This window comes from Lissotriton helveticus, chromosome 1_2 (assembly GCF_964261635.1).
Source record: "Lissotriton helveticus chromosome 1_2, aLisHel1.1, whole genome shotgun sequence".
NCBI classification, from domain to species: domain Eukaryota; kingdom Metazoa; phylum Chordata; class Amphibia; order Caudata; family Salamandridae; genus Lissotriton; species Lissotriton helveticus.
The window spans coordinates 258,942,769-259,014,857 of NC_136058.1; positions in this window are offsets into that span (position 1 = coordinate 258,942,769).

Genomic DNA, 72,089 nt, shown 5'->3' on the forward strand with positions numbered 1-72,089 from the left:
CCATGATGGAGCACAGATTGTATGCACTAACCAGATTCGTCTTGGTCCAAGATTTTACCTGCTGACTTGAGTCCTTTATGCCCCAATCCATCACAGGAGTACATTCCTAAAGCTCGCCAGGACCTCAAGAGAGGCCCTTGGAGACCCATAGGGTGGCAGGCAGACTCCAGTCCTGGCCCGTTGCCACTGATCAGCTGGGTAGTTGCATGAAGGCTTCTTGTAGCATGTTGTATCTTTGTAATGTGAACAGGACAGCCTTATGATCCTTGGAGTCCACTTTGCCCTGGGTATGAGAGTGAGAGCAGGTTCCTCCAGGCCTCTTCAGGTTGCAGACAGCAGGTTTAGTCCTCTTCCTATCTTTCACTGGTCTTTGAGTTTTCTATAGTGGGTGCCTGGAGATGTCCTATTTGGCCTGGCACAAACTAGTGGGTGGGAATGACCTCTGGGGACGCCCTTACTATTGGTGTAAAAGTTCCCTGGGATAACCCAGCCCACTTTAGGTATTTTCAAAATGGCCAAAATCTTAACCCTCACTAAACAAGGACTCTGAGGACTAGAGGTGGGGGGGGGTGTATAGGGAGTGTACTATGGTAATAATAGTGCTCTACCACAATTTCAGTTTTAGGCAGTTCCCGTACACCAAATTGACACAGAATCAGAACTCTGTTAGAACAAGGCTGAGCTTTCAGCAATCAGACAGAATGACGAAACAATTTGTGTGTATTTACTGTTTCCCTCCTTTGAAGTGCACACCAAATGTTATATGTTCACAGAAGGGGAATGGGAGCACACTGCTTCACCTCCCAGCACAGTTTGCCCCTTAGCATCCTGGTAAATGCAGTTAAGTTTAAATGCTTACTTGAATTTTTTTTGTAGTGTAGTGCTCCGCATATAAAGGTTTGGTTTTATTGCGACTTCTAGACCCTTGTGGTTCAGTCATCTTTAGATGTAAGGTTTCTGGAAATGTTTTATAGTAAAGCAAAGAAGTGCTGCAAAAGGAGATGAGAAGAGTGCAAGAAAATTGCCCAGGTTGGGTAGGGAAAATTCTCATTCTCTGGCTACACCTAAAGAAACGGCTGTCCAAGGGTTTACATGGGTGACCTGTTTACCTGCTCCTGGGACACAAAAAGCAGAGGAACTTCTAATAAGGCCCAGCTGACCACTGAGGACTGGACCCTGAAGGAGCACTGGCTGGAGTGAGACCTGGTGCCTAGAAGCCTAGCCTAAGGGAGGACTTGGCAGCTCCAGGAGTCATCCGAAGGAACTTTCCCTGCAGCTGAGAAAAGTGGGACATTGGAAAATGTATTCACCTCCAGAGGACCTGCATAATGTGCTATGGGAATCCCAGGGAGATCGCACCCAAGGCGGGCAAGAAATACAAGATTCATTTCCCCTACTCCCTCATTGTAGAAGGGTTTATTGGAACCTTGCGGCAAAGGTATACAGCCTCCTCCCTGTTGGCCTGCAATTACACCCAGGTCCCGGTCAACTGCAAACTGTTACTTCTGATTGGCTCTTTAATTTGTAATATAAAAATTCATATCACTTGTTATCTAGTTGTAAACATTTTGTGTAACTTTTCTTACGAAACCTTTTTCTCTTTCTCTAAATACATTTTGAAATGTTATTCTGTTGTGCTCTTCATTTTATAATTGTTGGTTCTGTTTTAAATTGACACCAATATTTCTGGGTAGTTGCCAGCTGCTTGTGTCACAGCTACCAGGGGTTGAGCAGATTTTGTTTGACACGTGTGTTGAGACCTAAGCAGACACTTGCTACGTTGGTGACAGTCTCTCAAGTGAATAACCCAATTTGTGACAGTGGGGCACTTAGATCGCAGAGCATTAGGATTGGGAAAAGGTATGCAATTCTCTTGCTATTAACTAGGAGTAATCATAAAACTCTGTAGGTTACTCTAACTGGGGCATAGCTGGACTATCAAGTCTCATAGGTTGCATCAGTTGGGGGCATTGGTTGGAGGTGAGAAGGGTTGCACACACTAAAATGGAACCTGCAGGGAAGTATCCTGTCAGTAAAATTGGAGGGGTGTGACCTTCAGTTTCCAACAACCATGCTGACATATACTGTTAAAATAGATTAGATGGCAAGTAGGGCATGGGGAGAGCATAAAGGGCAGTGTAAACCGAGATGCGTGTGGATTGTTAAGGGTACTAAGTGGAAGGAAACACAATATTTTGTAAAATAACATTCTAGAAGGTATTTGACTGAGGGAGTGAAAAAGTGTGTTTTGGTCTGTGTCTATGTGAAAATCCCAGGTGAAATCCAACAGATACCTTAAAATACCCAGCTGAGAGCACTTGTACCCAACTATATACTAGAAATTACATTTATTGGGGGGTGTAGCATTCCAAACACCCCCATCAAATCTACGCCCCTGTGAACCTGTGCAATCTAACTGCAGTCACTTGTCACCCTGGGAAGCCGCTGGCAGGAGTAGATTCATGTAATCCCTTATCTTCTCGCTGACTGTCCATTGGATCTGAAAAAATACATCGATGTTGAGGGACGGATGCAATGATTTGACTGCAGTCTTTGCTGAAACATTAATACCTTGTGCTTTCTTGATGCAGTTTATTATTCGAATAACCAACCAGGACATCATGCTTGTCTTGTGTATTTTTTCTTTCCCTTGTAATTGTTCTAACTTGCTATCTCCACTTTATACCTCCTAAAGTTAAGCAAATACAGCAAAACAATGGGAGACATCAGTTATGAGTGTACCATGTACAAAACTCAGCAAACAAATGAAAGCTAAAATGTTATGCATACCTAATTGTTGCATAGCAAATATCTTGGCAAGACAGTCGGTGCTTGTATTGCATTTTTAAGGAATCCTATGTTTTTTGCGTCTTTACTTTGTGAGCAAAAAAGCTGTAAATCCAACAACATAATATGACTACAAAGTAAAACAAATGATTGCACAATGGTGATTAATGAATAAAACTGTCTCTGAATGGCAGTCTAAGGCATCCAAACAGCAAGAACTTCCAAAATTAAAAAAAATATATAAACCAATAACTAAAATGTCTTTGTGTTAACTCAATTTCTAAAAAAATAAAATAAAAAAATAAAAGGACTACTTATACTTAAAAGCTAATGGGAAAACAAATGTGACTATGCAACCATCCACGAAATGTCGGGGCTTTGATAGGTTTCCCATCTAAACAATAACAAACTAACATAACGCATGCAATCCAATTGCTGAACAGCACTAAGTCCCTACCCTCTCCCAGTACTTCCCCCCCCCCCCCCAAGACCTTTATTGTACCTTCAAAATTATACACAGCTTCTGGCCTACAACCCCATGGGCCGTCCGCAACACATTCACAAGTGTTTTATACTGTCAGGATAACACAGCCCATGTGCCGACAACCCGGGGGTACGGCGGCGTTCCATAACAATGTGGGTACATTAATCTCAGTAGGACTACAGATCTGTATAGGTCCGGTTTTTAATGTTACCACAAGAACCAACAAAACTAAAGAAGTTACCACATTTAGGTCATCAAGTAAACTAGGAAGGAGTCTCTCCGCACCTGTCACATCTTGCAGGTGTGGATTGCAGCTTATGAGTAATCAGAGCTAACACCTCAGGGTCGGCAGCATCCACGGTCACCCGCTGTCGGGTGCCTCTGTATATTATTCCCTGGAATCCGCTTAGCCTGCCCACCATTCCCACCCCCTCCTGAACCTGAAAGTGCTTTGGGCTCAAAGGTCGCTTAACCCGCCCCCCTTCCTCCACTGCTCCTACTCTTCCTCCCCCTCCTCGTCTGATGTCAGAGGGTCGTCCTCCTGCAGGGGTTCTCAAATCTCCCCCCTGAACACGTTCCATGGGGTCCATATCTTGTTCCATTTGCGCGGGCAAGCCCTACTGGCGTAAACTGCAAGCTCCGTTAACATCACCCTGTCCAAATTCGTACACCATTGTGTCAATGTGGGCGTCACCACCGCTCCCCACTTCTGTGCTATGTCACGTTTTGCTATCATCATAGCTAATGTGGACCACTGCTGGCCGTGTCTGGATAGCTCGTTGGGCTCCCAGACATTTAACAGACACTTTCGTGGCTCAGGGACCAGTGATACCCCCATAGTTTGAGATACAGTACGCATTATTTGTCTCCAATACTCCTGGATTCCCAGTACTTTTTTTGAAGAATTGATGACGTGAGGTTATTAAACAGTTAAAACGTCTTTGCGGACCTAAAAAGGAGGTAAACTAAGTTGTCTTTTGTCCATTTGCTGTAAATATTCTTATTACCTGAGCTTGTCTGAAAAGTGACTATGACTATTGTATAATTAGAGAAAGTCGCACAGCCCTAAGCCCCCTCACCCGTCTAGTTCCCCCCACTTACTTCCTGGCCACATTTTATTGCAAATAATTTATAGGATACTTGTCTGTTCTCTACAGTGTATTTCCAACATTGAAGCCCTACCTTAGGTGGAGCTAAACAGATAGGAGTGTCCGACGCAGTGCAATGTGCATCGCAGTTGTGGGGATCAGGATAGTTCCCATGGTATGTCCTCAATCCCCAACCCTACTGGCATCTCCTGCTTGTTGGAGCCTTTCAATATTAAACCAAAGCCTATGATTAGAATAACGTGCAAAAGATGTGGGTGCTAATATTATACCAGAGGACATTGGATCATCAGACATCCACAGTTTGGAAAGATACTTTGACATGGATCTACTTGCTAATAAACCTTAAGCCTGCACTGGATAAAGAGGTTTAGTTTCCGCTACTATAAATGCCTGGCCTATTGTAACTTCCATGTTAATCTGTTTAGCAGATAATGAAGCTGCCTGTCTGGTGCTTCTTGCCTGTTAGTAATTAACGCCAGGTAGGAATTTCAAAGGGTACTGCATGCTCTAGAATAATCACACATGGAGGGCCAATCTTTCCAAGATTAACATTTCTGTTAATTGCAAGGTTTGCAAATGGACAAAGCAGACTTTTTATGGTGGTACTGAAGTTACATAATTATATTCTCATTTCTCCAGTACATACTGAAGTGCAGTATAACATCAACACCAACCATTTCCTACACAGCTATCAATTTGGCTTCAGATGTCGCTTCAGCATGGCAACAGCTACCTTACAAAGGTGGTGACCTCCTGACCACAGATGAAGTTGATCACTGTCTCCTGATATTACTAAACCTCTCAGAGGCGCGCAGCCCAAACGCAACCAAAAACCGCCCAAAACAAGCCCAATTTAGTCGCGTTTACGCGCGCGTCGGCCGTGAGCCACCCGGCCTGAGCGCGTAGCAGGGACTATTAGGGATGCCCAACGCGAGGAGAACCTGCCGGGTACCGGGGCTCGTGTGGAGTCTCGCTGCCGCTTCTCTGCTGGTCAGGGACCGTGAAGTTGAAGCGTAACTAAAGGCGCGAGATCATTGAGCCCAGTGATACCGAACTGGAGCAGCCTGTGGAAATCAGGCGATCGCGGCTTCACCAGGTAAATCGGAGCGGAGCTCCCAGAGCATGAAACAGAGCATGAAACACGTCACAAATGATCGCAATTGAGCTAAGGCACCATGAATTAACTAAATAATCGAAATAAACAATAATACATTACAAAAGCATTTAGATATATGTAAATTAAAATTAATACTTGTATCCCCATGCCAAGCAAAGTAAGGGAACCAGTAAACAAGGTGCACTTAACTCTTGCTGTGGGCAGCAAAGAAAGAGGAAGATGGAGGCACACAGAGGGTTCTTATGGACTATGGGGGCGTGCCTGTACTCATGTGTATCATGGGAAATGTCGTTTTGTTATACTGTATTTATGAAAATATGCATTTTCATTGGCTGCTGTGTTTTTGGCAGTAAAGATTGAGAAGCATAATCTGAAGCCTCCGGTCCTGTAATAGAATTCAATTCACAGGAAACAGTCTTCATTGGTTCTCATCCTAACTTTCCCACTGGCACCAGTTCATTCATGTCTGCACCGTCCGAAATGATCACCTGCAGAGTTCCATCTTATGCCCTGCCATCTTCCCCTTGGAACTGCATTTGTAAAGAACATAACCAAATGAAACCATACACTGACAATATGCATCCATTTTTTAAAAATTCTTTTTATTAATTGTTCGTAATAAACAATACAGGTCATGGTAAGGTTCAGAATGAATACCACATTTATACAAGTGATTCCAAAGATATTTAGCTGATGGGGCCTCATTGTGGTAAATATATTCAGTGGTTTCCACCCTCTCAACTTTCTTTCCCCAACATTTCGATAGTTGGGGAGATACAGATCTCTCCTCTATAAATGTTCAATTTGCCCCACTTTTTATCCCACTTTTTGGGACACCCTCTATTTTTAAACACTTCTTTCTCAGCAGTCATACATTTATCCATTTCTTTAGCCCATCCCTTCGAGGTTCGTACCTCTGCGGCCCTCCAATGCATTGCTGTGTTATGTTTGACTATTGTGTACCCTAGGGTGACCCTTTGTTTTTCTGTTGTGGTAAGATCTGTGGTGTCACATATGTTGAGAAGTCCTAGCTTAGGTGTTAATTGGTTATCTTTACCTATAGCCGTACGTAGGTGTTGTGTAGCTTTTCCCCAGAGTGGCACTATGTAGGGGCACTCCCATAGCACTTGGTAGAATGTAGCCCCTTCCATGCAGTGTCGTAGGCAAAGTGGGTCATCTCTGCACCTGATTTTATTGAGGGTGGCCCCGGTTAGGTAAGTTCTGTGTAATACCTTAAGCTGAATAAGGTGGAGCTTGGGTGGGATTGCCGCCTCGCGAGGGGACATTAGTGCAGTTTGCCACTCCTAGTCCTTAAGCGGCCCCACCTCTGTTTGTCATTTTTCTTGAAGACGTTGGAGTGGGTTAGGTAGATTGTTGCTGAGTTTTCGATATGTCATACATATGGCTTTTTTATCTAATTTATTTTATTTATTTATTTATATCATTTATAGAGCCCGCTGTTACCAACCGGTGTCCTGGTGCTGTAGTGATAGCTCCCGTCGGTTTCAAGCCTCCTGCCTAGTGAGTAAAAAGCCACGTTTTAAGACTTTTCCAAAAGGCCATTAGGTCCATGCTCTGTCTCAGTACCAAATGTAAGGCATTCCAGGCGTTGGCCGCCCCTCTGACGAAGCTTCTGCCCCCCCAGCGTGCCTTCCTTATACGAGAAGTCTTAATCAGCTCCATACTAGCCGACCTAAGCTGTCTACCCGGTTTGTACCATTGGAAATGCTGCTGAAGAAACAATGGGCACAAACCATAGACTGCCTTAAAAACAATGCACATTGATTTAAACATAATCCGTTTACGCACTGGGAGCCAGTGTAGCTTCCTCAGCTCCTGAGAGACGGATGTAACCTTGGGTAGACCCGCAATAAGACGGGCTGCCGCATTTTGCAGAACCTGCAGTTTAAGCAGCCCCTGTTGGGCCTCCAGGAATAGACTGTTGCAATAGTCAAGGCGAGAGAGCACAAGTGCCGTCACCACCGTTTTCTTGCAGCCCTCCGGTAGGAAGGGGGAATTTTCCTAATAATTCTCAAAGCCCAGTGGATGGAAGAGGTCAGCGCATTTACTTGGGGTTTGAAAGAGAGATGGTTATCGATCAGAACTCCCAAGTTCTTAACCTTCGTTACAGGAGTAGGGGGGGTTCCCATCTCTTCTGGCCACCACTTAGGACTCCAAAAGTTGACATTAGAGCCAAAGAGTAAAACCTCTGTTTTGGAGGAGTTCAATTTTAGACCGTTTCTAGCCATCCAAGTGCTGACTGCTGTCATGCACTCCTGAAACTTGGCGGCTACGCCTTCTTCTCTCCCGGGAAGCAGTGATACAACTATCTGAGTATCATCTGCATAAGATGTTAGTTCAAACCCGTATGAACGGATAACCGGGGCAAGAGAAGAGACATGTATATTGAAAAGGGTGGGGCTTAAAGAAGATTCCTGGGGAACACCCCCTGGGAGTACGAAAGGTCTTGACTCGAACTCTCCCAGGGCCACAACCTGGACCCTATTCGTGAGGAAGGCTTTCAAGATGTTCAAGGCCCTCCCCTGGATCCCGCAGCCCTCTAAACGGTCCACCAAAATACTGTGGTGGACCGTGTCGAAGGCCGCGGACAGGTCAAGGACGACCAGTGCTGCTCGGCCCCTCGCATCCATCACCTTCCTGATCTCCTCAGTTGATTTAATCAGGGCGGTGTCAGTACTATGACCTTCCCTAAACCCATGTTGGGCTTTGTCCAAGCCCTGAGTGGATCCCAAAAATGCGCAGAGCTGAAAATTCATGACCTCTATAAATTTGGCTGGCAGCGGCAGTCTGGCAATGGGCCGATAGCTATTAGGATCTGTGATATCCATGGTCTGTTTCTTTAACAAAGGGGCAATAGATGCTAGTTTCCAACATGTTGGAAACTCCCCCGTTTCAAACATCAGGTTGAAAAGCTTGGCGAGGGTGCCGGCTATTGGGGTTGCCGCTAGCTTTGCCACTGACGCCGGGCAGGGGTCATGTGGAGAACCCGATTTTGTAGCATATAGTAGTTTTTTAATTTCATCGGAGCTCACCGGGCTAAACGCTGAGAGTTTTGACTCCAGTGGGTTGGCGGCGAGAGTCCTATGGGTACCAGCTAATAAACTCTGCTCCACCTGGGGCTCAAGTGCGGTGAAAATAACTTCCACCTTACTCAAGAAGAACTTGGCTAAGTTCTCGCAGAGTTCCTCACTGGGTGGAATGATCACAGGCTTAGGAAAGGCCAGGCTAGAAACCATATTGAAGAGTTCCTTAGGTGAATTCCTAGCCCCCTCAATACGCTCGGAAAAGTATGTACATTTCGCCTTCCTTATCATATTTTTATATACCCTCTGACTGGATTTAAGTTTGTGTTTATCCTACTCAGAGTAAGTTTTGCGCCAGCTCCGTTCTAGTTTCTTGCATACCAACTTGAATTCCCTGAGCTCTTCAGAGAACCAAGGAGCAGATGGAGTAGAGCGAGTGGGGCGACAATATTTAGACGGGGCTAGTGTGATGCACGCCCGGTCTATCCAATTGGTGTACGCGGCCGCTGCCTTGTTCACATCTGCTGTCAAAGTGATCATGGAGGATAACAAAAGGTCCTCCAGCGCATTTTGATCAACCTTCTTCCAGGTTCTGCATGTCCTCGCTGATTTCCTATCCTGCCTAGCTTTATGCAACCAGGTATTCGCGATATTAAATATCACCGCAGCATGGTCAGTCTAGGCAACAGGATCAATCTTAACGAACTTCACATCAGGGTCATTCGTAAAGATACCATCCAGCGTGTGGCCGGCCAGATGCGTGGCCCCCTTAACCACCTGAGTGAGTCCCACCCCACGCATCACCTCCTATAATGCAGTCGTATCTGGGTCTAGACTACTCTCTAGGTGAAAATTAAAGTCTCCTAGTACTGTAAAAGATTTGGCGCACAAGGCTTCCTCTAGAATATTACCAGCTGTTTCTAAGAACTGTCCTGTAAAGAAGGCACCCCTTGAAGGATAGATGATCGGAGAGGGTGAGCTTAGACCCCAAAGCCTCGCACGTCTCGGAGACCACCGGCTGAAAGGACCCTTTGATGGAGGCATGGTAAATAACTGCCCCTCCTGTGCCCCCAAGGTAAGAAAAGCCTGCCCTTAACTACCCGCTCCACCTGTGAGTAGCGCAGTAAATATTAGTGCCTTTAAAACAATTTTCCCCCACAATTAAAAGTTTGTTAAAAAATTCTGTTTAATAATTCCTGTACTCAGAAAGCATTCAAGTGCAAACAACAGATATAAGAGCGTGCAAATTGCAATGTTTAGCAGCGGTCGGTAAATACTCCTGCTCCCGGCTCACGCCTCAGGAGCTATCAGCTCTAAGGGTTCAGATAGTAATCTATCTCCTAATGGGGATTTCTCAGGCATCTCGCCCTGTGTCGGCATAGTGGTGATCAAAGCGTGTCTGATATGCATTTATCAAAATACTTCCCTCTGGTTTTGGTTGTATTCTTTTTGTAATTCTGAGAACTTTATCATTTTCCCTTTTTTTCCCCATAAGTCGCTGATGCTTGAAATACCTATGGTGCCCCCCTCATCAAATCCCGGCTTTCTACTCAATGCCCATAGTCTCTGGGTTGACCATAATGGCGTGGCTCGGGTTAATGTATCCTGCCAGCTGATTTTTGTATTGGCCTGACGCCACATATCAATGGTTAGGGCGAAAGAGATGAAATACTGGCATTTCTTGGAATTTGAATATAAAGCCCCATTGTACCCATCCCTCCCCATCTGGTATCTGTCCAATTGGTATGCAGGTTCTGTCTGGGGATGGCACACCCAGTGATTAGCAACCACTAGTTGTGATGTCCAATTATAAAGACGCACATCGGGGAGTGCTATTCCACCACCGTACCAGCTTCTGGTTAATTTATGCGAAGGCTAATTCGGGGTGTTTTGCTATCCCATAACAGTGTCTTAATTTCACTATCTATGCTCTTAAAATATGATTTGGGACCCTTATAGGGGCTGTTCTGGAGGATATACAAGAAACACGGGCGTGCCAACATTTTGCACGGCCTAGTAGAGAGAGGAGCAGTGTCTTCCAGTGTCTCGCGTTGTTTGGCAACTGTTCAGGGGAGTCTGAAGATTTGGTGTAAAAGAGATCTGGAACAGGGTTTATGAAGACACCAGGATATCAGAAGCCCTCATCTGCTATTGTTGCTGCACAATTCAGTGGGAGTTTTGGGTTTGGCCCATGGAGTGTGTAAACCACTGATTTGAACCAATTAACAGAATAGCCTAAGTATTTGCCAACATTTGTGAAAATGTTTAGGATTCTGTGTATTGATTTAGCTGGTGACGCAAGGTGGAGCAAAATATCAGCATATTGGGATATTCTGTCCTCCAGCCCACTTCAGCCCTCTAAGCAGTCTGTTCCATCTGACCCATGCCGCAAGAAGTTAAAGCATCTGAGAGAAAATCAGTGATGATAGGGGGCACCCCAGTCTGGTACCCCTCTTTAGTGGGAACGTCCGTGATGTGTGATTGTTCACCTTGTCTTGACCTTTCAGGTCCATGTATAGAAGCCTAACCCACCTGAGGTATTTCGGGCCGAAGCCAATTCGGAGCAGCATCTCCAAGAGGTATGGCCATTCAATTATATCAAAAACCATTTTGGCGTCCAGTGAAAGTATTACAGCTTCTTCTGCTATTCTTTTTCCGACCTAGGACATTGTGGAGTCGACTGATATTTAAGGCCTTATTTCAGCAGGACATAAAGCGGGATTGGGTGGGTGTGTACTATTTTGGTGATGAAATTTGCATGAATTTTTGAAGGTCTTCTTTGTTCCATACATCTAAAGTCTCAAAACTGGCTGCATCTCATCCAGACCTGGATGTCCAGCACTTACCTGAAGTTTAACCTGACCAAAACAACTCCTGCTGTTTGCAAAGCACAATCCAGACCTAGTACAGCTTCTCTCAAGGACCTGAACTTCAAGGAACATGTCGCCAGCAAAACTAAGATAGCCTGGTGCCAGTTTTCACACTCTTGGCACACACAGAGCCTGGAGACCTTCAGAATCAAGACCAAGAAATACAACATAGAAAAAACAAATTTCTCCATCTACGCACCCAGGATCTGAAACATCATCCCGGTATCCAACAGGACTGCGCCAGCCCTGCTTTCGTTTAGGAAGGGAGCACTAAAAGTGATGGGTGAAATGTACAAGTTAATCTCACACAGTGGTATTTAGGCTGTATCCCACCCAGGCTGGCGTTTTTTTGCCCACCATGCAAATTCAGACAGGAACCAGTCATATTCCAATCATCCTAGGTCCTGCTCCAATAGGCCGAACTGTCAGGCCAGGTTCCTCCTGAACTGGAGCTCAAGCAACCCCAGGCTGGCTTTGGCCTATTTGGGCCTCATCCGCAAGAAATAACTAAAGAGACATCTTTTTTAAAGAACACTACATCATGATGCAGTAATAGGCCTTTCTCAATCTTCGTAACCAGCTAGACCTCCATTCGCAGACTGATTGTGCTTTCTGCCTTGGACTCGGCACAATAGTCCTCTGCCTTTCAATTAGGTTTGTGCGATATAAAACCAGCACATATATGTATGCTTTCTCCTCTGGCTTCCTCGCGAGAAGGATTAAATAAGTGTTTTATTTGGCCCATAAGTTCTTCAAATTGGGTGATTTCGGGGCATGAGTGTGGAACCCTTCTCATTTGCACATCTGGCTTGGAGGCAGATTTATGTTTCTCACAAGCCTCATGTACTCTAAACTCCTAAATAAAAATACATCGATCATACATGCTCTTTGGGTCTGACCCCTTAATTTCATTAATCTTTTCAACTGTCCTTGACACTTCCCTTCGGCCCACCCATCATACAGCGTGGGGCTATGGGTTTGCCCACTTCACCCATTTGCTCTCCTTACTGTGAATGGCACCATTCTTTCCAGATCACATGTCTAAAAAGAAATGTATTTCAATGCCATGGCTGGTGGGCTAATAATACTTTACTTAGCCACTGCTTTTTCCCTTTTCCCTTTCATGTTCCTTTTTAGTCATACTCTTGTGTTTAAACTATATCTTCATAGTACAATAACTCAATGCCAATTGTACCTTTTCTTCGTGTCTCATCACAGGAGCATTAAAAGTAGCAAGCATTTGCAATGCACTAGGTCTCGCATTAATTAAGTTTGAGCTATTGGCATTGCTAAATATTGCAACACCAATTGCAACAAAAGTCTATAAATTGTAAGCCAAAAAAAGTGTATTTGTTTTTGTAGCAATGGTGGCATTCTACGCTTTAGATGAATTTGTTTAAAAGCAAAGTGTGCCATACTGCGATTGCTACAATAGTTAATTGTGGATGCGTTAACAATTGATGTGTGCACTGATGACTGGTGGTGTGTGCCTGGTGAAAGCATGCACTGACAGCTGGTGGTGTGTGTGTGCCTGATGAAAGCGTGCTCTGACGGCTGGTGGTGTGTCTGTGCCTAAATGAAAGCGTGCACTGACGTCTGGTGGTGTGTGCCTGTTGGAAGGGGGCACTGACGGCTGGTGGTGTTTGTGCCCAGTGAAAGCGTGCACTGATGGCTGGTGGTGTTTGTGCCCAGTGGTGCCCAGTGAAAGAGTGTACTGATGACTGATGGCGTCTGTGTCTGGTGTAAGTGTGCACTGATGGTGTGGTTGTATGTGTGTGAGGTTGTGTGTGTGTTTGTGTGTCTTGTGGTTGTGGTTGTGGTTGGGTGTGTGTGTGTCGGGTGTGTGTGCTTGTGGGTGTGTGGTTGTGTGTGTGGTTGTGTCTGTGTTTTGTGTGTGCTTGTGGGTGGCTGTGTGTGTGGGTGGTTGTGTGTGTTGTGTGTGTGGTTGTGTGTTTGTGTGCTTGTGTGTGTGCTTGCGGTTGTGTGTGTGTGTTGGGTGTGTGTAGTTGTGGGTGGGTGTGGTTGTGTGTGTGTGTTGTGTGTGGGCTTGTGGGTGGCTGTGTGTGCGGTTGGATGTGGTTGTGCGTGGTTGGGTGTGGTTGGTTGTGGATGTGTGTGTGTGTGTGTGTGTGGTTGTGTGTGGGTGGTTGTGTGTGTTGTGTGTGTGGTTGGGTGTTTGTGTGCTTGTGTGTGTGCGCTTGCGGTTGTGTCTGTGGTTGTGTGTGTGTGGGTGTGTGTGTGTGTGCTTGTGGATGGCTGTGCCTGGTTGGGTGTGGTTGTGTGTGTGGTTGTGTTTGTGTGTGTTGTGTGTGTTTGTGGTTGTGTATGTGGGTGGTTGTGTATGTGTGTGGTTGTGTGTGTGGTTGTGTGTGTGGTTGGGTGTGGTTGTGTGTGTAGGTGTGGTTGTGTGTGTGTGGTTCTCATGCTTGTTTGTTATAATTGTTTTGTTATGGGGGAGCGCGACATAAATAATGGGGGAGTGGATGTTTGAATACAGTATTTTAATTAGAACAAGAGCAGCGGACAGACACTAGGGGAGACTCAACAGATGCCAGATTCCAAGGGCAGACTGACGTGATGCTTAGGTGGTGCGCTGATGCAAAATGGTGGTGATGATTGATGTTTGATGCTCAGATGGTGACACTATATGGTGTGGATTGTGGAGTTTTGGAGTTGAAATATGTTGTTTGATGTGTTATTATGCGGTGTGTATTGGAAATATGTGGAGTTGAATTGTGTGGCCTGGAACTGTGGTGTTCTGTGAAATTATGCTTAGTGAAATTTTGTCATGGTGTGGAGTGCATTTTGCATTAAGTGCAGTGTAATTGTGTAGCATATAATTATGTGACACTGAGTGGTATTGTGTGGAGTGTATGTTGCATTCAATAGAGTGTAATTATAGGGCACTGAGTGGTATTTGGAGTGTATGTTGCATTGAGTGCAGTGTAATTATGTAACATAAATATGTGGCACTGAGTGGTATTGTGTGGCTTCCTCCAGAACGCTTCGTTCCAACACGGCCCATCTGCTTCAGATACCCAGAACAAGGAGAGTTAAATGGGGAGACAGATGTTTCACCATAGCAGCTGCTAAGCTATGGAACTCCCTTCCTTTGAATATAAAATCTAGCCCATCTCTTATCACTTTCAGAAAACAGCTAAAGACATGGCTGTTCTCTCAACGCTACGATTAATCACTATCTTTCTAATTGCTATCGAGAGTCCTGATTGTTGGCGGCAGCCCTTAGCCCTCAGCGCCGAGACACCCATGGGTAATTGTAGCGCTTTAAAAATTGCATAAATAAATAAATAAATAAATATGTTGCATTCATTAGAGTGTAATTATGTGGCATGTAATATGTGGCACTGAGTGGTACTTGGAGTGTCTGTTGCATTGAGTGCAGTGTAATTATGTAGCATATAAGTATGTGGCACTGTGTGGTAATATGTGGAGTGTATTTACGTTGCACTGAGAAGAGTGTAATTATGTGGTACTGAGTGGTAATATGGGGAGTGTATGTTGTATTCAGTAGAGTGTAATTATGTTGCGTGTAATTATGTGGCACTGAGTGGTATTGTTTGGAGTGTATGTTGCATTGAGCGCAGTGTAATTATGTAGCATATAATTATGTGTCACTAAGTGGTATTGTGTGGAGTGCATGTTGTATTCAGTAGAATGTAATTGTGTGGTGTGTAATTGTGGCACTGAGTGGTATTGTTTGGAGTGTATGTTGCATTGAGTGCAGTGTAATTATGTAGCATATAATTATGTGGCACTGAGTGGTATTGTGTGGAGTGTGTGTTGCATTCATTAGAGTGTAATTATGTGGCACTGAGTGGTATTTGGAGTGTATGTTGCATTGAGTGCAGTGTAATTATGTTGCAGATAACTATGTGGCACTGAGTGGTATTTGGAGTGTATGTTGCTTTGAGAGCTGTGTAATTATGTGGCGCTGAGTGGGATTTGGAGCGTATGTTGCATTGAGTGCAGGGTAATTATGTGGCGTGTAATTGTGTGGCACTCCGTGGTATTTGGAGTGTATGTTGCATTGAGTGCAGTGTAATTATGTGGTGTGTAATTATGTGGCACTGAGTGGTATTTGGAGTGTATGTTGCGTTGAGTGCAGTGTAATTACGTGACATGTAATTATGTCGCATTGAATGGTATTTGGAAAACTGCGGAAACCACTCTGGACACACCCATAGCTCCTCACCTATCCTACACTACCACCTGCCCCTTCATCTCTCCCCAAATCCCGACTCCCCGTCACAACCCCACTCCTCAAAATGACTCCCTCCGGCTCAATCTACCCTTACCCAACACTATCGAAAATACACACATACCCCCTACAGCTTCGTTACCCATTTCAGGAGCGTTCACAGCTCCCCCCCTTACACAACACTGGAACCTAATTTGGGAACAGTCATAGCTCTCCATCCTGCTCACATTACCCCCCCACCAATCATCGCTCCCTCTACCTCTTCCCCTACTCGCAATAACACCACCAGCAAGGAACCCACCCAGGCCAGCCAATCCCCCTCAATTCAGTCGCCTGCACTCCACGGGTCACCCCCTGACCTTTCAAACAACAACAGTACCCCCTCTGAAATCACACCGCCATCAACGGCACTGCACACTCCTGCCTACCACCAACCCTCCACACAGCCACCCACATCTACAACCAGCACACACACACACACACACACTCAAATGTGCTTATTAACCCACTCACCCCTGTACCAGTCCATACACCCCTCCAACCCACACTACGGACATACACACCCATGTCACCGCCTCCCACCCCTATCATTTTCACATCTGATTCTAGATTAGATGAGATCATGTCCACACTTCACTCAATCAAAGAGGAGCGCCACGCTTTTAAAGTGATGCTATCACGACAGCTAGGGCTCTTTAAATCCTACAGAACATGTACACCTAGCAAGCCCCCAGCCAACCTAAATTACACCCCCAAACCCAATGTTCCCTGCTGGAAATCTACACCCTCCCACAATCTATCCTCCCGCCCTATGCGCGCCACCAACCCTTTTTCGGAGAACGATCTTCGCTTTCTTCTACTCTCCTAAGAACCCTCCATCACGATTTCCACCTCTCACAAACACATCCCCATCCCCTCTATCCGCGCCGACCCCAACAGGCCTCCCTCTCACAACTATAGAGGCATAAATAACAACAATCTCAGTAAAATCCCACTCTTGCAAGACTACACTAGCTCCCCCACCACTCCCCGGCTTAAATGCATGCTCCTAAACTGCAGATCAGCCTCTAAGCACGCAACTGACATAGCAGACCTCATTATCTCTACTGAAACATGGCTCACAGATTCCTCCTCGCCTATCATTGACATCCTAGTTCTACCTAACTATGACATTATCAGATTGTACAGGAAGGGCAAGACAGGAGGAGCAATTGCATGCATCCACCGTAGCAACATCACCGTAAATAGAACCATATCCCCGGCACTTCCTCTTTGCGATTACTTTTCCTGGACATCATCAGTAATGGCAAATCTGTCTGTACATTACACACCATCTATCACCCACCTGGCGACAACCTCATCTTCACAGAACACCTCATGGACATGGTCACGACATACACTGGACGACAAAACACCCAAATTTCCCTGGGTGATTTCAACCTCCATTGGAACGACCTCAACGATGCTGTAGTCAACAGTCTCAAAAACTTCCTCAATGCCCTAGACCGTAACCAAATTTGCAACAGCCCTACACACAACAAAGGCGCAACTCTGGACCTAATAATCTCCAAGAGCGATTCCACGCAACTTGAGTCGATCCTCCCCTGTGACTGGTCAGACCATCACGTAATCACCTTCTTTATCAATGAAACAGTTAAACTCAATGCGGCTCAATCCACAAAACCCAAAGTTTGGAAAAGAGACTGGAAAAAACTCAACCCATACTCGTTATCCATTTCCAGCCACAATATACTCTTGCCACCTGCATCCAACGTACATGATCTCACCAACCATTATCTTAACTCTATGACGTCGATAATTAACGAATTTGCTCCCCTTCAACTAAAGAGAGGTTCCATGAAAGATTCTAAACCTTGGTTCAATGGTCCACTTAATGAGGATAGACGCTCGCTCAGAACTGCTGAACGTAACTGGAGATCGGTCCCATCCGCCAAGCTCCTTATGACTCTAAAAAGAAAGAGAAACACCTACTACCGAAAGATAAGGCGCACTAAAGCAGACTTCTTCAGTCACCAACTGAACCAGGCAAGAAATCGACCGAAAAAACTCTTCGAATTAATCAAAACCCAATCTCAGGACGGACCGCAACGTCCACAAGACCTTACTCATCCACAACCCACATGTGAAGATTTCTCTACCTTTTTCAATCTTAAGACTGAGAACATCAAGAAAGATCTCCTCAATGATCTAATCTCTCACTCTTGTCCCATCTCCAAAACATCCCCTCTACCCACACATGTGGCACTACATACACCCTCAAAGTATGACTTAAAAAATGACGCAGCTTGGTCATCCTTTAACACCTACTCGGAAGATGCTATTGGCAAGTTTCTCAATACCCTGAAGTTTGCCAATCACCTCACTGACCCTCTACCCGCAAATGCGGTTAAAGATCTTTCCCCATTGCTGCTCCCCCTCTGGACCAAAATCATCAACAGCTCTCTCTTACAAGGTTGCATCATTGACTCCCTCAAGGTGGGGCAGGTCTCTGCCATCCTTAAGAAACCCACAGCTAACCCTACGGACCTAAACAACTACCGTCCTATCTCCAATATTCCCACGCTGGCCAAACTTCTGGAAAAATGTGTTCAACACCAATTAACAAAACATATTGATCGCTTCAACCTTCTCAACATAAACCAATCCGGCTTTCGAGCAGACCACAGCACGGAATTAGCCATGACACACATCATTGAAGATGCCCTTCAAATACTGGATCAAAATGGCTCATGCCTTCTTATCCTGCTAGACCTCTCATCAGCCTTCGATACAGTTAAACACAAGACCTTGATAGATTTGTTGAACCATAGAATGGGCCTGTCTGGATCGGTGCTTAACTGATTTACCTCCTTTCTGCAAAACGGGACCCAAAAATTCAAGATCAATAACACCTTCTCTAAACCCGTTCCAGTCACGCTAGGAGTCCCACAAGGATCCTCGCTATCACCAACACTTTTTAACTTATTCATGGAACCACTCACCGATCTGCTGCAAGCGTCCAACATTCAATTCCACATGTACGCTGATGATACCCAACTCTACCTTAAGATCAACACTCTTGAAGACATCAACATGCTTAATACTACCCTTAAGTCCACCCAAAAGTGGCTGGCTGAGAATCACCTCAAATTGAATGCCTCAAAAAAAGAATTCCTACTAATAGCGCCACCTGCCAAAGTCTCCATAATGCATGATTTGATCAAACACCTTACCGCATTCAACGTCCAACCAACTATTGTAGACTCGGCGAAATCATTGGGTATAACACTTGACTGCAACCTCAATATGCAGAAGCACATTAGTAATGCAACGAAGGGAGCAAACTTTCAGATCAACACACTTAGGAAAATGAAACCCTTCTTACTGGATAATGACCTCAAGATGGCGGTTCAAGCTCTAGTTCTATCTCGGCTGGACTAAGGAAGTGTCTCGCTATGCGGTCTCCCCACAGCTACTACAGCCCCCCTAAGAGCATCTACTCATGTGGCAGCGAGACTCATCACTGGCTCAAAAAGAAGGGCCTACATCTCCCCTGACCGTAAATCTCTAAACTGGCTACCATTTGAAGCCAGAATTCACCTGAAAATAGCAAGCATGACTCATAAGGCCATACACTACAAGGCACCCAGCTATATCACACAGAAACTTACAATATCCGGCGGGATAAGATCCACAAGAAGTGCGGTAAACCTCTTACTGAAACAACAAAGATTCAACAAGAAAAAACATACAAACGCTCCTTCTCTGGAATGGCGCCCAGGATTTGGAATGCCCTTCCCCTGGAAACAAGGCTGAACCCCTCCACTGCAGCTTTCAAACAGGAAGTTAAAGGCATTCTTATGGCAAAATTCTCTTAAACACAGAACTTTGATTCTGCAAGAGCACACGTACATGGTATCATACTAGTCTATCTAATCAACCTATTTTCGTTACCATGTCGTTAAGTACACTCCTAATAGGCACCTTATTGCTCTGCTTTTATCGTTCTCAATGATCTTATTTTTATTTGACCTACTCACCTCTCACTGTATTACCTTCACACATCAGGTCACTTCCTATTGTCTTGTGCTATGTTTGCTCTATGTTCTTATGTACACTTCACTGACCTTTCCTTGATGTCTGTTATTTATTATCCCCATGTACTGTAAAGCGCTCTGATACCCGTAAGGGTCTTGTCCGCGCTCTATAAAACTCTAAAAATAAAGAAATAAAATAATAAATGTTGCATTGAGCGCAGTGTAATTATGTAGCATATAATTATGTGGCACTGAGTGGTATTGCGTGGAGTGAGTGTTGCATTCAATAGAGTGTAATTATGTGGCGTGTAATTATGTGGCACTGAGTGCTAGTTGGAGTGTACGTTGAATTGAGTGCAGTGTAATTATGTGGCGTGTAACTATGTGGCACTGAGTGGTATTTGGAGTGTATGTTGCATTGAGTGCAGTGTAATTATGTGGCGTGTAACTATGTGGCACTGAGTGGTATTTGGAGTGTATGTTGCATTGAGTGCAGTGTAATTATGTGGCATGTAATTTTGTGGCACTGAGTGGTATTTGGAGTGTATGTTGCGTTGAGCGCAGTGTAATTATGTAGCATATGATTATGTGGCACTGAGTGGTATTGTGTTGAGTTTATGTTGTATCCAGTACAGTGTAATTACGTGGCGTGTAATTATGTGGCACTGAGTGGTATTGTTTGGAGTGTATGTTGCATTGAGTGCAGTGTACTTATGTGGCATATAAATATGTGGTATTGTGTGGAGTGTGTGTTGCTGAGCAGACAGGCAATACAGAACTATTTCAATTATTTTGCACACAAACAAGCAGAGAAACACTCATAGAAATTTAACTTTGCCTGTCTCAGCACTGTATCACACAAGTACCGCAAACTGTATCAATTTATTTTTATACATTGAATAAGTTACACCAAAAACGAGAAGGTTTCAGTGGACACGATCAGTGGACATGTTCAAGCCCTTCTCGTGTGCAATCCTCTGATAGAGTACTGAGGGCTAGTAGCAGAGTATAAAATAGTGAAAGTAACAAGAGGCTAGGTTTTAACAAAACGCCACAAGATTCACACGTGGATGCACCACACACTGCAGTGAGAAGTTCTGAGCATCCAGGCACATACGATGGGGGTGGTAGAGCGCATTTCTTTGAAGTGTTTAAAGTCTGATGCCGGCTGCAAGCAAACCAGCATGAGTGCGGAGAGAGGCAAATGGTGTGGGATGTGCACGCGACCGCACACATGCACTGTAGCCAATTCGCCTTTGGGTCCATTTTTGAGAGCCTTTACTTAAGTCTCGATGAGAACGCATGCGCGTTCGCTCAGCGAGACCTGAAAATGGTATCATTACATTTTCTAAGTACACTGGCCTACTAGGAAACACCTGTACTGATCTATAAAAATTCTATTTAAGGGCTAATAAATTTGAAATTGTTATTGTAAACATGTGGCTGCCACATTTCTCTTTTTTTGTTTATTTTTTCTTCTTTGTTTTTTGTGGTATATGTTTGCTTTGCCAATGCGTATTTATAGTGTTTTCTCTACTGCTCCATCGCATCGATTTGACATTTTCAGTCCTTGTACAAAATTATAGAAATCCATTATTCAATTATTTAATCAATTACTTTTTATGCTGTTCATCTAGTTCCTGCGAACATTAGTTTACTTTACAGAGAAGAGGAATCACAAAACTTCAGAAAAGCTTAGGACTATTTCCTCAATTCTTAAATCATTATTTTATTTTGTATGCTTGTCTCTTAGTTTAATACAATCTCAAATGTTCATTCTCTACCTTCATTTGCTAGCAATTTCGTCTCAGATTCTATTGTCTCCTTCTATTCGTAGTGCAGTGTTGCAGACACAACATAATGAGTATTACCCAGTATATATAATCAAATAATTCATGGATACAGGTGACGATTGGTTGTTGAAAAATATATTGACTGCCACCTGGCCCCAGTCTTACTGAGACAAGGCAGTTTAAGATGCTTACAGGTTCCGTAAGAGAGTCACACTGGACCACACCTACATTTTAGTCTCGGGTGCTGTTCCATTTTGCTCGTCTTAAATCATTATTGGTGTGATGTACAGTATTAATCCCTGATTCTTTCATTCATCCCCCTTGTTCTTCAAAAGCAATTCCTCCCGCCCCACCAAGACCTCCTACATCCGACACTCGTCTCACTCAGCTTTTTCTGTCCCCTCAATTTCTCCAGCATATCCCATCCCTTTATTCGCCTCGTTTTTTATTGATATTCTTCTTGTCTTACGCTCCCCTTAGCCTTTTCCTATCCTTCAATTTCCCTCAGTTCTTCCTCTCCAACAATATTCTCCCCACATACCATATTCCTCTTTCACTTCCTCTCCACATGTTATCTCCCCTCATCATCCTGCTGCTCGCCTTGATCCTCATTTCCTTCAGCCATCCCACCTCATTTCCTGCTGCCAGCCTTCGATCTCTTTCCATTTCCTTCAGCCATCCCACCTCACTTCCTGCTGCCGGTTTTCATCCTCCTTCCATTTCCTTCAGCCATCCCACCTCATTTCCTGCTGCCAGCCTTCGACCTCTTTCCATTTCCTTCAGTCATCCCACCTCACTTCCTGCTGCCAGCCTTCCTCCTTTTTGCATTACCTTCAGTCATCCCACCTCACTTCCCGCTGCCAGTTTTCATCCTCCTTCCATTTCCTTCAGCCATCCCACCTCACTTCCAGCTGGCAGTCTTCATCCTCCTTCCATTTCCTTCAGCCATCCCAGCTCACTTCCCGCTGCCAGCTTTTGTCGTCCTTCAGCCATCCACCTCACTTCCTGCTGCCGCCTTCATCCTCCTTCCATTTCCTTCAGTCATCCCACCTCAGTTCCTGCTGCCAGTTATCATCCTCCTTCCATTTCCTTCAGCCATCCCACCTCTCTTCCTGCTGCTAGCCTTCTTCCTTTTTCTATTTCCTTCAGTCATCTACCTCACTTCCTGCTGACAGTCTTTATCCTCCTTCCATTTCCTTCAGCCATCCCAGCTCACTTCCTGCTGCCAGCCTTCGTCCTCCTTCCATTTCCCTCAGCCATCCCATCCCACCTCACCTCCTGCTGCTAGCCTTCTTCCTTTTTCTATTTCCTTCAGTCATCCCACCTCACTACCTGCTGCCAGTTTTCGTCCTCCTTCCATTTCCTTCAGCCACCCCACCTGACTTCCTGCTGCCAGCCTTTATCCTCTCTCCATGTCCTTCAGCCATCCCAGCTCACTTCCTGCTGCCAACCTTTGTCCTCCTTCCATTTCGTTCATTCATCCCACCTCGCTTGTTGCTGATCGCCTTCGTCATCCTTTGGTTTAGGTACTCTGGGCACTTTACCACTGCTTATCAGTGCTTAAGAGCAAGCGCTTCCTGTGAAAATTATGATTCTGAGTGGTTTTCCATGATTGGCGTATTCGTTTTTCTACTAAGTCTCTTGTAAAGTACATTGTGTGCCCAGGGCATATTAATCAAATGCTACTAGTGAGCCTGCAGCACTGGTTGTGCCACCCACAGGGGTAGCCCTGTAAACTCGTCTCAGGCCTGCCATTGCAGTGTCTGTGAGTGCAGTTTTAAACTGTCATGTCGACTTGGCAAGTGCACCCACTTGCCAAGCCCTAACCTTCTCGTTTACTACATGTAAGGCACCCCTATGGTAGGCCCAAGGTACCCCCATGAACAGGGTGCAGTATATGTCAAAGGTAGGACATGTACTGGTGTGTTTTACATGTCCTGATAAAGAAATACAGCCAATTTCGTTTTTCACTATTGCAAGGACTGGCTCTCCCATAGGCTGACATTGGAGTTGCCTTGTAATATTTTACAAGTGCAAATTTCAATTGGGAACAGGTAGAGATTTGGAGTTTGGGCTCTCCGAGCTCAGAATTTAAAAACACATATTTTAGTAAAGGTGGTTTTATAAATTGTGTGTTTGCAAATGCCACTTTTAGAAAGTGAGCATTTTCTTGTTTAACCATCCGGTGCCTCTTCCTGCCAGTGGAATCAATGTCTGGTTTAGACTGACAGGAGCCTGTTTGTCAATTCACTGTAGATAGTCATACAAAGGGAGTTGAGGTGTGCCCTGCATATCCTCATGGCCCATCAACAGGCTGATGGGTCTTCCTGAGCGACAGTGGTTGGAGGAGTTGTCACTAACACCTGAATAGGGCTGTGCCTGTCCTCTCACAATGCTGTCTCCACCCCCCTGGAGTGCATCTGGAGTTAAGGCAGGAACTTGTAAACTACAAAGACTTCAATGGCCAAAAGTGGTATAAGTATTGGACGTAAACACCCAGTCTTTTAGCACACTTTTGGATCAAGAAAACCCTGCCAAGAGGAAGAGCTGAAGAGCTGTCAGGAGGAGTACTGCCCCTTTGCTGTGTGTTGCTTTGCCGGGCTGGCATGCAGTTACTGCTTCTGTCTGTGGGCAGTGGAAAGGACCTGGCTTTTACTTTGCTGTATCCTGCTTGAGAAGATACTCTAAGGGCTTGAACTAGAGCTTGCCTCCTGCTAAGAGGTCTCAGGGACCCAAAGACTTCACCTGCAGCATACTTTAACTACACTGCTGGGAGTTCTGACCTGCCTTGTGATGCCAATTCCAGTGCCGGGCCCTTGAAGGTTGTTCCTCCTGCAACAAGCATCAACTAGACATCAAAATCGACACATCACCCTTACAGCGCCACTATTTTCAATACAGCACCGCTGTGTGGGAGAAATTTCCACTCACCGCTGCCGTGCGGCCGAAGATATCGATGCAGCACATTCCCACAGAGGAATAAACCACTGCAGCCTGAGTTCAGTGCACTGCATCTCTGAAGTCTGAGACTGCTGCACTGAATCCGACGCAGGCCCTGCTGTGCTGCTCACAAGATTGACGCATCATGCAACCCCGGCTGAAGAAACCAACGTAGTACCTGTTTGCCGCTGCTGCATTGATCTCCAGCACATCCGAATTTCCATACATCGCACCTGTGCGACAAGTTTCCCGACGCATCACCCGCAGACCAGAACTGTCCTGGGATTTCGATGCATTGCTTCCCCTACAGTGCGGATTTGAAGCAACACTTCTCCTGCATGCTTCAGTACTGACACATCACCTCTCCAAAGACTCAGGAACTGATGCATGGCCGAGTTTTACAATGCTTCCCTCCTCTGTGGCTGTTTTGCCTTGTGGAACTTGATGCATTTGAGGTACTGTGTGTAAAATCACCACATTCATAGAGTTCTATCGACATAATTGCTTAAACCTTTAAAAAGTCATATTTCGAGGTCTGTATGTTGGATTTTTGTCGTTTTGGTCTTGTTTGGGCTGAATAGGGATGCTTTATTTTGCAAAACTAGTGCATTGTGCATTTGTAGTGTTTTCACTGTGTGTACAAATACTGACTTTGCCTCTGATATAGACCTGACTGCTCATGCCAACCTACCAAGGGGGTGAGCAGGGGTTATCTTGGTTGTGGTCTTCCCCTTATCCTGACAAGAAGGAAGGGTTCCTACTTGGACAAGATGTACACCACTGCCTACTAGAGAGCCTCATTTCTAACACAAGCTTACAAAAATGTACAAGATGGAAATAGCGATTCCTGATGGGGTCCTGATAAACCTACCTCATTAATATTAATGTTCTAGGTAGCAATTTGCGACCCATTAGGAATTGCAGCCACCACAGTGATGGTGGCCTGCCAGAGTCAGCAGACCACCAGGTCTGTGATTTCTTTTATTTAAACAATCTTTCTTTTTTGATGTTCAAAAAATAAAATGAAATCTTTACTGGGAGTGAGTGGTTGAAAAGTTTCAGCGCTCCATCCATCATCTTGTGTTTGCTCTGGGAATTATAGTCTGATTATTTCATTTGACTTAATTGGACCTACATACTTCATGGCAAGGAGTTGCTTAATAAAAGCCCAGGATTGGACACAAGCAGTATATAAGGAGCGATCTGGCAACGCTAAATGCAACATACAGTTTAAACGTTACGAAATAACTAAAGTATTTACAGGCACACTCAAATACTTCCCAGTAAAAGCAAAGCTCTTATTCCCATTCATTTGTCATATCCTATTAGGCATGGTAAACAGGACCTCTAACACATTGAACAGCTTATATGCACTCACTGTTCATATTGAGGTCTGAACTATCCTATAGAAGATACATTGAGAATTCGGACCACGTATTTTAGACCTAGCCAACTTCAGTCAGTATCATCTGCTAAGTTTCTTATGTTTAATTTAGATGAACAGTCACTTACCTTCGGTAACGCCCTTTCAGGTGGATACTCTACCTGCAGATTTCGCACATTTAGAAACCTCCTTAGGCGCCACACAGGATCAAGACGTTTTCATAGCAATGCTCCAGCACACCACCAGCTGGCGTTCAGCCCCAGAAGTGGAGTGGAGATGCATATAAGCGCCAGCCCTGTGCACCGACATCAGTTTCTTACATGGCTCCATTCGCGCAACTGAGTTAGGAGCAATAAACATAACTGGAGGCATCAGTGTGCAAATTTCTAATTTGGAAACTTTTTAAATGGAAAAAGTGACCACTTCACAGAATAGGAGAACAGTGAGGTTTCTGCAAGAATGTAGAGAATCCACCTGAAAGAGTATTACAGAAAATAAGTAACAGAAGTAAAAGTAATGGATACATCCCTCTACAGATTTCACATCTTCATATCAGATACCAAGGCAGTAGCTTCCAAAGTGGAGGGTCTGTCGAGTGGGCTCAAACAAAAAAGTCCTGCAGGACTGAATGGGAGAAATGCCCTTACCATTGGACCTGGCAGTCAAGAGAGTAGTGCTTCATGAACATGCGCACTCGCAGCCACGCCCCGATTTGACAGATGTCAAGAACAGGCACTGTGTGGCAGCCTAGAGTTAGAAGCCGTGATCCTGGCGGAACAGGAACTACCTCCTTCCGGATGCTGCTTCGTGGCCAAAGAATTGTACTGAATAATGCCGAGGACTATCCACATTGACAAAGTTTCCTTCTGCAACAATTTAACTTCCTTTGCACTAAAAACCCACAAAAAGCTGATCGTTCTCCTGTGGTCTCTGGTGTGATCGGTGATAAGCATAAGGCTCTTTTGAGGTCCAGCCGATGGAAGCTGTCCTCCCTTCCTCTTTCATAGGGATGGCGCAGAGAGCGTTTAGAGGAAGATGGATTGCCCAAGTGAGAAGGAGTAACAACTCTTAACAAGAGGGCTGCTCTGGTCCTCGGCAACAGTTGTCTGGGAAAATAAAATGGTGCAGGGCAGCTGTAGAGAGAGGCTGGGGTTCACTCATCGAATGTAGCTGAAGAGATCGCACTGAGGAAGAGAGTTTTGAGCGTCAGAAGATGCAGCAAGCAGCTGTGCATTGGCTCAAAGTCCGTGCAGGAGAAACATCAGGACAAAATTAAGATCCCAATGTAATATCAAAAACGGTTTTTGAGGGAACACTTGTCAAACTAGATAAATGGCATCACAACAGGTGACTAAAAGAAGGACAGATGGTCAAGAAAACACAAAAATGCTGAAAGGGCCAACACATAACCTATAATAGTATCCATTGGAAGACCTTCCTGGGCCAAAGACAAACAATAAAACATCTGACAGTCTGGCTTGTAAGGGGTCTATGTAGCAGACTTCACAGCAGGCCACAAATTTGGTCCAGTGTCTGGTGGAAATGGACTATATAGAGATGCCTGGCAGCTAGAATGACAATCTCAGGTGGTAGAGGGAGAGGTGTGGCGCCGCGGCCAGGGCGACTGACGCTGGAATCTGGGGACCACGGTTCGATCCCCGGCTCCGGCGGCAGGTTAGCCCAGCACCATGTGACTCTGGGCAATAGCTCGCTTAATCTTCCCGACGGCCCCCAGCGCCTAGAGACCCTTACGGGTGATTGTGCGCTTTACAAATGTGGACTTTACTTTTTTGAAAAGTAGACGGTGGCCTTAAAAAAATATTTCTTTCAACATTCACAAAGGTGAAGGGGTCCCGTGGGGATCCTTTCTCATTTATGATAGGTTACCACCACACCTTGAGGGTTCCCTTCTGCAAGATTGTGCTTGCATAAAAAAAAATTGCACATCAGGAAAACAGATTTCAATATTGATATTCTGATTGGTGGTTCCATGACCACTGCGTAATCTGTTCAGCCGCTGAGACTTCTGCGGATTGTATCCTTTCATAGGGCTCCTCAGTCAGGGCACCATGCACAAAGCAGTGATCGCTTGCAGGAACAAATGCTGCCATTTATATTGTCATTCTCTGCTGAGCACAGAAGGCTTTGGATGTAAACACCTAAGAGCTTCAGCGCCTGACAGAGGGGCAGTAAATGCTGTACTAATACCATAACCCAACCCAATGCAATGCAATACTATACTATGCTGAAGAGAAAGTTCATCAGATTGGCCTCCTCATCTCAGAATCTTCTACCTTTCATTCACTCCTCTGCTTTGAGTTCAGTATGAGCTTATTAAAGTATTAAAACAAACACAACAATATAGAAATCAGAGAACTTCACTGTCACCTGTGACAGCTGCCTGTCTGCAAGGTTTAATGACCTTGTTGGGCCAAAGATGATAACTCTGCCTGAAGAAATGCTCTAGAGATAAGATACTGTGAATTATACCTTGCTAAGTGGTGTTATCGTTGTTCAAACACATTGCTGTTGGATAAAGAAAGCCACTGATAGCAACTGTATTCCTCATGTTAGCTTTGTTGCAAACAAGGGTGAGGAGAACTCTCCCACGTACTGTGCTAGTTTCGGATTATCAAGAATTATGAAATCTAAAAATGACTTACCTTTACGAATCTGTGGTTTCAATTTACAGATCTGAGGTTAGTTCTTTGAGCCTTAATCTATCTTTTTCTTTCTTGGTGCCAAGAAGTCTATAGTGGTGTCACTAATTGTCTACAAGTCTTATACTAAATATAAACAAAATGACTTGCTACCCCTACACTACATGATGTTCACTTGGCACATCGATTAATTAGCACCTATAGACATTAGACGCTGTTTGATGTGAAGTAGATTTGTAAAACTTATTTGTAGTTCCCTCAGAGCTAATTTCCACCAGGCTGAATGTCACCAAGGTGACGAACACCTTAACTGGATTGCGAGAGGAGTATTCATTGATGTTTCTTGAGCTCTGAATCCCTGCCTCTGCATGGTGTGCGGCCGTCGGCCTCATCTTCTCAGAGACAATCAAGGTGCCACCCTAATATCTCTCTTCAATGTTTGACTAGGTCGTTTACCTGATATTGTAACATTCGTACAGACTTCAGCATTATCTACAACAAGAAAGCATTAACTGCCAAAAACATAGAACCACAATCTTCTCCAACTTGAAGAGCCCAGTGTATTCTTGACATTTCTCCTTCTCTACCTCTTGCATTGGTCCTGCTCGAAACATAACAATGGGATGAGGTCCGTTCCCGTGTAGGGAATACATCAAGAGGGGCGGTACTACGATGTGAGGACACACGCATGTCGTGCTAGTGGCCAGCCACGATCTGACTGACTGACTGACTGACTGAATTATATGCCTTTCTAAACAGGATCTTATTTGTTTCCAGGCGTAACTCCGTGGGCAAGGAATTCTACAGCTTTGCCCCCTGAAATTGAATTGAAAGAGTTCTTATATAGTGCAAACTGCCACCCTATGGGTATCCTGGCGCTTTAGACTGAGAGAATTGACCAGAGTATAAATAAATCAGAATATCGGAGGGAAAGGAAGATCAATCCCTAGGAAAGAGCCAGGTTTTTTTTTTTGTTTTTTTTTAAAACCTTTATTGTGCATCACATGAATACAGATACGGGCCTACAACCACTTGGCTGGCCTCGAAATCAATTCGTAGCACGTTCGTCAACCAGAAAGCACCTCAGTAGTTCACCATTCCAACAAACTGCACACATCACAAAAGACAATTCGAATAGACTCGACCACTGAGTTAAAGGAGTAAATAACGTTCATTTTAAAATATATGATAATAAGGATCAGAAGGCATACAATCAATCTAAGGGCATAGGGTGGGCAATGCACACATCAGGATGTCCACAGAGCTAATAATCAGTATCAGGTTGCTGGTGCTACAGTACACGTATCAGGACGAAGAAATTTCTAATCACAGTTCGCCCACCCCATGAACGCAAGACCACCTTAGTAAAGTTAGCAATATCCCAAAATACAGGTATGACAAGGGGCGCAATACCTAACCTCCATACTGACCCAAAAAAAGAGAGAAAGAGAAACGAGAAAAGAGAAATGAGGGAAAAAAGGACCCATAGAAACTAAGGAAGGACAAGAAAACTAAAAAAGAGAGGACCCCTACCGCCACCCTGCACCCCTGCAGAGGCTATGGCTTACCCCCCCCTAGCAGCGTGCCTGTCGCCCTTAAAAGAGTACCCGAAATATAGTTATAGAAAAGAAAGAAAAAGAAAACCAATAAGAAAACGAAAGGAGGGCCATCCATACTGGCTCCCGGCCACCCCCTCCCGCGACATACCCAGATCCCTCCCCAGAATACAAAACAGAATGAAGGTCAGTCAATACCATAAGAATTGGGGAGAATCTTCCATGTACCACGCAAATAGCTATAACAAAAGATCGCGCAACCCTCGCCTCTGCCAGCCATATTAGCGTCAACATTTGGGGAAGCATATTATCCCTGGCCCGACCCTGCAAGTCTACCCGGGCATGCCCGTCGATTTATTCCAAGCAATACTGGAGATCAGCAAACAAAGACAAAATGGAGGTCGCCGGCCACCAACAGAGTCCTCACCACTTGCGGCCATCTTTCCAAAGACAGTCCCGGTATTCGTACTCCACATCAGGGAGGCCAAGACGAGATAGGGAACGGCAGGTACCATAGCCAGCCGTTGGTTAAACACTGCCTGGGGTATCAGTGACGGTGCGATAGACCAGGCCGCCGGCAGTTGCTGAGAAAGGGACCCGTCAGAGTAGTCCAAACACACGGAGGTCTGTCCACAGGCCACGGCAGGGTCCGGGATCATCAGTTCCACTCCGTACACATTAGCGGCCACAACACCACCCGCGAAGATAGTGTGGGGCAGGTCTGCGTGGACCCCGGACCCATCTGATCGTGATGTCTCCAGCGTAAGCACCATCTCTTCAAGCTTACTCCCAAAAACTAGGGAGCCATGCTTACAGACAGACATAAGGTCACCAAGAGCGGCAAGAATATTGCCATACGATAGTGTAGTCTCCTTCTCCTGTACCACCATTCCGCCTGGTATCGCACAATCCCCACCTCGCTGTGTCGTGATAGTCGGGACGGCACATTCCGCCCCCTCAAGGCGGCCATTGGGCATCCCCATAGTGAGGGGAGATTGGTAGTCGGCCATGGACGATAGCAATCCGGTCAGGCCACCATCAGATGCACTGTGACAGTGGGGGCCGTCACCCAGGAGGTGATCTCTGGTTACGGCCAGCCTCGCTCCGGCTGAGCGTTAACGGGAAAATCGGGAGCGGTCCGCGAAATCCGGGCAGAGTTGCAATCCGCCTCGGAGCAGCACACCCTCGATAAGCCGACTATTTTCAATCTTTCCCTCCGGCCAGCACATCAGGGACGCATTCCGACCGCATCCGTTATCACGGAGAGCGTTTGCTGCGAGATTCAGACCGTCAGCCAATGCGCTTCGGCCGGCCGACTCCACCCAGGCAAAGAAGGCCGCTGTTGTTGGTGTAGCGTCCGGCCCTGTAGCTCACTGGAGGTCCCGGTTCCAGGGTCACTAGGGCCGCAAATTTCCGAGGCATGTATCTCCGGCTGTGAGGCTGGTAGAGACCTCAGGATCGCACGATCGATATCGGATCACATTCATCAGCACAAAACTGTAGCGCAGTTCCAGGATTATATACAGGATGTCCGTGCGGGGATCGGAGGTTTGCAGAGTCGGGAGCCTACGCTTCCATCCCGATCGCCATCTTGGCACCTCCCAAGAGAGCCAGGTTTTAAGACTCTTGCTAAACTCAATCAGGGAGTTAATTTGTCTGATACTCTGGGGTAACTCGTTCCACAGATGGGCACCAGCCACATTAAGTGCCCTCCCTCCCATCCTAGAACGTTTGAATCTGGGAATCGCCAGAAAACTGGCGCTAGAGGAGCGGAGCTGCCTCTTGGGCTGGTACCAAGTGAATTTTTCCCGCAGTGGGACTGGACCCAGATCGTGTACCGCTCTGTGCACCAAGCAGAGTGTTTTAAAATGGACCCTTTACTTGATGGGCAGCCAGTGTAGGTATCTCAAGGCCAGGGTAGTGGATCATTTACACTGCCTATTTAGCACCAGTTTTGCTACTAAAGACTGGACTCTGCACTCCCTGTAATATGTACTGTGGTGCTCCCAAATACATGTTGTTGCAATAGTCCAGCCTGTTTATCACTGTTCTTCTTACTACAAGGGAGCGCGGGTCTTTTGGTAGTAGTGGGAGTATCTGACGTAACATGCGCATCAGGGAGTAGCACGCGCTGGCGGTCTTATTTGCCTGTGACTCCATTTGAAGATTGTCATCTATCAGAACCCCCAAATTGCATACCATGCCATGCCGACCGGAGCCAGCGGTTCCTCCTCCAATGGTATGTGTTAAGACATCCTGACAGAGGAGCAGTACACCACCTTAGTCTTCCCACCATTAAACTGTAGAGAATTTCTTCGGAGCCAACTAGCCGTCCGACGCATGAACTGCTGGAACATGTTCATGGATACTGCATGTTCTCCTTCAAAGGAGAATGCACACTTCCCTGACATTGTGAGAGGAGCGACCGAATGAAGTAAAGGGCGTGACTCAAGAAACCCGCGCCGCAACAAACAATTTACCACTGGGCTCTAGCCTCTGATTCAAGCTGTACCCCGACTCGAAATGCACCCACACAACTAAATAGTGTTTTGTGACCTGTGTCAACTCAAGTTCACCTTTATTAAGGGACTGCGTTCCACATTAATAGGAGACTGTTGGTCCTGAGGAGAACCCCGCAATTGGGGGTTCGAAACGCGTCGACCTGGTTTGGTGCCTATTGTCAATCAGAATAAAGAGAGAATTATGTTTGGATAACAGGGCTTTGCTTCCAAATGACTTTTCTGACCAAATAAGACCGCTAATTAAGAAGTGCAAAACCATCTATATGGACAGATAATTCATCGCTGACAATAGGACCAAAATGTTTGTTTTGTTGTATGAGGGAAGGATGAATGGATTGGCCAGAATGTGAGTTGGATGTGTTGAAAAATTGTAAATGTATTGTATATTGAAATTTTGCTGTATTGAATTGTAGTGTTTTATATTTGTTTGTACATGCACATAAAAGTTGGTGATATGTTTATGAAGAAATAATGTTCCACTAGTGAAAAAATTAACCAATAGACTAGTGACGGAAACCAAAAAACGGACCGGTATGTTTTGCTCATAAAGGTCAGTACAAATATTAGAAAGTGATGTCCAGTATTGGCAGTTGTGTCGTTCTCTTGTTACATTGGGCTTAGCCTTACTGGGTCAGAGCCACGACCCTGTGTTGTTTTTCCTACTTTTGTATCGTCGGCATAATTGACTAGGTCGACTCCAAAAGATTTAATGATGGGAAACAGGGGCTGCAGATAAATATTGAAAAGAATAGGGCTGATCGCACAGCCCTGCAGCACCCCATGGACTACCGAGGATTTGCTGGAGGAAAACGGTGCCAAGATCACCACCTGCTGTCTCCCCGCTAGATAGGACTGCAGCCATTGCAGCGCCCATCCCTTCACCCCTATCTTCTCCAGTCTCTCCACTAAGATAAAATGGCTCACTGTGTCGAAAGCAGCCGACATATCGAGAAGCACTAAAACAGTAGCGTTCCCGTCGTCGGCCCGCATACGTAAGTTGTCCAGCATGGTAGCCAAAGCTGTCTCAGTCCCATGACCTGGCGGAACACGAATTGGTCTCTGTCAAGCAGTTGATTATCCTTCAGGAAGCACGATAGTCTTGCTTACTGCCTTTTCCAGAATTTTAACCGGGTATGGCAGGAGGGAGATGGCTCTAAAGCTTGGAGGGATTGTCGGGTCCAATGAGAGCTTCTTGATCAAAGGTGTCACCACAGCTTGCTTCCATCCCTCCGGAACAATACCTTCTTCTAAGGACTGATTGCAAATCTGCCACAACCAAGGGAAGGTCTCTTGGCCAAATGACTTCCAGATTTTGTGGGGGAGGGGGTTAAGGGGGGAGCCCGAGGACACACTATGCACCAGATTATTAAAAGCGATATCAGTGAGAGTATTAAAATTATCCAGGGCAATTATCTGTTGCGGAACCTCCTCCACCATCTGCTCAAGGTTGTCTTGATCATCGATATTATTAGGATGGAGGGTACCTACAATTGTGGCAATTTTGTCTTTAAAATAAGAGGCAATTTCTGCGATGCCGCCACTTTATTATTCAGACAGGTTCGGGATCCTTAACGATCTTAAACAGGGCTTTTGTCCCATTAGGTGCTTGTAAAAAGCCTTGCCACCCCATCGGGCTCTCTTTACCTTAGGTAGGCAAACCAGACACAGACGACCAGATCTTAATATGCAAGATGGTACATGGCAAGGAAAAAGAGATTTCATGTCCTCTGCACCTCCTCCATTTACAGCTTTGTATACTAGGCATAAAGCCTTAAACTGCACCCTTAGTTGAACAGGAAGCCAATGTAGTAGCCTTATGCCATTGGACACCGTGGTGTTTCGGAAGATCCTGATAGCACTCTTACAGCAGCATTATGTGATAAAACCAGGGCTCCTACTACTGTCTTCCTTAATGCAAAAGGTATGAATGGTAGCATTTTTTGGTAGCTAAAGACACTGTGTACTTGTCTGCACAGTGCTAAAATTGCAAAAAGCTTCCTGTACATGACCTAAAATGATAAAATAAGCTTTCCTATCTTTATATGCTAAAGTGCATATAGTATTTTCACAATAGTGAAACTGAAAAATTGGTAAGCAGTGGGAGATGTGATGATTTTGGGATCCTCCCTAACCTAGGGGGAGTACCAAACAGATGCCTTGAAAACAAAAAAAGCACATCTTATTGAACGATTTAGTTGTGGTCCCATCCTGTTAGTACAAACCCAAACACAGTTATTGGCAAAAAAAACATTCCCAACCAAATGCCCTGCAAAGCATTATGGGATGAAATTAGCAGTGGGCAGTGAATATTATATAGTACACAATATCAAAAGAATTCTACAAAGAGCTGCAGTTCCACTGGTCATCCCTAGATGTCCCTCACGAGTCAAATGCAAATGCTTGATGAAAGGGTTTCAATGGTTTTGCATTTGACTCGTGAGGGACATCTAGGGACATCTAGGGACGACCAGTGGAATAATTTCAATGCTTTGCATTTGACTTGTGAGGGACATCTAGGGACGACCAGTGGAACTGCAGCTCTTTGTAGAATTATTTTGATATTGGATACTATAATATTCACTGCCACTGCTAATCTTGTCCCATAATGCTTTGCAGGGACTTTGGTTGGGATTGTTTTTTGCCAATAACTGTGCTTGGGGTGGTCCTAAAATGATGGGATCACCACTGAAGTTCAACAAAATGTGTTTTTTTGTTTATGCTCTTTGTGTTCAAGGCATCTGCTTAGTGCTCCCCCTAGGTTAGGGGGGGACCCCAAAGTCATCAGCTCTCTCATTACCTGATGATTTCATTGTAAAAGGTCAGGTTTCTGAATTGGTTCTATGCTGTTAAGCATGTAAAATTGTTTTATCAAAGCATCTGAGAATACTTTTTATTTAGATGCTACACTATGTGATTAAGCACAATTTTGGTACTGTACTACTTGCAAAGTGCAAATTAGTACAAACTTTGCATGCTCCAAGAAACAGGCTGAGGTGACCTGATTGACTTGAGAAGGGAGAGTTAAATCTTTGTCAAACAGGAAACCTAAGTTCTTACCTTTTTGTGCTGGGATGGGACAGATGCCAGCTTCTGGGGGCCACCAAAAATGATTCCAAATAGGAGGTTTTTGGCCAAATTCTATCACCTCATTTTTCTCTGTGTTGAGCTTTAAAAAATTCTTATTCATCCAGCTCATAACACTTATAAGGCAATTTCAGAAACGCTCCGCTGTGTAAATGACACCACTAACTGAGTGTCATCAGCGTATGACACCAGTTTCAGACCTTGATCTTTTATCAGTTTTGCCAATGGGGACACGTACAGATTAAACAATGTGGGTGATAACGCAGATCTTTGGGGGACTCCACACAGGAGAAAAAACTCTCCTGATTGAATTCCATCCCAGTAGATTTGTTGTACTCTGGAGTCCAAGAAGGACCTAAGTAAGGTTAGAGCAGTGTCCCTAATACCCACAGCTTTGAGCCTTTCTAGTAGGGCCACATGGTTTACGGTGTCAAAAGCTGCCGTTAAATCAAGTAGTATTAGGACAATTCTGCCACCTTCATCTATGGCCCTACGAATTTCCTCTGTTGCCATTATTAGAGCAGATTCCGTAGAGTTTCGTGATCTGAAGCCGTGCTGCGTGGAGTCCAGGATATTGTTAAGATCCACAAACTCCATTAGCTCCTGATTCATAGCTTTCTCTAATATTTTAGATGGCAGAGGGAGACAGGATATAGGACGATAATGCTTAGTATCCTGAGGGTCCAGTGAGTCTTTCTTCAAAATAGGTCTTATACAGGCCTTTTCCCATCTCTGAGGAAAGACTCCGGATCTTATAATCTCATTAAGAAGAGGAGTCAGAGAAGCACTTATCTCTTCAGAGTCCAGATGGAGTATATAGGGGGGAATGGGTCAAGGGGTGAACCTGACTTAGTTTGAGTTAACCGGTTAGTGATCTGTTTTTCGTTTAGGAGAGAAAATTGGGACAGAGAATTCAGGGTTGAAGATGTCTCAATGAATTCCCTGTAGTCATTTCCCACATTTCCCAGCAAGTTTTGAAGTTCATTGTAAACTGCTTGGACCTTTTGCTGAAAAAACAGAGCCAGTTTGTCAACAAAATGTTGGTCTGGGACAAACATTGTGTCACGAGGACACTTAGTTTGGATCAATACTGTTTTAACCCCTTCCATGCTCATGCTCAGCTCGTCATGCAGTACATTGCTCGTGTGCTCATGACGAGCTGAGCTCGTCATGACCACACCCGTTTTTATTGCTGTCCAGCACAGCAGAGGAATCTCTCTAGCAGCAATGCGGTTAAATAGTCCTTAGAGGAATTTGTGGCCTCTTGATTTTTTTGGGTAAAATACCTGTTTTATACTCCTCCAGGATTCTGTTGTATTCCTTCCTATGTTCTGCACTATAGTCAGATTTCCAGATCCGCTCCTGACGCCGGCATTTAATTTTAAAAAGCTTGATCTCTACTGTGTACCATGGCGAGGTGACTAATCGCCTCCTTGGTTGCTTACTTTCCTCGGGGACCAACTCATTTACTGCCTGGTTAATCCATAGATCAAAATTATTAGCCCCACCGTTGCTATCCTCCATAGGTGGGGAACTTTTTGTCAGGATTGTAATTAGCTCGTCTCTCTGTATGCGTTTCCAGGGGCGAGCTTTCACTAACCGGGGACAATCCCTTCGGCCATTAATAGATACATTTATTTTTTCTTTAAAGTGGATAGCTGCATGATCTGACCAAGGAACGGGCTGTACAACTCCTACTTCCATATGGTCATTGGTAGTAAAAATGCCATCCAGCGTATGCTCAGCTTGATGAGTGGGTTTAGATATGATCTGCTTCATCCCATAGCCCAGCAAATTGCCAAATAGGATAGAATAGTCTGAATTATTATTTTCCCCTAAGTGAAAATTAGAATCACCTAAGACTGTAAAGGTGGTAGTATCGAGACAGGATTCCAGAAAGGTTTGTATTGCTCTGATGAAAGGGGCTCTCACCCCTGGCGGCCTGTATATCAATAAACCAGGTAGAAGTTCTTGATTATTATATTTTACACTGAAGGACATAGCTTCTGCTTCTAGTGTAGATTTCAATCTAAAATTAACTTTAAAATGGGAGCGATATATCAACGCGATACCCCCTCCTACTGCTCCCTTCCTTTCTACTTGTGCCACTAAATATCCAGCTGTGACTGCAATGTTCCAATCTGGTTCAGAGGAAGGAGATGCTCACGTTTCAGTAAGAAATACCAGATCTGGGCTAGCATCTGATATTAGAGATTCTAATTCGTAGTTATGCTTTGACATGGACCTGGTATTTAAGAAAATACAATGTATTACATTAGACGTTTCACGCGGGGTCCTATAAGATGGCTTTCCAATAATTTGGCTCTTGCCAGTATCTTACAGCAGATGATCCAAACCCCAGAAGGTAATAACTTGTTCATAAGGAATCTTTTTACTTCCCATTTGAAAGCAAACCGTTGAGGTGATTCTGCGTAATTCAGGAGGGAGAGAGTTCCAGACCCTCGGGGCAGAGCCTTAGAATGCTCTTTGACAAGTTCTCTTTTTGCAACAGATCTGTAGTTTCAGGAGGAAGTAGTTAGCACTTCTTGAGGGTCGACCACCTACAGATAATTCCAGCTTTTGGACTAGATACCTGGGGGTTTTGAAATGGAGAGCTTTGTGAGACAGGCAGGCAATTTTTAGCTGAATTCCTGCTTCAAAAGGCAGCCAGTTTAGAGATTTTAAGACTGGGGAAATGTGTGCATTTCTTTTTGTGTCCATAGTCAGTCTGGCCGCAGCATTCAATGCAGACCTAAGTGGGGCCAAGGTATATTTAGGGAGGCCACAGAGCGTAGCACTGCCATTGTCTAGCCTTGGCAAAACAAGCGCTTGGGCCACCTGCTTGAATTCAGCTTGTGGAAGGAAAGGTTTGAGATTCCTGAGTATTCTCATCTGGTGATTCGCTCCCTTGCACACCTTGCTGATATGTATCTTCATATTTAAATTCTTGTCCAGGGTGATTCCGAGAGATTTGACTGAATCAATATTGTGGGGGGAGCAGTTGAAGGCAGTAAGATGGTTCATCCAGAGGTCTAACTTGGAGGTGTGATTCGGAGGAGAAATGAGCAGGAATTTGGGTTGGAGGTGTTGAGTAGGAGGTAGTTCTCGGTTAGCCAGTTCTGAGTATTCATGAGGGCAGTGTTGAGTGATATAAGATTTTCCGGGTAGGAGATTTTCAGGTAGAGTTGCGTGTCATCCGCGTACATATGGAAGAGAATGTTCATTGAATTTAGTGCATTAGCTAGTGGGTCCAAGAATAAGTTGAAGAGTATGAGAGATAAGGCAGATCCTTGTGGGACTCCCATGGATACTGGTGTGGAATGGGATAGGGAGTGGTTCACCTTTATTCTTTGGGATCTGTGATGGAGGAAGGACGAGGACCATTGCAACACCAGTCTAGAGAGGCCCATCCTGTGCTCCAAAATAGATAACAGGTTGTTGTGATTTACAGTGTCAAATGCAGAGGAAAGGTCACGGAGGATTAGGAAGCAAGGTTCATTTTGGTCGAGCATTTTTAAAATGTCATTCATATTGTGAATGAGAGGCGATTCAGTGTTGTTTTCCCTCTGAAAGCCAGATTGGTGTTGGACTAGGAGTTGGAAATTATCAATGTGAGCGCAAAGTTGTGATTGGATGCATTTTTCAAGGAGTTTGGCCGGAGTAGTGATGTTGGAGATAGTGCGGAAGTTGTTAAGGTCGGCACTATCAGCATTAGTTTTTTTTTAGTATAGGTGAAACCTGAGCAGCTTTTAGGCAATCAGGGATCGTACCATGAGTCAGTGAAGCATTGATAATCTTTGTTTGAAGACAGAGGGTGGTAACGGGTCGCTAAAATGATTGCATGGGTTGATACTCTGAAGAATCTTATTGATGCCTCTTTTGCTGAAGGGAGTAAAGATGCCCCCTGAGGCGTTATTCTTGGTGCTCAGGCTTGTTGGTTCGAGCTGATCTAAGAGTGCCGGGGGGTGCAAAGCAATAGGATGGCAAGGAAACCTTCTTAGAATCCAGTTTGATATTGATGAGTCTTGATTTCTCAGTAAAGAAAGCAGCCAAGGCGTCACTGGAGGGTGTGCTGAGTCCTGGGTCAGGGCGAGTGGGAGCTTCCACCGATTGTAATTTAACAATTTCAAAAAGTTTCTTGGGGCGATTAGAGGCTTGATTAAGTTGGAGTCTGAAGTAGTTGGCCTTGGTGCCCCACATGCGTAGATGCGCTCCACATGCCTTGCACACACACCAATTCGTATTCATACATTTAAGGTACCCCTCCCTATGTTTGCTTTTTAATAGTGGTGGCTGTTTTAAGGAAAAAAGGGCTGGAAATGCAGAATGTGCATTAAGGGCCTTCTAGCAGTCACAGTGGACTGCCACTCTCCCACTTGGAGACCTTTTTTAGAATTTCCTGTCATCGTAATAATCGTTAATGCAATTTGCATCTTATGTTTTTATCTGCTTTTATTTTGTATCATAGTTGTATGAATCAAAGTAAAAATAAAATCAAATTTGAAATTGGATCCCACTAATTTATTACATTTATTTTGTAATTGACATTATAGTAAGCAGGGAAAGTGGCAGAGGGCTTGTGGAGCAGTAATGCAGGCTACCGTGTGGACTGATTGGGCTCCACAGATGAAAGCATTTTCTTAATATTCATGGTGAATGCATCCCATAAATCTATCTAAAAATAAACTAGTACATCTGTAATGCACCATCCAACCCTGAGGGTGCTAGAGTTATCCATTGTGTTGGAAGAGTACAGCGGATTCAGAGGAAAGTATTCTGATTTAAAGCAAGTTCAGTAGATAGCTGAATACCCGTGAGTATTGCTGGGAAAGACGGTCTTCACTATATGCTAATAATTTAGAGGGGTAAATTGCTGGTCTATCCCAATACTATTAATACACAGATCCTATGTTAGCCAATTATTCCACTATTCCATATTACCGTTCTAGACATTCTGAATTCACAAGAGCTTACTGGAAAGTTGGAAACGTATACCGAGTGTTATTTCACTAAACTTTGCTTTTAAGGATAACCTTGGGAAAACCTCAATTGAATGTTGACTTTTAGTAATAAGTCTAGTAAGAAAGTACATTTGTACGTTTTGAAATGTGGGAAAAGTAATTTATTATGGTCAGTTCGCTCCATCTTCACTTTTTTAAAACACATGGAAACCTTTGCAATATTAGAAAATGCTCTTGTAACTAGTATGGATACTGATAAAGACCTAGCCTGCCTATATAGAAGGGATAAGAGTAGGACAGGGGTTTACAAGGTGATGCTTACAGACTTTCAGTAGTTTCATCTATTTGTATAGGTGCATTTTCAGTTCCTTCTGGAAATGGAGAAGAGAACGAACTTGGAAGATTGCTGTGTTAGCATGAACTCAGTAGCAGGACAAGGACTTCTCCTGGCATTTCTTCATCAAACCTCTCAGTGTTATTGTTGCTTATGTTGCAATGTCCACTGCAGAATCTGGCATGTTGGAGTTCTCTACCTTGAAGTTGATGCATCAGCGTGTGATGCTGGTGGGCAGGAGTGCAGAACTGTGCTGAAGCACAGATATTATCTAGTGATACTTTCTCAGTTCCACGAAGAGTTGAATGGCCGCATGGAGGGCTCTCATCAAAGGTGCCAGGTAAGTGCTAAAGACACAGATGTTTCCTCTACCCTCGTAGTAAACACCCACAAAGTGAAGTATTTTCAAACCCAGAATATTAAAACCAATTTCGCTAAAAGATGTATTTTATTATTCTCAGCTCAGGCATACTAAACTCGAATTTCTACCATGTTCCCTGAGTCAGTTAGTACTATAAAATATAATAGTCAGACTACCCATTCTAGCCTATGGAGAACAGGTAGCCTTGCAGCAGTGAAAAACAAAATGGAGTGTAGTTCACTACCTGAACATGCTACACATATCAAGCCATGTCCTACCTTACACATACAATGCCCCTACCATAGGGGCGACTGACTTGATGCCCAGGGAAGGTTCAGGGGCTGGGAAGTGTGGGCACTCCACAGCCAAGACGGCAGTTCTGGACTGCACACAGACACTGCAATGGCAGGTCTGAGGTACCGTTTACAAGCTGCTTCTGTGGTTGGCGCACACCAGCGCTGCAGGCCCATCAGCAGCATTTGGATTACCAGCCCTGGGCAAACACAGGCCACACAACTAGGGACTAACAGGTATCCCAAATAAGCCAATCAGGTTTAAACCAATTCACATTTACATTTACACAGTGAGAGCATGTGCACTTTAGCAGTGATCAGCAGTGGTAAAGAGCCCAGAGTCAGAAAACCAACAACAACAGGTCAGAAAAAATACAAGAGAAAGGCAAAAAGTGTAGGGATGACCCTGCAAAATGGGCCATTTCCAACAGAGAGCTTCCAGGGAAAATGTATTTCAGGCTTACAGAAATCGTCCAACATAAGAAAATAGCACACAGACATTCTGAAATTACATATAAATTGAACACTCTTTACTGAGCACTTCTATATGAACATGTTATATAAGCACATCAAATACATGAATAATTGTCAGCACTATACATAATTTCTGCACATTAATGTTTTGAGCTAAACACGTACGATTTCAACAGTAAGTTTGTCACGCTTACATGAAAATAACCCTAACCCAACACAATTCATGTTATTACAGTCCAAGTTAATACAACAAAGTATTATATGCGGGTGCTGACTACTCGTGATTATGATGCACCCCTACAATTGAAAAGTATATTTTGCGCTACATCAACACCATTCTGGGTATCGCCCTTAACTGCCTATTGCAGGATTCGCACAGTGCCAGTCAGAAGGTATCAAAGTCTCCATTGCAGGGGTCCACGGAAGGTAGCACACCTGGGACAGCAGGCTGGGAGAGACACAAAAGGAAAACGCACCATACTCTCTAAATCCCCAGAGTATGGTCACATGGGTTAAGAGGTCACGCCTAGAGTTTGAGTGGTCTAGTCTTCAAGAAAGCTGAAATTTAAAGAGTACCGCTAGAAGCGTCTTTCTGCTTTCCAACTACATTCATTACAGAGATTACTATGTAATAGTGAACTTCTGATGAGAAGCCACCCTGAGATCTATACATGCTGGTTTCTTCATCTAACAGCTACCTGCAGGAAATCCCAGATTTCTTATTGTGATGAAGGGACTGTCCTTCATTCTTAAATTAATTAATAATATCTTTAAAGCACACTGTACTGCCTAAAAAGAGGTGTCCTTGTGCTCAAATCATAAGGGGACCCCTTACAACTGTTGAGACAACCAGATTTCAAAGCCTTTCTGAAAAAGGAATAATCAGATGCGACCTTCAGGATAGGGAGCAGAGACTATTCCATAATCTCAGTGGTGCAAAAAAAAAAAAAAATAACTCGCTCCAATACAGCTACGTCAAAATCTTGACACCTGCAAGAACATGGTGCCAAAAAATCTAAGAATCTGCGCTGGAGTGTTGATGTAGCTCTTTCTAGATAGATATGCAGGACTTGATACTCTTGTTGAATTAATTGGCCAGCCAGAGAGACTTAAACGCTCATTTCTGCTGGATTGGTAATCAGTGTAAAGTTTGAAGTGAAGGTTTCACAGAAGTCCTGGGAGAAAGATGAACAATTGCACGTGCTACTGCATTCTGCACATCTGTAATCTGTCCGGAAGGCTGCCAATCCTAAACATTGGCAACGTCTAAACAGGATGAGATCAAGGACTGGACCTTGGTTTTATGCGCGGAAAGATGAAGATATAGAAGAATGTTTAGAATGGCCAAAAGTAAAGTGAAGCATTTTTGTGCTAACATTACCATTTCTGATGTACAAGAAAGACCCGCATGGAAGAGTGTGTGCAGGTTTCTAGAACAAAGAGAAGGAGATTGGAAAGGACCAAGATCCTCAGGCCACTGTTTCCAGCACATGTAGGATAGTTAGATTATAAAGATTAAAATCTCAATTTAATCCAAGTTTACCTCCAGAAAGCTTGTGTTCATCCACTCTGACTTATTCTTTTCCAATTGAAATGTGTTTTGGCATGTATAGCTTCCTTCTTGGTTAAAACTTCTGCAGTTCTAAATTGTAACAGTTGTGATTGTTTTTCCAGTCAAGGAGCTAGTAGGAGCCCCTGTGCTGATGAATTCATTTAAAGAACTGGATTTTAAATTTTTTCCAGTGAATAGAACGGAATCAGAAAACTTAGTACTACTTACTAGTTAAGATAACTGGCTGCTACTAACTTTCGTTATTGCACGGCTTTGTCTATACATAAATAAATAAAACAAAAATAAAACATTCTACAAAGTACTCCGTGGTGCCCAGGTGGTGGTAATCCAGGCACCCTCTGTTTGCCCTTCTGACATGCGTGTGGAACGTAAACGTGTTAGGAGTCCGACAAACTTGTCAGAGAATGTTTTACATCTGCAGCAGATATTAACAAGCCCTAAACCACACACAAGATTTAGTATGCACACAATATAACGATCTTTTATAATGTCTTAAAATGTATTATATGGTATTTTTGTATAAATCACATGATGAATTGTCACAATAATTATTAAGAAACCTAAGGAGCAACAAAACTCTACTCCGTATCCCGCCTAAAACTCGCAAACAAAAAACCGCACCCGATCTTTCACAGGTAGTGCACCAAAAATCTGGAACTCCATCCCAGTACACATAAGGACTAACCCATCCTACTTAAAATTCAAAAGGCAGCTCAAAGACCTCCTCCTCAACAGATTTCTCTCAATGGGTTAACTACTACCTAACACTGAAGCCTGCCTACATCAGCACACTGTCACTTTGTCATTAAGACCTTTACCTAACTCTCCCCAGGTCTACCTCAATGATCCCCCCCCATCCCGGATCAAACCCCGGCAGGAGACAGGGTGCCATCTACGACGTGATCATGCGGAGCGACCTGAGACACTCTACACACAACTGTGTTAACATCTCTTACAAGTGACTCAGTGCTCACAACGATATCATACTCCATATCCCCGAACAGACCCAGTCAAGAGACATGATGCCATCCAGGGCAACACCACTCAAAACGTCTTGATACATTGCACATTCAACAGTGTTAATATGTCTCACAAGTGACTCTATGCTTGTTGCAAAGATATTACACGATGCATAAGGACCCACTGTGCAAATTATTGTATTAATGTATCTTATGATTGACAGTGCTGTAAAGCGCTCCTATACCTTCGGTTCCGGCTTGCGCTATAGAAAGCTCTTAAATAAAATAAAATAAATAAATTATAAACCTCTCAGCAACTAAAAAAGAAATGAGTGTAAGTTAGATCCACCCTAAACGATTGCCGATTGAAGGGCTGAGGCTCCAGGGCTGTGTAAATCGGCGGCGGCCATCTTACATTGGGCACTCTACGATCGGCGCTCTAGTCGCCAGTACTTAAACAGCCCTTGGAGAGCAGGCGAGAGATTACTGCTCATACTTCTCCTGAGGCGGAAGCCAGGAGACTTTTAATCAGATAGTGCTTTTAAACTTTTTATCTTGCTCTTTGCTGTTGCCCCTTTGTGTCCGCTCCCCCCCCCCTCCCTGTCACCTAGAGCTCACGGATTTCATCGTGACGCTCTATTTACCTATTATCATTTCTTGTTGTGGCACGGACCCCCCAGCACCTTGCACTTTGTTCCACTAATAACTAACGTTGATTTCCTTACTTACACACCTCAGGCGGTTCTCGGCCGATTGAAGGGCTGAGGCTCCGGGGCTGTGTGAATCGGCGGCGGCCATCTTACATTGGGCACTCTACGATCGGCTCTCTAGCCGCCAGTACTTAAACAACTAGTAATGGCTCCGCGCAGTGGACGCGATCAGCGGTCGCGCAGCGGACGCGATCAGCGGTCGCGCCTCAATCGTGCCGGAGTCGTGCCAGAGTCCTGCCCGTCTGCGCCCGTCCGCGGCCGGACGGGCCCAGGGGCGAGGGATACTGCCACTCTTCTTACCTATTCTTCCACTACCCTCAGGAAACTACAATCCGCTCACTGCGTCCTCTCTCAAGTAAGTCGAGACCGTGCCTCCTCATGCGGCATCGTGCGTAATACCTCCCCCCCACGCTCCAGTCGCAAGCCCCCAGCCTGCTCCAGCACTATTGAAATGCATATTCGTGTATTATATTTAAATACACGTTCACTTGTAAAACACCAGGCCGACCTTCTCCTTCTGCTTCTTGATGAACGACCAGATATCCTCCTAATCACCAAGACCTGGCTGACTAACGACTCTCTCCCTGACATCTTGGCAGCACTGCCCCCCGATTATTACATGCTTAACACGAACCGACCCTCTGGTCGGACTGGCGGAGGGGTGGCAGCTGTCATTCGAAAGGAGTTCAAATTCATCTCCACCTCCTCTCTTATCCTCGCGGATGTGGACAATCTTATTATCAGCCTGGAGACTGGAGAGGGTGCCCTTACTCTTATCGTTCTCTACCGCCCCCCCTACCCCATGCCTCTGTTTCCGGCGGCCTTCAGCGAACAGTTAGCCAATCTGATCACTTCTTCCGCTTGAGTCGCTGTCTACGGTGACTTCAACTATTGGTATAATGATTGCGACGCTGGCCCCCATGCGGCTGAGCTGTTCGAAGTTCTCTCCAGCCTCAACTTGACCCAACTCGTCACTTCTCCTACCCATATTAGGGGCCATATATTAGACCATATTTGGACCCACAACCTCACGCTTTCCTGCCCCGTGATCACGCCCTGCATCTGGTCGAACCATTATATGATCGACACCGTGATCACTGTCAGGGGTCGGGTAAAGGTCCCTCCACTTGCAGGCGGTACCGCCCGCAAATGGAGTGCACTTGATTCTCAAAGCTTCCTCTCGTTCCTGGCTGATACTTGTCCCCAGCCGCGCAGTGCTGCGACTGTTCACATATTGGAGGAAGACTTTTCGGGTTGGATCACCAAGGCAAGCGACCAGTTTGCCCCCCTCTCCAGATACCCTCGTTCCAGGCACAGTAAATCACACAGGTGGTTTAATACCACTCTGAAAATTCAGCAACTTGAATTACGCCAGATGGAACGTAGGTGGAGACGTAACTACTCACCTACTGATAGAGAGTTATATGTCACTGCATGAAAAAAATACAAAAACGCAATCCTGGCAGCAAAATCCCTACACATTTCTGAAATGATTCTCACTGCCCCCAATAAATCTAAGGAGATCTTTACAGTCATGAGTGAGCTTGATAGAGCGCGCGAGGCCACCCGACCAACAGTTTTCGCCGTTTCCGGCTTCAGGGCCCATATACTTTTCAAATCACCATATACATCGATCAGGTGACTTCACGAGCTCTACCAATTTGGTGTGTGTGTGTTCCCTGCTACCAATTTTCAGTGCACCCGACTTACCATCCACCGATGCAGGTGCCTAATGACCACAATGAATCAGGGAGCTAGCTGTAAAGGAAAGGCAGCAAAATACAAACCCAACCAATAACATTCAAATACTGTTTAAATGACCACGGACAACTGGAAGTTTTAAAATGTTTATCTAAAGTTCAATATTTTCTTGCATGAGATACAGTAAAATAAGGCAATCAATAACCAAGATAATGTAAATCACATATGCATAAAGAAATAATGGCAGAGTAATCATCAAAGTACTAATAAAATGTAACGAGAAAAGATACTATGCAAGTCAGTATTATCTAAAACAGTGATAGACTAAGTGTGTGTGATTATAGAAGAACTTATAATGAATAACACGCTTCACTTAAGGTGAAAGGGCCTTTGAACAACCTAGGCAACGAAGTTCTAGACCATATCAGGAAATGACACACTGCTATGCAAAATATAATTTCTAACAAATGAGAAGACATAGGAATAACTTTGCAAAATTTTAAATGACTTTCAATAGTTGCGGAAAGGCATGGAAAATATCACATATGCAATGTTGAACTTTATTGAAGCAAAAGTTAGAAATTCAGAAGGTGCAAGAATTTCAAGAGATTTCAGAGCAATATTTACCTAGAAAGGTGTGGAAACCAAACCCTGGCCACGGGTCAGTTAAGGACAGGAAACCCTCAAGGAAGGATACCCCTCAAAGGACAGCAGGTGCAGAATGGACACCCAGGACAGGACAGGATACCCTCGGAATAAGAATCAGGACAGGACCTCAGGACAGGACAGCAAACCCTCAGGACAGGACCCTCTTCAGGACAGGACCGGAACCCACAGTTAGGAAGCAACGCCTGCGCTCCACCCGCTCTGCAGATATCGATCAAGACCCCGATTGGGTCAGCGAACTCCCAGCTAAGTGCTTTGCCAGCACTTTAAGGTTCAGTAAAACCTTAGTCTATGGTCAAATTCGGACAGAGTGCACTGCAGCGCTCTGTATCTTCAGTCACCTATTGAGTGCGTTGGGTCAGTGACAGGTCAGCTAAACCAGACAAGTCGGACGGTTCACTAGGTGAACCCAGGATAGATATACAGTTTTGGGACAGTGTACCACCCCCCAAATGTTGCAAAGTGTCAGAATCCCTCAATTTCGATTGGTCCTAAGGTAGGATTTGGGTAACACACCAATCACAATATACGATTTGAAGCCTTCATTTACATATTTTGGTACCGCCTAGCATGTTTGGGGTTCCCATGAGCTAACAGTAGCGCATCAATACAATGTAACATATAAGAAGCCACATTCGCTGTTCTCGCAGGGCAGAGGTGACTTTCTCAGGAGCATCTCGCCCATCACTGCCAGCTGGCTATGTTCCATCAGCCAAGGTCCCTCGTGCTGCCGAATGTCGCACAGGCGCAGAAGGGACCTCCAATATGGCTCTCCTCTCACTCAGACCCCCATTGCCCGCGGTACATGAAAAGTAAGCGAAAACAAATTAATACATAATAATGTCATTATGAAAACACATCACAGGGTTTGTACTTTTAACTCATCATCAAGAAATAAACTTATGCAATTTAAATGTTAGCTACATTGACACGATCACAAGAGCAGTGGCACGAGCAGTACCACATGATAAGCACAGCTATGAATTACGCATGCGCATAACTTTCCCTCCACTTCTGCAGACACGTCAGGACACATGAGTGTGGCTGACGCATGCGCAGTAACTAAAATACAAGCGGCGGCCATTTTAGAGGACATGGATTAATTTCATTAGAAATACACATAGGCAAGCGTCTTAAACTTTACTCAATCTTAATATAAACGTTAGTAAAACATACACGGGTTACCTTATTACACATAAATGAGGTTCTTGATTTCGGCAAGCCGCAAAATATGCGAAGCTTTGCTTCATCAATCCCCTCTTTGATGATATTTACTATCATCACAAATTATAATGGAACCAGATGCCAACTTTCTTTCACACTTTATAAAGTTCTATTTCTTCCAACAATCGCTCTAACTTTTCTCTTTCAGTTTTAGCAGGGTGAGAAGTCTTCACCTTTTTGTATATCTGATCATTCACTTCCTCTAATTCAATCTCATCCACACTTCGTTTCACCCCTCTTGCATTAACCTCGTGCTTTCTGGTGCGCTTGCGGTATTTACAGCATAAGAAAATGGAAAGTATAATAAGACCTATAATACCAATTGGCATCAGAATTTTCAATAATAAGCTTTTACCTATGCCAGCAAGCCAATGACCTACATTTGAGAGACCATCTACCAGTCTCTTCCAGGCACTATCAACCTCGAGTGGTTTGAGTTCCTTTGCCAAATTAGTAATGTTTCTCACATATCTTTTGATCTGTACACTTTTGTCCGGAATATAAGTGCAACAATGTTGCGCCTTCAACATCCGGCAGACTCCGCCCTCTTTCGCTAATAGGGTGTCAAGAGCAAGTCGATTTTGTAAAACCATTGATCTGATCGCAACCATTTCAGTATTGACCAGCAGAAATCCATGAGCTGTTTCAGTAGACAGCACATCTACTATAGTAGACAATTTGCAAATTCTGTGAGTGTTCAGAACCACTCCCACTCCAGGTATCAGTGCACTGAAAATACTACCCATAATTTCACCTATACTTTCTCTTTTACTACGCACTAAGCCATTAGTATCTTCATTGCTTCCAGCTTTTCCATTCACATGGTATATTTTCGGGAAGACAATGCCAAAGTAGCAGCTTCCATACCAGTGATCCGGCAATTTGAAATAAGCCTTGTCCCCACAAATATAATAAATTCCAGGAAACACAGGCTCTGACCCATTTTTGAAACCCCAACCTCCAATTACCTTGTAATTATGTTCGCATTCACTGGAACCAATGAAAACATTATTATAATAGCTAGTCTTCTCGCGGTGAAGACATAGCTTGCCTTTCTTTTCAAAATCCAGCAACAGAGCAGGACCCGCTCCACCAGATGAGGTGCCTTCCATGTTTTCTGCCCACTTTGGCTTTTTCTGACTTTCGTCATTAGCCTTCTTCTGAATTTTAATTCTCCTTTTCTCTGCCATGTTCAGGAACATCTTTTCCTGCTCACGCAAAGAACAAGTCAAGTTATCTCTGTGTGCGTCTGCTATGTCAATGTTCCCTATAGTCAGAAAGTAGTCTCCCATATATCTTATGGTGTCAGTTTTGGTATGTACAGGATTCAAGTTCCCACGTATAGGAAGTTCAGAAAAAATCACGTCATTGTTAGAGTAATAATACTGTAACGGTCCCCTTTTGTAAAATAAACTAGCTAAAATGCTACAGGAAATTCCATATGTTAATGGCAGATGATGGTATGTCACGCCTTCAGCCACAGAAGTAGGTAGCTTCATGCAGACATAGCAATCTTCAATTTCCATAGTCTCTACATAGTGTATTAACAAGTTTGCGAAAACATTCAAATGTGTCCTGTTCTTCATGCCATGATAATGTAGTCCTTTCTCATCTGATGCTTCTAAGTCTCGTTTAGTTTGTCTCAATGCTCTCTCATGTCTTTCTATACTCTGTGTTGTCAGCTCCTCACTGTCAGTATTTACAACTTCAGTAGGGACAATGTTAGTATCTTTACTTACAGCAAAGGGAATGAAAATTGTTAATCCTATCCAGATAACTATCAGTACTACTACACTACATATACACACCTTGCAACACGTCTTAAAACGGCTGCAACTAGGACTACCATTCACTGTTGAATCAGACATTTTAGCTCAGTAGGAGTGTTCTCACCCCTCTTTTTTACTTTTTACACAACTAGCTTACTTTGTGCAAATTCACGGTGGCTCGTCTTCCTCTTCAGCTGAGTACTCTGGGACAGGTTCTCCGTCGCTCACGTCAGTTATATCAAGATCTTCAAGTTCTTCCAAAACCAGTGTCCATTCAGGAGACTTGTACTTTTTGTTTTGTCTTTTTATTCGCTCACTCCTTCTTTTGGAAGAGTCTTCTTCCTGCTCTGCTATTCGAGCACTTCTTCTTGCTTCTGCACGTTTTTCTTCCACTGTCTTTATTCTTAGTCTCAGTCTTTTTACAAACCTAGGCTCAAGGTTGTTTCTTTTCTTTAGTCTCTTAGTCGGTACTTGGACTTCACTTTCTTTTCTTCTTCTCTTGTTCTCTTTATCTTGTGGTAATTCTTCTCCACTTTCTTCTCCTACTTCCCTTATCTGACTAGTTCCAGGGCTAGCATCAAATTCTTCTGCCTGGTTGCTAATCTGGCCTTGTTCAGGAATATTTTGTTTTTGGCTTTCAATTGTCTCTGTTTCTGTTTCTGTTTCCTGAACCCGTTTTTCTAACCCTATCTGATCCTGTTCAAGCACTTCGATCTCTTGATTTTCTTCTGCTCGAACTATTACTCTATGTCTAGTCTGTCCCTTATCCACATCAGGAGTTAATGGAGGAGTATCGAACACTTGCTCTATATCCTGCACTTGTTCAGTATCAGGTACTTGTTCAGTCTCAGGTACTTGTTCAGTATCGGATATTTGTTCAGTCTTATTCACTGGATCTGTATCAATCACGTGCTCTGTCCCTGTCTGACCTTCTCCTTCCTCAGTTTTGATTTGAATCTCAAGTGGCTGAGGTTCTTCGCCTGTGCCTTGCTTTTCCTGACTAGTCCACTCTCTACCTTCACTAAATCGTTCTCTTGTTCTGATAGGATCTTCGGTCAGATCAATCATCGGTATCCATTCTTCTGGCCATATGCTTGGCAGCTCGTCTTCAGCTACTCCTGGCTCAGTTTCCTGGACCTCTTCAGTAGGCTGGTTTCTTGGCAGTTCGCAGTCAACTACTCCTGGGCCAACGTCTGCTGTTCCTGCAACCTGATTGGTGCTGGGCTGCTCGTTGTCAGTTGCTACTGGTCTGGCTTCTTCAGGGTCCTCTGCTGGTTGCCCTGGTTCTTCAAATCCTTTGTCTGGCAATACCTTCTGGGTGTGTCCGGCGTGGATCCACTGGGGAACACCTGCGACTTTCACTGCAGTGGTTGTCACCAGGATTACTTGGCGCTTCTTTCCCCACCTGGGTGCCAGACAGCTTGATCGAGTGTGCTTCTTTATTTTGACCCAGTCTCCTGGAACCAAGTTGTGGAGAGGAGTCGTTGGATTAAGGATGCCGTCGTCTCCAATCTGGCGAGAGATAGAACGCACTTGGTCACCCAATCTTCTGCAGTATTCAAGCACCAAATCATCAGTAATACTCAACAGTTTGCTTCCTGGCACCCATGCTTGTCTCATCACTCTTCCCATAATGATTTCATGGGGACTTAGGCCTGTCTTGCGGTCTGGAACACTTCTCAGTCCCATCAGGACCAGGGGCAGGGCCTTCACCCAGTTCATGCCAGTAGCATCTGTCAGCTTTGCTAGTCTGTTTTTGATAGTTCCATTTACTTGTTCCACTATTCCAGAAGCCTCTGGATGGTATGCACAATGAAGTTTCTGCCTTATCCCAAAGGCCTTACACAGTTCAGCCATTATTTCATTGTGGAAATGTCCACCCTGGTCTGATTCAATAATGTATGGTATTCCGAACCTAGGTATCAGTTCTTTTAGTAAACACTTCGCTACTGTCAGTGCGTCACTCTTGGGAGTAGGGTAAGCTTCTACCCATTTCGAAAATACGCACACAATGACAAGGACATATCGTTTCCCTTCACAACGGGGCATGGTGATGAAATCAACCTGTATTTTTATAAAGGGACCCCCTGACCTCCCAATCTTGCTCAGTTCAACCATTGTCCTCTTGCCTGGGTTCATCTGTTGACATGACAGGCACCTCTGGCAGAGGGACTCTGCTACCTTCCTGAATTTCTTGCTGTACCAAGTCTGTTGAAATACCAGAATCATGGCATCCCTACCAATGTGTGATCCTTCATGTATTAATCTTGCCATTGTGCCAAGCAAGTGTCGGGGTAACACAGGCATACCAGTTGGACCTATGATGACACCATCCACACGTCTCGGTCTACATCCATCCTCTTTCCATTTCTCTCTTTCTTGCCAAGGAGCCGACTCCTGCCACTCTCTCACTTCATCCCATGTAGGCACTTCCTCAAACACCTGAAGCTGGCAGCTGGTTCCTGGCCCCCCTCGTTTTGGATTTATAATATATCGATCTTTGGCACACCATTGAGCCACTCGATCAGCATAATCGTTTCCCAGTGATACTCTGTCCATGCTCCTTTGATGAGCAGCACATTTTACCACTGCCAGTTCTTTGGGCAACTGGATGGCCTCTAAAAGGTCATGAACAACCTTTGCATTCCGAATGGGAGTACCTGAGGAAGTCATGAATTCCCTCTGCATCCATAATTGGCCAAAGTCATGCACAACGCCATAACAGTACTGACTGTCAGTATACACTGTTATGCGTAAGTCCTTCCCAATTTTGCAAGCCATTATCATGGCTATCAATTCAGCTACTTGTGCAGACTTGATGTTATATAGGTAACCTGCTCGTTCAATCTTTTCGAAAGACACTACTGCATAAGCAGCACTCAAGCCTCCTAATTCATGTCTTAGACAGGAACCATCCACAAATAGTTCTTTATCATGCTCAGGCAATGGCACTTCTTTTATGTCTGGGCGTGGCTTGGTACTGAACTCTGTCAGATCAATACAATCATGTTCATCATCATCCCTACCTTCCATTTCCGATGGGTCGGGGAGTAAGGTGGCAGGGTTCAGAATACCGCACCTAACAATGCTTACATTTGCTGCGCCCACAAGAATCCTCTCGTATTTAGTCAGCCGACTAGGGGTGAGATACTGTGTTTTAGTTCTGGTCAATAGAATTACCACTCCATGTGAAACATAAACAGTCACAGGATGTCCCATGACAATGGACTCACTCTGTTCCAAACTTGCACAGGTAGCAGCTACTGCTTTTAGACAGCCTGGTAACCCAGCAGCTACTGGGTCCAGTGTGGCAGAGAAATAGGCCACAGGCCTCCTGGTTGTGCCATGTTCTTGAGTCAGGACTGACAATGCGCAATTATCGCGAGTGTCACAGAAAAGGGCAAACTCTTTTGAATAATCTGGCATTCCCAACGCAGGGGCTGTACACAGACAGTTTTTCAATCTGGTGAAAGCCATTAGACTTTCATCGTCCCACTGCACAACATCTGGCATTCCTCTCGTGGTCATTTTTATCAAGGGCCTGGCTAAGGCTGCAAATCCCAGAATCCACTGCCTGCAGTACCCTAATACACCCAGGAACATTCTGACTTCTTTTTGAGTACGGGGCAACTGCATCTTTTGAATTATTCTCACTCTTTCTGAAGTGACTTTTCTGACACCCTTTTCTATCTGGTGTCCCAGATATTTCACTGATTTCGCACAGAACTGTAGTTTGTCAGGGGACACTTTATGCCCTTTCTCACACAGGTGATTTAGGAGGGCAATGGTGTCAACTACACAGTCCCTGTGACTTTTAGACGCCAATAGAAGGTCGTCTATGTACTGCACTAATACAGAGTTCCCAGGTAAGGTCAAAGTCTCTAGACATTTCTTCAAGATCTGATTAAAGATAGAGGGGCTCTCTGTATACCCTTGAGGGACCCGGTTCCAACAATACACGTGACCCTCGAAGGCAAATGAGAAAAGAAATTTGCTGTCGGGGTGCAGGGGTATCGAAAAGAATGCATGACACAAATCAATCACAGTGAACCACTCAGCATCCCAAGGAATCTGGTACAGAATTACTGCAGGGTTCGGGACAATAGGGCAGCAAGGAACTACAATTTTGTTAACCTTTCTCAGGTCCTGCACTACCCTATACTTGCCACTAGGCTTTTTGATGCCCATAATCGGTGAGTTGCATGGGCTGCTCATCACTTCTTGTATGATGTTTCCTTCCAATAATTTTTGTATCTCCAGAGTGACACCTGCTTTCACTTCAGCATTCATTCGGTAGGGCCTAGTGTTAGGATATACTGCATTGTCCTTGATGGCTATTTGTATTGGGTCTACATCTTTCATCAAACCCACATCTTTTCCAGTGAAATCCCACACTTCTGGCTTTACGGCTTCCTGTAGTTCTTGGGGCAAGTCCTGCAGGGTCAATCTTTTAAGTTCTGAGTCAGGTCTAAGCAACAATAATTTATAAATGCCGTCTTCATCTGGGGTCTGTATTTCGACACCTTTTGGTGTGCAAAAGATGGTACAGTTCATTTTGCACAGCAAATCACGTCCCAGTAAATTTACTGGACTGGTGTCACAGACTACAAATCTATGCATCTGTTTAAAATTTCCAATTGAAATCTCCATTGGTTCGGTAACAGGAGTACTAATCAATTGATTAGATACACCTACTACTTGGATATTTTCTCCCGAGAGGGGTAGGTTTGGAACGTCCACTGTTCTTACAGTAGAACGGGTAGCACCAGTGTCCAACAAAAAGGTGACATCATTTCCGTCAACCTTTCCTTCAATATATGGTCCAGACTGGTCTACCGGCAAGGAAGCGCCAAGTACGCACTCCTCGTCCTCCCCTCTCAGGCCCCGTCAGTCCTGATCATTACAAAGGAAGGTATCATTCAGCAGATACTGCGAAGTTGCTGTATTTCTGTTCTCCCCGCTTTCCCAAACCTCTATCTCTTCATTTTCTGCCTGTCTTCCCCTGTATACCTGTTTGGGTGCTCGAGGCACCTGAACTGTTTTTACCTGGGGTTGAGTCTTTCTTGGTCTTTCTTTCTGCGTCTGTGGAATTAAATCAGGAGTTGTCTCATTAACATCGACTAATTGGGGACACTCGTTTCGCCAGTGTCCAATTTCGCCGCACTGATGGCAGGGAAATTTTTTCATAGCCTCTTCCCTGCTAAATTTGGGCCGGGGCTTTCCTCCACCCCCTCCCCCAGGACTTTTGTTCTCAGCATTTTTAACCATGTTACTCAATTGTTTTTCCTGCTGTTCTGCGAGCTTCACCTGAGCCCACATAACCTTCTCCTTAAGGGCCTTTTTCTTTTCTGCCATCTCGTCCTCGCAGTACTTAGCGTACCGCAGGACCTCATCCATTTTCTTAGTATGCCAACAGATTTTATTGTCTTTTATCCACTGACAAATTTCAGGTCTTAAACCATTTACAAACCTGTAAATAAAGTGTGTCATATCCTTCAGGTCGATGTTGTCAATACCACTGTATGTTTTAAATACCTGCAATAACCTCTCATAGAAGGAGTGCACTGTCTCGTCCCTTTCCTGTGTTGTTCTATCTATTTTTGTCCAATCAGTTTCCTTGGCGGGCACCTTTTCTTTCAAGTGCTGAATTACCTGCTCATATTTTCGCATGACTTCCTTTGATGGCTCCCCTGTGTCCTTGTCTCTGGGATACTCTTCACTGGGCCAATTTATGTTTATTTTACACTGGGTCCATAAATCTACTGGAACCACAATGTCGAAAAACCCATCCAGGTCTTTCCACAGACATTTCTGTACCTTCACGAACCTCTCCACCTGCCGGTACCAGTCAACTGGTTTCTCTCTTAATTTTGGAAAATCGTTCGTGAAGGACACAATATCCTGCCTAGACCAGGGGACATGCACATATTTCCCTCCTGGAACTTCGCGCATGGGGCATAACTGCTCAGGTTTTTCTACCTCTCTTAAAGCAAACTCGGGAGTCACTTGTCGGGAGCGAACCTCTTCCCTCTTTTTCGCCCACCTGCTTCTCCATTTTTCCACATCTCCCCATTTCTGCAGTACCCCCATTAATTCTTTAATCTGTAGCTTCTTTCCTGCCACATTCAGGTGTTCTATATCCTTGTCTGAGAAGTCTGCTCTGTACGGTTTCTGTAAGGGCTTGGATTTTGAGATATCTACCCCCATACTAACTGCTGTTTCGGTCAGTTTTTCATGGAGCACTCTGGTGTTCCTTGTAAAGCTTTTACATATGAACGACAATTCTTCCTCAGAGTAGGTATTCAATCGATTCAACCCCACATTTCCTGCCATTAATTCTTCTATTTCAACCCTCAGCTTGTAGAGGTCTAAAGGCTTTGTTTGCGGAGTCTGCTTCTCTAATTCACGACTCCAACTCTCAATTTCATCCGGAGTTACCAGAGAGACATTCCTAGTACCTGTTGCTGTCTCTAATTTAATTTCTTTTGTATTAAAAGGGTTATACCTCTGCTGTATTCCCTTTCCGGTCTGTTTGTTTGGCAATTCCAAAAACGCAACTTCAGACTCGCACTCACTGGACTGATCATCTATGATGATTGGTTCCTGTCTCGGGGTTGCTATGACTGGGGTCATGACTGGAGTAATCGGATTTCCCTGACCATTTCCGTATAACGGGACCACCGGTCCAATAGTTACTGGAATAGTCAATGCCTCAGGACTGGTATTTATCTGAGAAATTTTCTGAATTATTTCTGTTCTTTGTCTAGCTAGAGCCTCTTGCTCCTTTTCCACTAGTACCCTTCTTAGAGTTGTGTCATGTAATATCTGTGGGGTCAATGGAGGAGTAAAACTCGGGGCAGTAGGCGGAGGAGTAAAACTCGGGGCAGTAGGATGCGTTTCACTTGGTCCACCACCATAATTTGGTTTCGGGAATAAAGTTCCAGTATTATAGGACCTGCGCTCTTCCCCATATGGAGGTTGAACAAAAGGCAGTCCTGAATTCGATGGTTTCTCTTCGCTTTCATACAAGGGTCTGGGGAAAAAAGTTTTCGTACGTGGATATTTTTCTTCCTGACTTGCGGGCACCTTGGGATATATATCCCTTGTTTCCGCCAGTTCGGGTTTTTCAGGATAGGGCAATACTTGACCACCCCCTCCCAGTCCCAGGGACCTGTCTTCTTCCTTTAGGAAAGGGCGTCGGGGAACATCTCCTACACTGGAGGGTCGGGTTCCCTCACTGTAAGGTGGCGGACTTCTGGTACAGATGTCATCTATCAGTTCATCATCTGAATCCCCCAGGGCCCCCCAATGCTTACATTTTTCAGTACTTTTCCCACCCGCTCCAACGTTATGACATGCCGGCATCATGGGAAACAGACCCTCAACAATCATGCTCTGCCTCCACTGCTTCATCCTTTTATCCCTGGACTCCTGTTTCAGCCTGGGGTACCACTTGGTCAAACCCTTGTCCATTCGGGGTCTTTCTCTTTCAAAAGCCTCAATCTCCCATTCCTCTAATGCCTCATACTGCGTTAGTCTGGGTCTGGGATGCAGTTCATTCATTCGGGTTCTTAAATTAAATAAGATCCTACCATTGAAAGTACCATCTAACGGAAAAGCCAATACTCCGTCATCTTTTGTGTACTTCACCCAATTCTCTAGCCACACACAGGTATTGTACCCTCGGTCAAACATCATGAATGAGGCAGGAGTATTGGGTGCTGGGACAAGAACACCTTCCCTAGATTTAATCGGTTTGTCTGTTTTAAAATAATTTTTCACCTTATTTACAAGGGACATTTTTCTCTTAGTTCCGTACATAATATCGTATCTGTTAGCCTTCCACTGATCCCTTTCAAACCCTAGATGCCTTGGATCAGGTCGCGTCTCTGTAGTCCGCGAGTGCCACATACGACTTCTGTGCTAACTTTGTTTACAAACTACCTCCAATCAGAATGCGCTTCAGAAAATCGTGCAACCAATGGGTGCGCGACACAAAATAAGCTCTGCCAATGGGTGCGCGGCCCCTTCGTGAGACAGTTCCCACGCTCCGGCGCTCACCCCTCCTTTACAATTTTCAGCTCCGCTACCCGCCCGCTGCTTCTACCAATCCCAGCGCGGCACAGAGTGACGTCAGAGGCGCTTCGCGACTGACTCCCTCCCTTCACAAGGTAACGGAAACTTTCTTTCTTTTAAAGTGCTCAGTGCTTGGTTATTTTACAACAAATACACATTCGCCACAGTGCTCAAGTGTCTAGACAGAGATAGAATTCTATTACTGCAAGTAAACTACTTCCATTTACTTTTCACTCGCTGCGGGCAGATCTCTTCCGCCTACCCTTCACTCTAGCATCGGTGAACCTGTTATTCCCCTAAACTCATCCACTTCTTTTCGGGATATATTTTGAGTTTAAGGTTTCTCAGCGGACCCCTCTGCTTTCACGCTAGCTCCGAGGAACCTGCTACTCTTCCGATGTGACCCTTACTAGGTTACGCCACTATGGGAATTTTGCCAATGAACCCCGTTACTGTCATTTATTCACACATGTATTCAGAAAACCCTAGTTAGTGCTTCCCGGTTATCCTAACCTGCACCTAACTTTCCTCGAACCTGTGACCTCAGGACAATGGATTCTATTCACCACTTGCCCTTTCAATTCCCCGGGGAGTTCGGACAACATACAACTAAACGATTGACAATTGCATGGATTAGTACATATAACAATATAAGAACAAGAATAATAACAATACAAAAATTCATGAATTTCAGCAGCGTATTCACAAGAGAGTGATCAGTTCCCTCAGAACAGCCGCTCTTATAGCAGCATTAATATAATAGCAGCTACCGACTTAACTAGCCTAACTAGTCCTACCTAACCTTTAGCTAGTCCCTAACCATCCTCTAGCTACCAGAAAACTGATAGAGCGCGCGAGGCCACCCGACCAACAGTTTTCGCCGTTTCCGGCTTCAGGGCCCATATACTTTTCAAATCACCATATACATCGATCAGGTGACTTCACGAGCTCTACCAATTTGGTGTGTGTGTGTTCCCTGCTACCAATTTTCAGTGCACCCGACTTACCATCCACCGATGCAGGTGCCTAATGACCACAATGAATCAGGGAGCTAGCTGTAAAGGAAAGGCAGCAAAATACAAACCCAACCAATAACATTCAAATACTGTTTAAATGACCACGGACAACTGGAAGTTTTAAAATGTTTATCTAAAGTTCAATATTTTCTTGCATGAGATACAGTAAAATAAGGCAATCAATAACCAAGATAATGTAAATCACATATGCATAAAGAAATAATGGCAGAGTAATCATCAAAGTACTAATAAAATGTAACGAGAAAAGATACTATGCAAGTCAGTATTATCTAAAACAGTGATAGACTAAGTGTGTGTGATTATAGAAGAACTTATAATGAATAACACGCTTCACTTAAGGTGAAAGGGCCTTTGAACAACCTAGGCAACGAAGTTCTAGACCATATCAGGAAATGACACACTGCTATGCAAAATATAATTTCTAACAAATGAGAAGACATAGGAATAACTTTGCAAAATTTTAAATGACTTTCAATAGTTGCGGAAAGGCATGGAAAATATCACATATGCAATGTTGAACTTTATTGAAGCAAAAGTTAGAAATTCAGAAGGTGCAAGAATTTCAAGAGATTTCAGAGCAATATTTACCTAGAAAGGTGTGGAAACCAAACCCTGGCCACGGGTCAGTTAAGGACAGGAAACCCTCAAGGAAGGATACCCCTCAAAGGACAGCAGGTGCAGAATGGACACCCAGGACAGGACAGGATACCCTCGGAATAAGAATCAGGACAGGACCTCAGGACAGGACAGCAAACCCTCAGGACAGGACCCTCTTCAGGACAGGACCGGAACCCACAGTTAGGAAGCAACGCCTGCGCTCCACCCGCTCTGCAGATATCGATCAAGACCCCGATTGGGTCAGCGAACTCCCAGCTAAGTGCTTTGCCAGCACTTTAAGGTTCAGTAAAACCTTAGTCTATGGTCAAATTCGGACAGAGTGCACTGCAGCGCTCTGTATCTTCAGTCACCTATTGAGTGCGTTGGGTCAGTGACAGGTCAGCTAAACCAGACAAGTCGGACGGTTCACTAGGTGAACCCAGGATAGATATACAGTTTTGGGACAGTGTACCACCCCCCAAATGTTGCAAAGTGTCAGAATCCCTCAATTTCGATTGGTCCTAAGGTAGGATTTGGGTAACACACCAATCACAATATACGATTTGAAGCCTTCATTTACATATTTTGGTACCGCCTAGCATGTTTGGGGTTCCCATGAGCTAACAGTAGCGCATCAATACAATGTAACATATAAGAAGCCACATTCGCTGTTCTCGCAGGGCAGAGGTGACTTTCTCAGGAGCATCTCGCCCATCACTGCCAGCTGGCTATGTTCCATCAGCCAAGGTCCCTCGTGCTGCCGAATGTCGCACAGGCGCAGAAGGGACCTCCAATATGGCTCTCCTCTCACTCAGACCCCCATTGCCCGCGGTACATGAAAAGTAAGCGAAAACAAATTAATACATAATAATGTCATTATGAAAACACATCACAGGGTTTGTACTTTTAACTCATCATCAAGAAATAAACTTATGCAATTTAAATGTTAGCTACATTGACACGATCACAAGAGCAGTGGCACGAGCAGTACCACATGATAAGCACAGCTATGAATTACGCATGCGCATAACTTTCCCTCCACTTCTGCAGACACGTCAGGACACATGAGTGTGGCTGACGCATGCGCAGTAACTAAAATACAAGCGGCGGCCATTTTAGAGGACATGGATTAATTTCATTAGAAATACACATAGGCAAGCGTCTTAAACTTTACTCAATCTTAATATAAACGTTAGTAAAACATACACGGGTTACCTTATTACACATAAATGAGGTTCTTGATTTCGGCAAGCCGCAAAATATGCGAAGCTTTGCTTCATCAAGCTTACGTCCAACGCCAGAACCCTTCCTTCCCAGACCCCCACCCAGGAGTCCTGCAATGCCCTAAATAGCTTCTTCATTGATATGATCACTAAGATCAAGAATACTATCCCCCCTGGCCCTTCCGCTGTCATATCAGCCTCCTCCCCTGGTATCCAACTTTCTTTTTTAAGCTTTCCTACCCTTGACTCTAATACTCTAGCCAAACTTGCTGCTCGAGTCAAGTCGGGCTCGCCCAATGACTGCTGTCCCCCCTCTGTGTTTCAAGATATCTGCCTGGCTCTACCGGACTGTATCTTAGCCCTGTTAAACACTTCCCTCGAGACAGGCACGGTGCCCAACTCCTTCAAGGAGGCAGCCTTGGTGCCTCTACTAAAAAAACCTGGTGCCGACCCGGAGGACCTCGCCAACTATCGGCCTATTTCCCTCCTGCCCTACCTATCCAAACTTCTGGAGGCACATGTCACCAGCTGCCTCTCTCAAATTATCGAGTGCTCCAACTACCTCGAACCCAACCAAGCCGGTTTCAGACCAGCCCATTCCACCGAGGCTGTGATCCTGGCAGTTATGGATTCTCTAAGGGGCAATGCCGATAAAGGGGTACCTCAAGCGCTCGTTTTACTAGACATGTCAGCGGCGTTCGACACGGTGGACCATAACATCCTTCTCCACCGTGTCGAGCAGGCCGGCATCCAGGGCCTGGCCTCTGCCTGGATTAAATCCTTTTTATCGGGCAGAACCCAAGCGGTTCGCTTAGGCCCTTTCACGGCTGCCAAGGTGCCATCTAAGTGCGGAGTGCCTCAGGGATCCTCCCTGTCCCCTCTACTTTTTAACCTCTACCTTCAACCACTTATCCACTCCTTGAAGAGGTGGGACATCACCGTCTTCAATTATGCAGATGGTCTGCAAATCATCTTCACTCTCAACACCCCAAACGCAGCCACTGATAGTCAAGCGGTGATGCTACACATCCAACAATGGATGAACCTTAACCAGCTTAAGCTGAATCCGGGGAAAACAGAACTGATTCTCCCAAGTAACAGCTCCACCTATTGGGGTCCACAGTTCTGGCCGGCGGAACTCGGCCCCCACCCACCCCAGCCAAATCAGCAAAAAGTCTTGGGGTCATCATTGACACGGAGCTCTCCCTCAAGCCCCAGGTGGGTGCTGTCCTGTCATCATGCATGTTCCAACATAGAAAAATCAGGAAAATTTCCCACCTCCTTACACCTGAGGCCCTGATACAAGTTCTGATCTCCCTGGTACTGTCCCGCCTCGATTTTTCAAACTCTCTGTACCATGGCTTACCAAAATCCCTTCTCTACAGGCTCCAAATAGTACAGAACCAGGCGACCAGATTGGCCTACAAGACCCCGAAGTGGCAGTCTGCGAAGCCATTACTTCGCAAACTTCATTGGCTGCCGGTCGAACGGAGGGCTGCATATAAGATCGGCTGCCTGCCATTCAAAGCTGTCTATGGGACCTCTACCGCCTTTCTCAAATCCCTGGTCACCCTTTACTGTTCGGCACGCAATCTACGATCTTCCCATCATCAGCTCTTAGCTACCCTCCCAATTAAGTGGAAAAGATTCGGCGGCCGCAGGTTTGCTCATTTAGCCCCTAACCTCTGGAACCCGCTGCCTCTCCCGTTCAAATCTTCCAAATCTCTTCTGGAGTTTAGGAAACTCCTGAAATCTCTTCTTTTTACACAGTCTGGTTAGACCCCCGTGCCTACTCCTCTCAGTACTCAATCAGCGCCAGGAAACCTATGGTGACAGAGCGCTATATAAAACCCCCTTAAGATAAGATAAGATAAGAACATTCCTCATTTTAATCTCACCTGCCTAACCTTTTAATACAATTCCTTACCTAAAATATATTAGATTGAGCTGTAAATAAACCTGTATGCCAGCAGGCCTCAAATCTGAATCCCAACTTTCAATATTCTTCTCCCAAAAATATACAGACAGCCTGCCAGTTCTAATTACTATGGTCTTCTATAACTCTTCAATACATTACGCTTGCGGAACAAGGGAGGGCGTCTTGCACTCAGAGCTTTTCTTATGGTGCACAAGACAGATAACATTGATTCTGCTAGGTTTTTAGGAAGCCCCAGACTCTGTTTTATTTATTCTTTCAGCTCCTCCAGCACGAAACTTGCACAAGGTCAACCTGCAAGCAGATCTCTTAGCCACTGTGCAATGGCAAAATGGAAAACCCTTCTCTGACATTCTTAATAAGAGCAGAGGAGAACCCTGTTACAAATCAAGCTTGTGGCTCAAACAAACCAGACTAGCTTACTTCAGAAGATGCTACTGGAAGCTTGCATTGCACACTAAAATCCTTTCAGTGGAGAAACGATATCATTTCAATGTGTGTTAAGGCCTATCACACACATACGAATGTCAAAAATAGAGCACAAGAAAATAACATGCAACAGAACATTATAATTTCTGGCGATGTATTATGTCGTACTTATGAATGTTGAGTTAGAACCCAAAGTTTCTCCTGCTCTCTTTCAAGTAATTGATTCACAGTGACAGCCACCTTCAGGAGAGAGAAAAAAATACTGCATAAAAAATCTCAGCAAGCAAAAGGAACAAAGATGAAATGGAAAACACCTAGAGCAAGTTGAATATCGGGGTTTAGGGTTGAACAGCAGTTGAATATTTAATGATCAAAAGCAACTAATGCCCTTTTACGCGTCTCCATTGTTGCGTCCCAGGACCCTACTCTCCGCTTTTGGGATGGGACAAAATCATATGAAGGAAGAAAATCTGTTTGGGAATGCGAAATGTCTTCACAACAGCAGGGGTTGCAACTAATTCATAAGTTGTCTTTAAGAATGTTGACCTACCCCATCCACATTACACATCACCCCCCACAGTGCCTAGGATAGCACAGGGTGGTGCCACAATTCTATAAAACACAAGCGCATTGTGCATCAACCTTGCCACCGGTTCCAAATTCCTGTGGCCAAAAGCAAACAGGTACAAGACAACATGGTGCCAACAAGAACTGCTGCTGTTGCATAGAGTAAGAGGGGTGATGGCTTTGCAAGATGCTACATGCATTACACCTGCTGGACACTGGGGAGTTGCAGCTCTGCAGAGGCACACCAGGGCTACTGAGAAACCAAGAGTTTCCTCTCTGCTGGGAAGGTGGCAGTGTAGGAGATCTGCGGCTATTGGAGGTTGGTGTTTTTGGTGGTCTCCGCTCCAGCAACAAGTCTTCTCCATATTGTGGAGAGTTTATCAGGGCATCCATGTCTTCTTGGAGCTGCAAACCTCAGTGAACCTTTTCTTGCCTTTGCAAGATGTTCTCGCTGTCTGTGAGCTCCTGGCTTTCTATTGGTTTGATGGTTTGGGTTTAGCGGACAGATCCTAATGGTAACTCATTGAAAGGTTGCATGGTAGCCTGGCAAAGTCTGAACTTAAAGTCTACGTTCAACCTGATACTGTAATTTTTTAAAAAAACATACACGGATCTTACAAGTGCAAAGCTATGGCCCACTAGTTAAGTTTATAAACCAAAACATCTCATTCAGGTGAATCTACCAAAAATATAAAAACAAAACAAAGCCGCTTTGGAAGCATTAAGAATTTTTTTTAAAGAGCGTGTAAAACATATTTTAATAGAGCCCAAAGCAGAAAATAAGTATTTTATTGAAATAGGGTTGAAATGTAGAATTTTATTCTAGATGGTGATTGCCTTGTACTCATTCCAGCCTTTTCCTGTCTGGAATTTACACACATAAATTACCTGCTCTTCATCATTTCCTTTGCTTAATTAATGCTGATCCTGTGATCATGCCTAAGTAAATTGTCTTTGTTAAATGAGAGTTGGCAGGCAGTCCTCGAGTTCATCTTTTATTACACCTTCTGAACGGTGGCCCAGGGAGGTTGGACATTTTGATAACGTGAAATTGCAGGTGATAGTGTTTACAATCTTAGATAAAGAAAAGGTTAAGTGTTGTGTTGGGTTGGCGTGCCAACTATGACTGAAGTTTCAATGAAAGCATGTTTGAATTATTTCCCTGAAATTTTGTGATGTCTCCAGAGACTTTTCTCTGCTCTGGGGTATATTATTGCATGCAGTATTATATGGCATGGTTATAAGATTTATATATTTATTTATTTTAATTTGTAAAATTGTATTTATTGAGTTTTATTTACTGGGTACTGGACTCATGGGCCTTTATATGAGATACATTTGGAGTAGAAAGTGATGCAAGGTGACCGTGGATCAATGAAGTATATAAAAGATATTAGGATATAGTTGCAGGGGGTGTGGCTTGCGCCCGAGAGGAATGGCGGCGCTCCTGTGACTCTCCTGCGGTGGCGGAGGTTCAGGCAGCGTTAACTTGGTGAATTCTTGCCCGCACCCGTTTCAAGATGTGAGATGTGCAGAGCGAGTGCACCTGGCGTCGGAGGACCCCTTCTTTGCTGTCTTTTGTGGTCGGAGGACGGAGTCCTGAGACTGCTGACTGGGGATGCAGCTCCGTCGAGCTCGCGTCCGCCATTTTGTTTTATCTATCATCACTGACGGAGTTTCTCTCATATGCGGCGCCTTATTCTAAGGTCTCGTTCCTCCTCCTCATATCGACTTTGGAAGCCCTCACGATGCTGCAGGTACTCTCTTGAAATGCCCTATGTTCTGCTGGTCGTTTTTCTTTCATTTTTTACGATCTCCTCTCAGCGCGACCAGCCTGATATGTGAACCCACCATTTTGTACACCTCCTGATTACAGCTGTCTACTGCTGTACTAACTTCTACTTCATTAATGTGGTAGATAGCCACTATATTTTGATTCTCCTTGGCTCTACTTACTCCCTGCTTTTCTTTTGTGGCTCTCCTTGGAATTTGCTCTTTACCATGAGTCAGATACTGGAACCCTATCTTTATTTATTTATTTATTTATTTTTAGGGCTCATCCCTCAGCCCAACGCTGTTCAATGTCTACATGGCCCCCCTTGCACAAGTGGCCCGCCATCACGACCTCAACATTATCTCCTACGCTGATGACACCCAGTTCATCCTCTCCCTCACCAAAGACCCTCACACCGCCAAAACCAATCTCCATGAGGGTATGAAGGCCGTCGCTGACTGGATGAGGAGCAGCGGTCTGAAGCTGAACTCGGACAAGACGGAGGTCCTCATCCTCGGACCCACCCCCTCAGCCTGGGACGACTCCTGGTGGCCGACCACACGGGGAACAGCACCAACACCCACTGACCATGCACGCAATCTAGGATTCATCCTCAACTCCTCCCTCTCCATGTCTAAGCAGGTCAACGCCGTCTCCTCCTGCTACAACACCCTCCACAGGATCTACAAGTGGATCCCGACCGAAACAAGAAGAACGGTGACACAGGCCCTCATCAACAGCAGACTGGACTACGACAACGCACTCTACGCAGGAATCCCAGCCAAACACCTACGACGACTACAACGCATCCAAAACGCCTCCATCCGACTGATCCTCAACGTCCCCCGCCGCAGCCACATCACCTGCCACCTGAGAGACCTACACTGGCTCCCGGTCGACAGGAGGATCACCTTCAAGCTCCTCACCCAAGCACACAAGCGCTCTACAACGCCGGACCAGCCTACCTGAACAGCAGAATTAGCTTCCACATCCCCACCCGCCAGCTCCGCTCCGCCAGCCTCGCCCTCGCCCCTGTACCCCGCATTCAATGAACGACCTCCGGCGGCAGATCCTTCTCCTACCTCGCCGCCAAGACCTGGAACACCCGGTCTACCCACATACGGCAGACCCAAGACCTACTCGCCTTCAGAAGACTCCTCAAGACCTGGCTCTTCGAGCAGTAGCAGCACCCCCCTGTCCCCTCAGCGCCTTGGGACCCTCACGGGTAAGTAGCGCGCTTTAAAAGTACTCTGATTGATTGATTGATTGATTGAGAGTCTGACTGAACTTTTTTTTTATGTTATATTCCAATGCTGCGAAGACATTCGGCTTAATGAATGTTTATTTACTATGACAACTATACTAAATGTATTGTTTGCATTTGTTACTCTTAACTAAATGTGTATAATGGTTATGGTATATTTCTGCAGCCGCTTATTGTTATTATTGTATTAATATTGTTGCGCTTACAATAACAGGGCAACTTACCTCATTGTTGGGTTCATTGTTATATTTGCCTTTATTACAGAATTTTTCTTCTACTTACTGCTATTCTGTGTTTTTGGATCGTTTTCTTCAGGTTTATGGGCAGGGTCTCTAAAACTTTAAAGCTATCTACACCCTTACCTCGGAAATGTTTGATTCACATTAGTTCACGCTGTTTATCAATGGAAGATTCAGCTGTTTCATCACCTAAATGTGCATTGTCTTCACAGACTGCCTCAGTCTCCAATGTCACCAAAGCATCCACAAAAAGATTGAAAAAAGATCCTCCTTCTCCACCTAAACAATCTGCTTCTGTCACAGTGGATCTAATACTAGAGAAGATCAGAGCCCTACTCCCATTCATGGAAGAGACTAAATCCACGCTTCAGATGCTTTCTGATAAATGGTCAGCAATGGATCAACGAGTCGCCACATTAGAGCAGAACTTTGACTCTTTATCTTCCTCTACTTCTAAAGTAGACTCTCTCTGTTCACAGGTCTCCATGCATCACAAACAAATTGAGCAGTTGGTCTTCCTGAAGGAACGGAAGGTACGGATCCGCCCACCTTCTTTAAATCCTTTCTTCCAACTCTCCTCAAGCTACCTGAGGGCACTATGTTGAATATCCAAAGAGCTCACAGATTAGGTCCACCGTTGTGCCAAACATCTTCCTCGTCACCACACAAACCGAGAGGGGTGATCTTGTACTTTTTGGAATACACTGACCTCTTAAAGATTTTATCAGCAGCATGTAGAGGGGGCTTTTTGCAAAGGCATTAATATGTTATTTTATGCCCAAGTGACTGTCAAGTGTAATCCCAGGGATTTAACAGAGTTGGAGGTGGATAGTTTGCAGTTTAATGCAGCGAGGTTGTCAAGACATGTGTCTATGGGAAAGGTTATTTCCTTAGATTGAATGAAAAGATATTCAGTTTTGTTGGGGTTGAGCTTGAGATGGTAGCTAGTCAGCCAGGCTTGGATCGTGGCGAGGGTGCTGTTTAGTGCTGAATATCTTTTACTGAAGAGATTCTCATGTAGAGTTGAGTGTCATCTGCACTGTCTGCATCAGTGGGTGTCTCAGTGGCTATATGTGTGTGTGTGGCTGTATGGGTGAATATGTGGGTGTGCGAGTAGCTTTTTATGGGTGAATTAGTAGCTGTGTGAATTGCTGTAGTGGTTAGTGAGTGGGTGTGTGAGTGGCTGTTTGGGTGTGGGGGTGACTGTGATTGGCTGTATGGGTCAGTGTGTGTGTAGGTGGCTATATTTTTGACTGAATGGCTGTGTGAGTGGTTGTATGAGTGGCTGTGTGACTAGCTCCATGGGTAAGTGACTGGCTGTGTAAATGGATGTATGGGTAAGTGAGTGGCTCTTTTAGTGGGTATAAAGGTAAGCGAGTGCGTGTGTGAGTGACTAATTTGCACAGTTAGTGGTTTCATGAATGAGTGAATGGATGTGTAAGTGGCTTTATAGATGAGTGATTAGCTCTGTTAGTAGCTGTATGAATGAATGAGTGGTTGTGTGAGTGACTGTATGGGGGAATGGTTGTGTGGATGTGTGAGTGGGTATGTTAGTGATTGTATGGGTGTGCAAGTGGCTGTATGAATCTGTAAGTGGATATGTGTGGATTTGTGGGTGTGTGACTGGCTGTATGGGTCTGTGAGTGACTGTATGCGTGGCAGTATGGGTGAGTGAGTGGCTGTATGACTGGCTGTATAAGTGAGTGAGTGTGTCAGCAGTTGTATGAGTTTGTGAAGGACAAGTTACTTACCTTCGGCAATGATGTATCCCGTAGAGACATAGTCTAGTCGCAGATTCCTTAACTGAGAATTTCCCCCAGGCGCCAGTCTGAAACCCGAGATTTTTCAGCAGTACCTCTGCGCGCATAAAAATGTAAGACTGTCTCAAGAGACAATGGTCCCTTTAGAAGGAGAATCAATGAAATGTAGCCAAAGTAGCACAATGACGATTGGCTCAGTCTGTGTCTCAATTGACAGTATCAACAAATTTAATCGCGGGCTCCAACCCTTCGAGCACAACGCACAGCGGCATATTCCCTTGGCAACCCAACACCGCGGACGCATTGGGGATATACTTCCAGCCTCAATATGACTCCATCTCCAACTGGACCTCCTAACTGAATACCGGTATCACACCGGCCGGGCTCCACACAGGACGTTAATTAACGTAGTCTGCACGCCGGATTTTGTTGTGTGCGCCTCATCGCTTATCGCTCAAGCTATCTATAAACGCTCATATTTCCCTCAACCCTCAGCAATTTTATCCTGGTATAGCTGGCCGGCTCTTGCCAGCACGTTTAAATTGTCCTCGTGTTGCTCATTCAGGGCTCTTTCCCAGGCATTTGTTCTATTATTTAGTCCTGATGATGATCCCATAACCATGCTTGGGATTGAAACATCTTCGACAACAGCATCTTAACTCTAAACTGTAATTGATTATATATGTGGAGTACAAGATGTATTTTTGATTGTGACTTTTGCATATTTAAATTTTTTCACCTAAAAGTCACTTTTAAGTCACTTGCCTGGGGTAAGGAAATCGGCTGATTTCCTCTTACCCTGTCACGTCCAGCTCACTCACTTTATATGTATTGTGTTGTTTTTCATTTATTGCGATTACATTTGTTGATACTGTCAATTTAGACACGGACTGAGCCAATCGTCATTGTGCTAATTGGGCTACTTTTCATTGATTCTCCTTCTAAAGGGACCGTTGTCTCTTGAAATAACTATCACCCCTGGTCCCTTTTTGACCCTGAGGGTTTCCTTGTTTCTATTTTTGTATAAATTGAAGACTATCATCTCCAAAGAGAGACTACTAAAGACAATGGGCCCGATTCACAGAACTAACTTAAGATAAAATCCTAAACTTACTACCATTTTGGTATACACAAAAGGCACTTACTCATTTTGGTATTCACAGAAGGCACTTACTCATTTCGGTATTCACAGAAGTTAGGAGTCCTAACTTTAGGACTCCTAAATGCCTTCTGTGAATACCGAAAGACTTAAAATTAGGATTTTTCTCTATTTAGTAGTAGTAAAGTTAGGACTCCTAACTTTAGGACTCCTAAATGCCTTCTGTGAATACCGAAAGTCTTAACATTGGAATCTTGAAAAATCCTAATTTTAAGACTTTCGGTATTCATGGAAGGCATGCAGGAGTCCTAAAGTTAGGAGTCCTAACTTTACTACTACTAAACTGAGAAAAATCCTAATTTTAAGACTTTCGTTATTCGCAGAAGGCCTTTCGGAGTCCTAAAGTTAGGACTCCTAACTTTACTACTACTAAATTGAGAAAAATCCTAATTTTAAGACTTTCGGTATTCACAGAAGGCATTTAGGAGTCCTAAAGTTAGGACTCCTAACTTCTGTGAATACCGAAATGAGTAAGTGTCTTCTGTGAATACCAAAATGAGTAAGTGCCTTCTGTGAATACGAAAATGGTAGTAAGTTTAGGATTTTGTCTTAAGTTAGTTCTGTGAATCGGGCTCAATGTCTGGCCAGAAGTCCTCGGCGGAGGGATCTGAGCCCCTGCATGGGAAATGCCTGTGAAACGTAGAGCGCAAGAAATTGCGGACGACCAACCCCCACTGGCCTAGATCAAAGTGCCGACCAGGGAAACTAGGCATCAGTGCCAACCAGGGAAACCAGGCAAAGACTGTACTGAGAAAGGAAAGTGAACGACATGAGCACTTCCACACCCAATAGATTGTAAAAGAGATGGACCACAAAAACGAAGCACAGCCCAACGTTTTGGGGTGCAAGATGAACCAGTAGGAATCCTGTGATTGCCAATACACCGTACCAGAACTGAAACAGAAACAGAGATTGTTTGTGAAGAGGAAGAAGAAAACTACATGCTTCCAATAGGCACTGGCTATAGGTCCAGGCAGAAATTACAGCTAAAAGGTGTGAAAGGTATGCATATGGTAACATGACTCAAAGAAGCCAGCCTTCGCGGAATTCGAACAATGCTCTGGAGGTGTTTGCATTATCAGAGGCAAGAACCATCACTACTAAGCCATTGCTACCTTGTAAAACAAAACGCATTCTATGAATGCGAAAATGTAAACTCTAAAATAGAGCAACGGCACCCACTGAGGACTTGTCCAGTTGTGAAGTTCCACAAACAACACCTTGAGCGACAAATAGGCAAAAGCATAGCGCCAGAAGCCCGCATCGTGAAAAAGACAACAGGACCTTCCATGGGTATTGCAGAACAATAATCCGAGGAGGACAAGCTGGATCCTCAGCAAGGAAATATACCATCCAGGAAGAATTCCGGATGTGGATTGAGAGACTAGCTAGACAAT